Source organism: Helianthus annuus, chromosome 4, assembly GCF_002127325.2.
Source record: "Helianthus annuus cultivar XRQ/B chromosome 4, HanXRQr2.0-SUNRISE, whole genome shotgun sequence".
NCBI lineage: Eukaryota > Viridiplantae > Streptophyta > Magnoliopsida > Asterales > Asteraceae > Helianthus > Helianthus annuus.
Window position 1 is genome coordinate 43,135,981 of NC_035436.2, and position 72,089 is coordinate 43,208,069.

General features: G+C 38.3%; 1 protein-coding gene across 1 annotated transcript; it reads left to right on the forward strand.

Annotated features, from left to right (window-relative positions):
• Nucleotides 1-45,636: 45,636 nt before the first annotated feature.
• On the forward strand, nucleotides 45,637-47,281 carry LOC110933250 (putative F-box protein At4g17780). Its single transcript, XM_022176480.1, has 2 exons — nucleotides 45,637-46,615; nucleotides 47,208-47,281. The coding sequence occupies exons 1-2, from the start codon at nucleotides 45,637-45,639 to the stop codon at nucleotides 47,279-47,281; spliced, it is 1,053 nt and encodes a 350-aa protein (XP_022032172.1).
• The last annotated feature ends 24,808 nt before the right edge of the window (nucleotides 47,282-72,089 follow it).

Below are 72,089 nucleotides of genomic sequence, written 5' to 3' on the forward strand. Positions count from 1 at the left end.
TCAAAGAGATAATACAAACGCTATCCACAAGCTACTTCTATTAATTTTTGTGAATGAATAAAATTACAAGACACAAGGAATATAAATACTAAAAACAATCTACTCCTACTATGACTGCTGATCTTACTCATACTTATATCTAAACAATTAGAAACTAATTAAATCTAGTTATAAAGATAGTTCAAATAATAATTAACTACATTTAATGATTGTTTTACTCGTTTAGTCATTTAACTTTAGATCTCCACCAAACCGTCCCTTGAGATCGTCCGTACCTCCCTAGTTGATGTTGTAATTTTATAACTCTCTCTCAAGGTGTGAATGGATCTGTTTATTTTGAAACTACAATTTCACCAAATGTTTAGTTATGCTATTTTATGTAGTTCTTTTATTGTTCTTCGTTGTTTTGATCAGTTAGTAATTGATGTTTGTGGTTGTTTTTATGTGTGGTATAGTTTGTCACAATGAGTTTGAATATTTATGAATTAATGTGCTTATATTATCATGTTAAATATTCATTGAGAGTGTATGATTTTAATATTTGCTTTGTGCGTATTTAATTATGATTCCATGTGATTGTGTTTTAAAAACAAAAATGTGTACCAAAAAACACAATGGGCCCTTGGAGACCAAGCCCTTAGAGCAGCATGGAAGCCCTTACCATTGTGCAGTTACGTAGAATTAGAAACTTCCCACGTTGTAATAGGTGCAGTTAATGATTAGTTTTTAGTTGAATGATTTTTTTTAGTATAGTCATTGTGTTTTTTGAGTATCATTGTGTCATTGTTTTTCTGTTTTTTATATATTTGATTTCTTTTGTAGTTGCCTATATTTAAATATAACATTGTGTAATTAATTCCTACTTTTTGCTGTCTTTCTCATTTTTTAATAGTGGTTACATATTGTGCAGTTAAGGACAATTAGAAACTTCCCCCTTTGTAATATGTCCAGTTAAGGAATAGTTCTTACTGGATTTTTTTTTTGCTGGAATATTGTCATTTTATGTTTTGTTTATCATTGTGTTATTGGTTTTCTGTTTTCCATTTATTTGATTTTTTTGTAGGTGTCTATTTTTATATATTGTATTGTGTAACTAACTTCCTATTTTTTAGTTGTGGTTCTCATTATTTTTTAATAATCCAATTATCATAAAAAACAATATTTTTATAAAAAGGACAAAATAATATATAAAACCCAATGCCAAAAAAAAAAATCTACGATGTAATTATTTTCACAATTGTAATAACATAATGTTTGACAACTAACACAGTAATTTATAAAAATAAGATTGATTAATAAAAAGTATATTCGTGTATGTGATTGATTAAAAAGTATCTCTATGTATGTGTATATGTTTACCTGTAAATTAGAAACGGTTTCTAATATATGTTGTTATTTAATTTTATTTATGTGACAACTGGCACCAAACCGGTAATTTCCGTACACTTTAATTATTATTTAATGACTGCAATTATGTGCTTAAATCTCAAAATTGTCTGATTACATACTATACAAATGAATTCATGCACGTTTTATACTACAAGATATTGCTTTATGCATTAATGAACAGCGTTGCGTCAGAAATACTAGTAACTCACCGGTAAGACACATTGTGTCAACAAATCTGCAGAAATCAGTCAGACAAAAGAATTAGGGCCTAGGTGTAGGTCCAACGTCAAGAATACATTAAAACCCAAGAGTACATACAAGGGTTTATATATTGACTTTCCGGAAGCCAAAATACGCACTAAAAAGCACCCGAAACGCACTTTAAGTGCAGAAATTTACAGAATATAATCAGCTTTATAACCTCAAAATATTATGCAGAATTCATGTTTTATCATCCAGAATACTTCCCTAAGTGTCGGGAATTAAAAGTGTCACAAAAGGATACATAAAGGACACTAAACGGTGCAATTTAGCACTTTAATGAACCGGCATTTAACCGAACAACCGGACATTACCCGGAACATCAAAATTATACTAGAAGCATTGTTTATTTATTTCTGAGCTAGTTATGGTCCCCGAACACCATAACACCCCTTATAACATAACAATACATTAAATCCCTAACCAAGACATTTGAAACTTAACTTATTATTGTAATTAGGGATTGTAATTTACACTTAACCCCCCCCCCCATATAGTGGACGGTCATGGGGGCCCCACTTTTGATTTTGTAAAATCTTGCTAAATCCTTCAAATCTTGCCAAGATATATTTAGATATTATGTGATCTTTCTTGGATTCTCTAGGATATGAAAGATCTTATATGCATTATAAATATAACCATCACCATTTAACCACTTAACACCACACCTCCCTCCTCCCTTCTCCAACCTACGGCCGTGAGCCACCACCCCCCTTCACCACCATCATCATCTCATGTTCATACAATCTTAAGTGTACAAAAGGTGTAAGAAGGTCTATAGTGAAGCTTGGTGGTCTTGGATCTTGAAGGACCTCCTCCATTTGCTTTTATCCAACCATTTTGTCATCTTCAAGTCCTAGTATTCTTCCCTAGCCTTGTTGCTAGTGGTGAGCCCTCATGATCTCTTATTTCTTCATATCTTGATGGTTAAAAGATGATATATATTGTTAAACACAAGAACACTAAAGAATATGAACATGAATCTTTAACATAAGCTTAAATACATAAGAATATATGTTGATCGTGTTGATTTACTTCTTGTTGATTGATTATTAGTGTTAGTGATGTTAGACATCATATGGAAACTACTAGATTGTGATTAAACACATGATCTAGTAAATTAAAGTGGTGATCTTGTGAGAGATCAAGATCATCATACCTTATGTCTTCATGAACTTGAATGAAGAACGTGATTTTCATATGTAAAAATGATTTAAACAAAATACAAATCTTGTAAATAGATGATTTCCAAATGATTTTCTTAAGAAACCAAGTTTATTTATGTGATTTACAAAGTCATGGTTTCTAAATAAACTAACCATATTTTTAGAGTCAAAACAAGACTAGAAACATATGTATAACAAGAAAAATACAAAAGAAATATTTTTAGAAAAATCATCTTACAAGTTGTAAATAACTAAATCTTTTAAGAAAGTGATTTACAAATAAATAACCATGTTTTTAAGGGTAACTAAACCTACTAAGTAACATGGTAAGTTACTACAAGTTTTTACAAGAACTTCAAGTTCATGATGTAGTGTGATTTACATGATCTAGGCTTATGGTAAGACTTGATTGTGTTACTGATGTTGATGATGATTTAAAAAGAAAATACACACATGTTTTGAAAACATGGGAAACCTCCATTTTTAGGGGAAACTATGTCAAAATTTTTATAAATTTTGACACTTAAAAAAATATAAGTTTTTGAGAAACTTATTCCCTAAAAATGTATCTAAAAATATTTACCAAGGTCTCCCTAATTTTTGTGTTAAGAAATGATGATTTCTTCAAGATTAAAATTGATATTAAGTGTGTATATTTTTTAGAAAAATATATATATTTATTGATCACCAAAATTTGTGCTAAGTGTATGTAGTATGTATTACATGTAGGGGTGCAAACGAGCCGAGCTACTCGCGAGCTACTCGAGCTTGGCTCGAAAAAAAGCTCGAACGAGCCGAGCTTAAACGAGCTCGAGCTCGAGCCCGAGCCTAAAAACAAGCTCGTTTAGTACATGAGCCCGAGCCCGAGCTTCGCTTATCGAGCTCGAGCCGGCTCGCGAGCCTAATCGAGCTTTCTATTTATATATTTTTTTATTAATATATTAAACATATATTTGTATAATAATAATTACCATTTATATAAATATAAAAAATAACTAAATTATATGTATAATAATAATTATAATTAATATAAATTAATTAAAAAATACTAAACGAGTCAAGCCCGAGCCGAGCTCGAGCTTGAAAAATTACCTTCGAGCCGAGCTCGAGCTTCAGAAATAAAGCTCGAATCGAGCCGAGCTCGAGCTCGAGCTTTCATATGTTAAACGAGCTCGAGCTCGAGCCTGGTCGAGCTCGGGCTCGGCTCGGCTCGTTTGCACCCCTAATTACATGTAATAGTGTATTAGGACTTGAAAATACACTAAATACTCCCACGGAGTAGAAATACAAAAATACACATACAACATGCTTAGACAAATACAAAAAAAAATATATTTATGAAAATATATTACTTGATAGAATAAATAACTTGGACAAGTTATGAACACGAAATGAAGTTTGGACAAAATACATAATTCGGGTGAAAAGTACAAGATACTTATATTTATTTTTGAGATATTAATATAAGTAAGATACATAGTTAAAAATATAAATTATTTTTAACACAAGAACAAATACATAAAAGATGGTGACTTGTACTTGTGCGATACAAGTCTAGTGACTAACGTTAATAAAACACGTTTAGGTCACGACGCTAGATAAGCAAATCCGGTGAAGTTTACGACGCAGGAACGCAAAGTTGTGAGTTCATGCTCCCCCTTTTCTTTTAACTGTTTTTAGTTTTATAACTTCGGGGGTGAAATACATGTTACAAATATTACAATGTTTACAAATGGTATGATGGATACAAAAACAAGAGGCACTCTTGGTGATAACTAGTACCAAGTATGATGCGTTTTAAGGAATGATATGAGAAATCATGTCACGAATAGGGTACCATAAGCACCATTAATCGTGTACATACTAAGACCGCGGAACAAAAGGTTAGATCTAATGGGTATTCGGGCAGCCACACTCTTGGTGAAAACTAGTACCGAGTAGTTCTTTTGTGTCTCCGTCGTGAATTGACAACTAGAAAAATGCCTATGGTTTGGTTGCTTCCTATGTCGTGTCACATGTTAATGGCCTTGCAACCCATTAACAACATGATACATACAGAAATACTTGATTCATACCAGAATACTTGATTTATACGAGAATACTTGATTTATACAAGAATACTTGATTTATACGAGAATACTTGATTTATACAAGAATACTTGATTTATACGATAATACTTGATTTATACAAGAATACTTGATTTATACAAGAATACTTGATTTATACGAGAATACATGATTTATACAAGAATACTTGATTTATACAAGATACATACCATGTTTTTCATACAAAGTATACAAATGTTCAATACAAGAACTGCATGAATTCACACCAACATTATGTTGACGTTTTTCCAAAACTCACATGTATTTCAGGTAACTAAAAGTGGATGTGCGCGCGGTCTTACTCATGCTCTTGGATGTCGTTTATGTTTATAGTTGAATAAAGTTGTAAACTTTCAGACAAAATGTTGTCACGTGATGTAAACTGTAACAACCCGCACCTTCGTGCGTTGTTACTACTCGATACACTCGTTACGCCTAGCACCAGAGATTCGGATCATAATGTAACTATATCAGATATCGCTAAATCGAAGTATAATCGAATAATTACGCATATTCTATCGCTATTACAAACCTATTTTCATAAATTATAACACTCACGATGATGTTGAGTGAGGGCTTAATCTACCCTCCTCGATAACCGTGAGGTGTCAAAACATAAGCAAACAACGCTAACAAAGACTATCGGGTGAGTACCATGTCTCCAGCCATCGTGACGATGACGGCAACACGAGCAAGTAGTGCCCCGATAATCATTGTGGCACATCACATTGAAGAACGCACTCGAAGGCACGCGTAACTCGATCATCGCACCGAATATTGGATATATAGATGCGTATATGCAACCCTTTTTGTGATTAATTATAATAAATAATTAAATAATTATATAAATATATGAAATTATGGCCCAAACTGTCGAAATCGCACCAAAAACGAGGATCAAGGGCTTCCGTACGGACGCCAGTCGATCGGACGGGCCAGCCGATCGGCTGGGACGCCAGATCGAACGGGCCAGCCGATCGGTTGGGCCGGCCGATCGGACAGAACAGCCATCCGGCTGGACCATCCAATCGAACGGGCCAGCCGATCGGCTGGGCCGTCCGATCGGACAGGCCAGCCGATCGGTTGGGCCATCCGATCCAGGCCACCTTTTCCTCCTTTTCCTTCTTCCTTGCCTATAAATACCCCTCTTCATCCTCCAAGCACTTGTTGTTGCTGCTGCTGCCACTCGACCAAGACATTCCAGCTCCTTAATCTTCCGATTTCTCGCGATTCTTGTAAGTTTTTAACTCAAATCTTGTACTACTTCGATCTATATGCAATCCTTCATCTTTCTATCTTTCAAAATCCAACTTTTAACCGTGAAATCAACGGATTTGGAGTGTTCGAGGGTGATGTCACCATGGAGTTCTTCAAGGGTGATGTCATCCCATGAAGAACAACTCAGATCTGAATGGTTTCCATACGATTATACATAAATCTCGTCTAAATCAATGTTTCTAAGCAAGAAGCCATGGATTTGAGATGTTCAGAGTGACGTCATCACGAAGTTCTTATGAACTTCAAATGTTGGCCTCATTCCACTAAGAACAATTCAGATCTAAGAAATTCCATAAGGATAATCAAGGTTTTCATATCAGATCTATACACAAAAATGGTAGAAACAGAGCTTAGACCGACCTTCTACTCATTCTTAGTGTCGTGTTGGTCAGGGATCTGATTCCTACCGAAGAGACGACCAATTTCGGGTTAAACACGGAAAAACCGCCAAGAACGGTCAGTTCTGATGGAACGGGGTGATTCCCGGCCGATAGAACAGGTCGGAATTGATGGAATTTCAGTTGTTCAACGCGTCACAACAACGTCTCGACCAAAAACACTGAAGAATACTCGAAAATCATCGAAAACAGCTTGACAGGCTGGCCGATCGAGCGGCCCAGTCGATCGAGCGGCCCAGTCGATCGAGCGGCCCAGTCGATCGAGCGGCCCAGCCGATCGGCTGGACCAGCCGATCGAACGGCCCACTCGATCGAACGGCCCACTCGATCGAGCAGCCCGGCCGATCGAGCGGTCCATCCGAATGGGCCAGCTCAATCCAACTTTTCGTCCAATTTCACGTAATTCGATACCGATTAACGCGTAATCCAATACTTATGCAATTAGTCTGAAATCAGGACGTTCCCAGGCACCATCCCGTCAATCCAACCGAATACGCACTGTGAGTATACTTGACCCCTTTTTATCGAACTTTGGGTGTAACATACGTTCCTTATAAATCGAACTTATCAAACGAATGATTCAAATTGTCAATCTATCACTTGCGAATAACTGTTTGCATAGATATACGTGATGCTGGTTGCATGTATGCTAGGACTTATACTCGTGACGTCCCACCCAGACTAGTATAGTACTATTGCACCCGACGGGGTCTAGTTATGCCATCGAAGAGTCGAGCATCGAGGACTTAGCTGGTAGCATCAGTTTTGTGAGTATATATGTCATGTGTTACGTTTATGCATATGGAAATTCACAGCACTTTTAATCTATTATTCTATTACATATCAAACCTGTATACTCGCCAATACTTTTGTATTGACAATATTTTAACGTATGTTGCAGGATTAGTCGAAGTCTACATCAAATCGAGCTAGGAAGTCTAGAAACTCACCTAAATTCTAGGTTGACGGATTTGAATTGTTCGAGAGGACCAGAAATCTGTGATAACTTATGTGATTGTATTGTTTGTTAGTATGGGATGACAAATGTAATGAATATTATCGCAAAATAGTTGTTATGGATTCTCTTGAGCAATCTGATTCGCCTAGTGCCGCGCCCCGATGATTCCGCCATCGGTTGGGGTGTGACATAAACACTTAAACTATGTTTTTCCGCTATGTAATGGTAATGGTGTTTGAAGTTATTTTTATGAGCATGTAGTATGTTTACCAATCGTATGCAATGAAAACCTTTCATGATCACACCTCGTGCTTCCGTCTTAGAAAGGGGTGTGACAGATTGGTATTAGAGCTGCGATTGTAGTGAACTAGGATTCCTTCTCGAGTCTAGACTACAATCTCTAGGATCCTTTCACAAAAACAATTTTTCAAAAAGTTTTCATTGCATAAAACTTTCCGCGACATCTACTACCTGAAACTGTTTACAAGAGTCAAGAAAAGACATTACGAGACTTGGGGTGCACTGGAGTAGCACTTATCTGTGATTAAGGATTACTTGAAATTATGTGTGATAATTGATATATACATATACTAGAAGTAGAATGTCACAGATATACGTGACTTTACCTGAAAACAGTGGCCTATCTGAAGGAAGAGATATGAGGATGAAACGAACCGTGCGAACTGTGCAAGGAGTTACGTAATTATGGATGCATACATAATTATGGAATTCAGTGCACAGAAACCACAGCAAGTCTTGTCACGTATAGATTCCCTCAGTACAAGAAAAAGGTCAAATGAGAACACCCCTCCCCCACCTGTCACACCCCTATTTTCCACGTGTCACCGGTGGGCCCGGTGGGGAGTATCGTGACGTCATTGATATCATCATAGTCAAACAACACAACATATAAAATGCACAGCGGAAGCAAAAGATATAGATTTATTTCAACTGAACAAAATGTAATGTTTGAGTATTACAACACAGTCGAAACAGATCCACAGGCGGATCAAATAAAAAGGAAAACTGTTCAACAGACTTTGACATCTAAAGCTTGCGAGACTTGAGTAATGATGCCTGGAGTAGCCAGCCTGTGACAACCCGAACCTTCACGGTTAGTATCGTTTAAATCTTGTGATCTCAACTCCGTTAAACCTAATTAACCCGGTTAGATTTAGATAACCTGTTGGAATTTGTTAGGCCATGTATATTGGGCCCATACTTACATCTTGCTAGTATTTACCATATCGGCCCAACAAGTCTTTAGAAAACTTGGCCCAGTTAGCATAGTTAATTGAATTGGACCAGTTATTGTTTCGTAGTATTTAGTAGGCCCAACTGTTTTACTTAGCAAGGGTAACCGGCCCAACCCCTTATCCATATAGATACATGCATACGTATTGTACTCTCAATCTAATTCTGATTAGTTTAAAACTAAAACAAACCCTACCTATTCCCTGATTACGCACGGCAGTGGAACATACCCCTCCCCCTCGTGAGACATCATCTCTTGCAATCCAGTTCTTGGTTAGTATGATAATACTTGCTTTAATTTGTCGTTGATCATATTTGTTTAAATGTAACCCCTCGCTGATTGTGTTGATGAGTAAGCGAACCCTTATGTGGTGATTTCTGGTCGAAACCATGTGTGATGTTATGAACTGTGATGCTCACGTGAACTCTCATGAAGTGTATACATAATTACTGTTTGCATGTCATGTTTCTGGTATATTAATTGATGCTTAGGGATTGCATGCTAGTTACATATTTAGGGAGAATGTTAAGGGGATGGTTTGGTTATTCGATTCTAATATTAATGATGACGATGCAATAATACAAGTTGGTTAAATGGTAATATATGTTCTGGTGTTCATATAATGCGATGGCACTTAACTGGTGGTTTGAAACTGAATGGGCCGCACTTTAAATCAAATAATGCATTGTGTTGTCAAGTGTTGTTTAGTCGGTAATGCTCACGATGCGAAAACACTTGTGATCGGAATGTGTATGGTGTATTAGGTGAACTTGTGTGTTACCTGATTATGTTGTTCCGTTTGTATGTGAGGTAATTAAACGATAACTCAGTAAATCATATGCTTAGTCAGAATCTTGATAGTCTGGGGTTGTGAGTAACTAATTGTTAGAATGTTGGTCATATGTTTAAACACTAGGAAATAATATATATGTTGATATGTGATGTTAGTCAGGGAGTATCATAGGGGATTATGAGTAGGAATTGTTGATGTATTAAGATCGGATCGATAACTGGTACAATTGGTAGGCAACACGAATGGGCCTGATACCCATTACGGCTGCACATTAATTTAATTGTTGGGCTGTTCAGCCAACATGAATGCAGCTAGGCTGCGTGACTCTGGGCCACCAGCTGAGCCCATATCCTTGTGTGCATTAGGTTATTATCTTGGACCATTTCATTAGTTTTGGGTCATACATATATATTAAAGAATTTGCATTGGTACTTGGATATACAAAGTAAGCTTGTATGTGGTACAATAAACTATGTTAACATGGATGATGTGTAATGTGGTTAACTGTTATAACTTGCTTGAGGGGTGTGAATATTTCATGAACGTGATGTGTGTAATGTATAACAACATATGTGGTGCAACGTGAGTATGGAACTGATTGTGTTGGTAAACTTTGGTAGGACGTGTTTGATCAATTCTATTATACGAGTAATTAATCTAACCGAGCAAACCGAAGGTGAGTTCATTGCTCTTTCTCAAGCATGGATCCCAGGGAAGGGATAACGGGTAACGTTCCGAGGAGGAATGCATGGGTAATGGTATGTTGGTTATTGTACTCAGTTTTCTATCATTGTAAGACCACAATATCTACCGGCACGTTGCTTGTAGGGCAACGGGGGTTATTAGTTGATAGCGCTATTAGGTTTGGCACCCTCACGACGTTCGAGGAGAACGGGCGTGAACTAATTACCTTAAAACATGACCAATGCTTTGATAGAGGCATTGGGGTTGGCAATCACATATCATATGGCCATTCGGTAATCGAGTAATAACAACATCAAAACATCAAACATCATAACAACAAACAACATATTGTCTTGTAAACTGTTTTGCTCACCTGATTGGTAACACTACTTGGTAAACAAACACAAACCTTGAACTCACCAGCGTAGTCTGACACACTTGTTTACATGCTTGTAGGTAATTATTGAAGGAACTTGGGAACTTGTCGTCTGATGCTGCTGGAGTGGTTGTGGTCATAATAAACAATTATATTGCTTGGTTTTGATACATTTATACGCTCATACATTTATGCTTCCGCTCAATACTTTGGTTTTGGTTTAACTTTCAAACGATACATTTCTTTCAATTGGGTATTTCAGTACATTATAACTTGTGTTTGATATGATTGGTGGCTCTTTGTTGGATCGTTGCATCCCCATTAGGGACATGCCCTAGGTGGAAATTTGGGGGTGTGACAGTTTGGTATCAGAGCCACTGGTTATAGAAAACTCGGTTTTAAAATGTTTTCATAAAACCAGACTATAACCGAATTGATCCAAACGATGACCATGACACTCAGCTTCAGATTGCAAGGTTCGTTCCTCATTAGTTTACGCATTATATGCCTCGTAAACGTAACTATATTTATAGCATACACGATACGACATGGTAGGCATCATGACACATTGATAGTGTAACATAACACTTACATCTAGTAAATCCTAATCTTGTTGGTAGTGCATATTTTGTGTTGATTGGGGTGGGAGAAACTTCAAACATAAGTTAAGAAGCATCGAGAGGAGCATGCAAACCGCCTTATTATCATGGGTGCACACATAATAATAACGCGTGGTGCATGCAAATCCCAATGAGGCTTAACGAGTGTAAGAGGGGTTCTTCCCTGTTTGTGTATAAACATGGTAGTTAATCGCCCCTAACGTGATAAACCTGAACACTTTTCTCGTTCTCGACTCCTAAATTCGTTCCCTTCTCCTATTATAGAACCATGAGTGGACGAGGACACGGACGTGGTAGCATCAACATGACTCAGGCTGAGTTAACAAATCTGATAAACACACGTGTGGCTGAGGCTCTGGCAGCCTACCAAGCTGGTATGAACTGTACCAAATACTTTTAATCCTGTATCGTGTACACAACTCTTACTCCTGTGTTGTATCTTCTTTCACTCAGCGCACCCGAACAACCAGCCTGCCTGTACGTTCAAGATGTTTATGGATTGTAAGCCACAGACCTTCAGCGGGACGGAAGGGGCTGTGGGACTATTGAGGTGGTTCGAGAAAGCTGAGTCAGTGTTCGCTATGTGCAACTGTCCCGTGGGGGACCGCGTGAAGTATGCGACAGGCACGCTTGAGGATGGTGCCTTAACCTGGTGGAATGCCCAGGTTTAGCTGCTGGGTATTGATGCAGCAAACGCTACTACTTGGGACGACTTCAAGGAATTAATGAGGGAGGAATACTGTCCTCGTGATGAGATACAGAAGCTAGAGAACGAGTATTACGATCTGAAACTGGTGGGATCTGAGGTTGAAGCGTACGTGAAGCGGTCGTATGAGTTGGCTGACTTGTGTCCGAATTTGTCTCGACCTATGTCTCGAAGGATTGAGTTATTCATCAAGGGGTTACCTCCACGAGTGAAGGGTTTGGTTACTGCTGCAAACCTCAATAACTTAACCCAGATTGTCCGGTTGACTCACAAGATTATTGATCAGGAGGTGGAAAGCAACTCACTACCACCGCGTGTTTCTAAAGCTACTGCTGCCACCACCACAGCCACTACTCCTGTCACTGATAGTAAGCGCAAGTGGGGTGATATGGACAAGGCGTCCCACTCGATTCAGCCCCAAAAGAAGACAGGCACTGGCAGTACTCGCAGCTTTAGCCAATCATCCTCAGTGAATCAAAATCAGAGCTCTTATGTGGGAAAGAAGCCTCAGTGTAGAAAATGTGGGTTTCATCATTATGGGCAGTGTGCTCGAGTTTGTCGCAGGTGCGACAAGGTAGGCCATGAGGCCAAGGATTGTAGGGCTCCTCAGCCAAAACAGCAGCAGCAGCAGACTCAGCCGAATCAGAGACAGCAAGGGCAGCAATCTCAGCAGAGTCAGGGGTCTAGAAAAGGATGTTATCAGTGTGGGGCTGAGGGACATATGAAGCGGGATTGCCCACAATTGAAACAGAATACAGGTGGTAACAACGCAGGGAGCAATGATGGGAACAATGGGGGCAACGTGGCGCGTGGGCGTGGATTTACTATTGGAGCTGGTGAAGCTCGGAACGACGGCAATGTAGTTACTGGTACGTTCTCTGTGAATGGTGTTTATGCTTCTATTTTATTTGATTCGGGTGCCGATTGGAGTTATGTGTCTACGGGGTTCAGTAGTCGTCTAGGATTGAGTCCTACACCTCTTGTTGTTAAGCATGTAGTGGAAATAGCAAATGGTAAAACTATTGAAGCGTCTCATGTCCTCATGGGTTGCAAATTAGATCTCTTAGGTCAAGTATTTGACATTGACCTACTTCCTGTCACTCTCGGAAGCTTCGACGTAGTTGTTGGAATGGATTGGTTATCCAAATATCAGGCGGAAATTCTCTGCAAGGAGAAAGTCGTTCGTATTCCCCTTGCTAGTGGTGAATCTTTATCGGTTCAGGGCCATCGTAGCGGTGCTACAGTAGGTATTATCTCAGCCATGAAGGCTCTAAGTTGTCTACGTAAGGGCTATCCTTCCCTCTTGGCCCTTATTACTGACTCTCAGACTGACGAGAGGAAACTCGAAGACCTTCCGGTTGTTCGAGAGTTTCCTGATGTTTTTCCTGAAGAGCTCCCTGGTTTACCTCCACATCGTCAGGTAGAATTTCAGATTGAACTCCAGCCAGGAGCAGCACCGATTGCTCGTGCTCCATACCGTCTTGCACCAGGAGAGTTGCAAGAATTGTCGAATCAACTTCAAGAGTTACTAGACAGGGGTTTCATTCGTCCTAGCTCTTCTCCTTGGGGAGCCCCTGTATTATTTGTGAAGAAGAAGGACGGGTCTTTTCGTATGTGCATCGACTATCGCGAGCTCAACAAGGTGACGATCAAGAACCGTTATCCTCTGCCGCGTATTGACGACTTGTTTGACCAGCTGCAAGGGTCAAGTTTCTATTCCAAGATTGATTTGAGGTCCGGATATCATCAGGTACGGGTTAGAGAGGAGGATGTGCCTCGAACAGCTTTTCGAACGCGGTATGGCCACTATGAATTTCTGGTTATGCCATTTGGGATGACCAACGCACCAGCGGTCTTCATGGATCTCATGAACCGCGTGTGCAAACCTTACGTTGACGACTTCGTTATCGTTTTCATTGACGACATATTGATCTACTCCAAGAACAAGGAAGACCACGAGCGCCATCTTCGCCTTATTTTGGAGCTCCTGAGGAAGGAGCAGTTGTACGCAAAGTTTTCTAAGTGTGACTTCTGGATTCGGGAAGTACACTTTCTCGGGCACATCGTTAACGAAATGGGTATTCATGTGGATCCTGCCAAGATCGATGCTATTCGAAATTGGGCGGCACCAAAGAATCCTTCGGAGGTGCGTCAATTTCTTGGTCTTGCGGGATATTATCGTCGGTTTATCCGGGATTTTTCTAAGATTGCTCAACCCCTCACCGCCCTGACTCAAAAGAAAGTTGTTTATTCTTGGGGATCGAACCAGGAAGAAGCTTTTCAGCTCTTAAAGCAGAAGTTGTGCAGCGCGCCGATTTTATCGCTACCAGAGGGTACTGAAGATTTTGTGGTTTATTGCGATGCCTCTATTCAGGGTCTCGGCTGTGTGTTGATGCAGCGAGACAAGGTGATAGCTTATGCTTCTCGACAGTTGAAGGTACACGAGAAGAACTATACGACACACGACCTGGAGTTAGGAGCCGTAGTCTTTGCGTTGAAGATTTGGAGGCATTACCTGTACGGTACCAAGTGTACCATTTATACCAATCACAGGAGTCTTCAACATATCTTCGACCAGAAGGAATTGAATATGCGGCAACGTCGTTGGGTCGAGCTTTTCAATGATTATGAGTGTGCTATCAAGTATCATCCGGGTAAAGCTAATGTTGTAGCTGATGCCCTTTGTCGCAAGGAACCGAAACAGAAGCGTGTTCGTGCCCTACAGCTTACTATTCACTCTGATTTACCTGCCCGGATTCGTTCAGCTCAGATTGTAGCGTTAAAGGAAGAAAATATCGAAGCCGAAGGATTACGAGGGCTACACAAGAAGAAGTTCGAGCAACGGTCTGACAATATCTACTACTTCATGGAACGGATATGGGTTCCTTCATTTGGTGATCTTCGGGAACTTGTGATGGACGAAGCACACAAGTCACGATATTCTATTCATCCAGGGTCTGATAAGATGTACCAGGACCTCAAGGTTTTGTATTGGTGGCCGAACATGAAAGCTATTATTGCCACCTACGTGAGTAAGTGTTTGACCTGTGCTAGGGTCAAGGCAGAGTACCAGAAGCCTTCGGGACCACTTCAGCAGCCGGAGATACCTATGTGGAAATGGGAACAGATCGCTATGGATTTTGTTACGGGGTTACGTAGAACACAGGCAGGGAACGATACTATATGGGTGATTGTCGACCGTCTCACAAAGTCAACACATTTCCTAGCAATCAAGGAGACAGATAAGTATTCGCAGCTCGCAGCAGTGTACCTTAAAGAGGTGGTTTCTAGGCACGGGGTGCCGACTTCTATTATTTCTGATCGAGATCCTCGTTTTACTTCAGAGTTATGGCAGGCCATGCATAAGTCATTCGGCTCACGTCTCGATATGAGCACGGCTTATCATCCACAAACAGATGGTCAGAGTGAGCGCACTCTTCAGACACTAGAGGATATGCTGCGAGCATGCGTTATTGATTTCGGGAAAGGATGGGAAAAGCACTTGCCGTTGGTAGAGTTTTCCTACAATAACAGCTACCACACCAGTATCAAAGCGGCACCATTTGAGGCACTGTATGGGAGGAAGTGTCGTTCACCCCTCTGCTGGGCTGAGGTGGGTGATAGCCAGATCACAGGTCCTGAGATGGTACTCGAAACTTCAGATATGATCGTAAAAATCAGAGAACGTATGGCAGCTGCTCGTGACCGCCAGAAGGCCTATGCGGACAAGCGTGCCAAAGAGGTAGTGTTTGAAGTGAATGACCGCGTCATGCTGAAAGTCTCGCCGTGGAAAGGGGTGGTACGCTTTGGGAAGCGTGGCAAGCTGAACCCACGTTATGTTGGGCCGTTTAAAGTTCTTGAGCGTATCGGTAAGGTGGCTTATAGGTTGGAGTTACCTACTGAGCTGGGTAATGTTCACGACGTATTTCATGTATCACAGTTAAAGAAGTGTTATGCTGACGACCCCTTAGCGGTACCTTTTCAAGAGTTAAAAGTCGACGACAAGTTACAGTTTGTTGAAGAACCCATCGAGATCATGGACCGTGAGGTCAAAGTGCGTAAACACAGTCGTATTCCCATCGTTAGGGTTCGTTGGAACTCAAGACGTGGACCAGAGTTCACGTGGGAGCGCGAGGATCAGATGAAGCTAAAGTACCCTCACCTCTTTCCCAAAGACAAAGCAGAGTCAAGCAAAACTGGTGAATCTCGGGGCGAGATTCCTCTTCAAGTTGGGGATGATGTCACAACTGAGCAGAACCCGCAACAATCCTGATTTCTCACTTCGTTTCTCTCACACTTGGCGCTTGCCAAATTTCGGGACGAAATTTCTTTCAAGTTGGGGATGATGTGACAACCCGAACCTTCACGGTTAGTACCGTTTAAATCTTGTGATCTCAACTCCGTTAAACCTAATTAACCCGGTTAGATTTAGATAACCTGTTGGAATTTGTTAGGCCATGTATATTGGGCCCATACTTACATCTTGCTAGTATTTACCATATCGGCCCAACAAGTCTTTAGAAAACTTGGCCCAGTTAGCATAGTTAATTGAATTGGACCAGTTATTGTTTCGTAGTATTTAGTAGGCCCAACTGTTTTACATAGCAAGGGTAACCGGCCCAACCCCTTATCCATATAGATACATGCATACGTATTGTACTCTCAATCTAATTCTGATTAGTTTAAAACTAAAACAAACCCTACCTATTCCCTGATTACGCACGGCAGTGGAACATACCCCTCCCCCTCGTGAGACATCATCTCTTGCAATCCAGTTCTTGGTTAGTATGATAATACTTGCTTTAATTTGTCGTTGATCATATTTGTTTAAATGTAACCCCTCGCTGATTGTGTTGATGAGTAAGCGAACCCTTATGTGGTGATTTCTGGTCGAAACCATGTGTGATGTTATGAACTGTGATGCTCACGTGAACTCTCATGAAGTGTATACATAATTACTGTTTGCATGTCATGTTTCTGGTATATTAATTGATGCTTAGGGATTGCATGCTAGTTACATATTTAGGGAGAATGTTAAGGGGATGGTTTGGTTATTCGATTCTAATATTAATGATGACGATGCAATAATACAAGTTGGTTAAATGGTAATATATGTTCTGATGTTCATATAATGCGATGGCACTTAACTGGTGGTTTGAAACTGAATGGGCCGCACTTTAAATCAAATAATGCATTGTGTTGTCAAGTGTTGTTTAGTCGGTAATGCTCATGATGCGAAAACACTTGTGATCGGAATGTGTATGGTGTATTAGGTGAACTTGTGTGTTACCTGATTATGTTGTTCCGTTTGTATGTGAGGTAATTAAACGATAAATCAGTAAATCATATGCTTAGTCAGAATCTTGATAGTCTGGGGTTGTGAGTAACTAATTGTTAGAATATTGGTCATATGTTTAAACACTAGGAAATAATATATATGTTGATATGTGATGTTAGTCAGGGAGTATCATAGGGGATTATGAGTAGGAATTGTTGATGTATTAAGATCGGATCGATAACTGGTACAATTGGTAGGCAACACGAATGGGCCTGATACCCATTACGGCTGCACATTAATTTAATTGTTGGGCTGTTCAGCCAACATGAATGCAGCTGGGCTGCGTGACTCTGGGCCACCAGCTGAGCCCATATCCTTGTGTGCATTAGGTTATTATCTTGGACCATTTCATTAGTTTTGGGTCACACATATATATTAAAGAATTTGCATTGGTACTTGGATATACAAAGTAAGCTTGTATGTGGTACAATAAACTATGTTAACATGGATGATGTGTAATGTGGTTAACTGTTATAACTTGCTTGAGGGGTGTGAATATTTCATGAACGTGATGTGTGTAATGTATAACAACATATGTGGTGCAACGTGAGTATGGAACTGATTGTGTTGGTAAACTTTGGTAGGACGTGTTTGATCAATTCTATTATACGAGTAATTAATCTAACCGAGCAAACCGAAGGTGAGTTCATTGCTCTTTCTCAAGCATGGATCCCAGGGAAGGGATAACGGGTAACGTTCCGAGGAGGAATGCATGGGTAATGGGATGTTGGTTATTGTACTCAGTTTTCTATCATTGTAAGACCACAATATCTACCGGCACGTTGCTTGTAGGGCAACGGGGGTTATTAGTTGATAGCGCTATTAGGTTTGGCACCCTCACGACGTTCGAGGAGAACGGGCGTGAACTAATTACCTTAAAACATGACCAATGCTTTGATAGAGGCATTGGGGTTGGCAATCACATATCATATGGCCATTCGGTAATCGAGTAATAACAACATCGAAACATCAAACATCATAACAACAAACAACATATTGTCTTGTAAACTGTTTTGCTCACCTGATTGGTAACACTACTTGGTAAACAAACACAAACCTTGAACTCACCAGCGTAGTCTGACACACTTGTTTACATGCTTGTAGGTAATTATTGAAGGAACTTGGGAACTTGCCGTCAGATGCTGCTGGAGTGGTTGTGGTCATAATAAACAATTACATTGCTTGGTTTTGATACATTTATACGCTCATACATTTATGCTTCCGCTCAATACTTTGGTTTTGGTTTAACTTTCAAACGATACATTTCTTTCAATTGGGTATTTCAGTACATTATAACTTGTGTTTGATATGATTGGTGGCTCTTTGTTGGATCGTTGCATCCCCATTAGGGACATGCCCTAGGTGGAAATTTGGGGGTGTGACACAGCCTATTTCGTCTAGCACCTGCACTTAGCCTTTTTTGGAAAATACGTCAGTTTGCACTGGTAAATACAACTTAACTGACTCATTTTGAAAAGAGTTTGAAAATTGATTTAAATGCACTTCGGCAAAAATATTTTTTAACTTGGGACAATTATTCAAAATAATCTCGTATACAGTTTTACTCATTTGTCGTCCATTAGGGCCGGTTTGTAGGGCCGGACTTAAGTTAACTGACACGCCACAGGTATAATGCCCACAAGGTCGATTCCTTACAGTGGGATACCAGTTTTTACATAATGCAGCTGTCAGGTGTACGCCTACACCCCGTGCTTAGGTCGTGGCCATTTCATGAATGATGCCAAGGATATCCGGGACATGGTCATTTAACCCCCAAGGGCCATACACCAAATAATACATATCAAACAGGTTATGTAAATACATCAATCACAATCCGATTTAAATGACTACATACACCCGACCAAGCGGTACTTTTATAGCACCGTATCCCAAGCCCGTATAGGGAAAATAAGTTAAGAGTATTTACTTGAGCTGAATATAAATTCAATCCTAGCCGTATATCAAATCAGAAAGTACAGATAGCTTTTACTGGGCTCCTAATCTGGAACGAAGGTTTTAATAACCTATTAGAATCCTAACGGGTCTTTAATTTAGCCTAAGCTTTAGACCGGTTAGTTTTCAAAGGAAGGCACGGTTCAAACGCACGATAAAGCGAAGACCGACTTAGAATGTGGTTTTGACCCAACAAGCTTGTATACTTGTTTAATATGGGTAACTTAAACACATTCTGAATATTGAGACAAAAACGATTTGGTTTGACACGTTTCGGCTTATATATGCAAACTAGTCACATAGGCCGATCCGAACGCGAAACATGCGTAACGGGTAACCATAAGAGTCATGAACATGTTCCATAAGTTAATATGCCTTTGATATGTTGTGATATCAGTAGGATATCTTCCATTATGCTCAAAACGAGTTTAAAAACCAATTTATGCCCCGTAGGGGTATTTTGGTCATTTTAAAGGTTATAAAAGAGGTTAAATAGTAATCTGAGTTTCGGCTCTGATTATATCAGTAAAAATACTTAATTTACTAAGTTACATCAGTAGGGTATAACCTATATTTGAAATTTATCACTTATAACCAAACTATGCATCTTAAGGGCATTTTGGTAATTTCACATAGGCTTAAAAGGTCAAAACTAGAATTCTGAGTTTAAGTCTTTTGCTTACTGCCAAAGTATGAAAGTTTACTTAAAACATCAGTAGGTATCAAGTCTTATACACCTAAAATGGTTTTAATACATACTATGCGTTAAAAACGCTTAAAAGGCGATTTTAAGCTATTTCCGGGTTCTTAAAGGAAAGCTGATATTTTTACTATTTCAGAAGGCTTAACATATTCTAATTATCATATTATATCAGTAGAAAAAGATTTGGTATCAAAAGGTTTGGTAAAACTCATTTATGGCTTAAAGGGTAAAACCTACAACTACCGAATTAAGCTTAGAATTCTAGGTTATGATCAGCCTAAAAATAAATAAAAATCTTCAAAAATCCTAAAATATTATATAACATCAGTGGGTAATAAGTTTGGTATCAACAATTGGGTTTAGATAGGCTATATGCTAATCATACGGTTAATTTACCGAAAAGCTTCTTAATTACGCTAATGAGCATATCTCCTAATCTAGACCTCATACTGATGTGAAATTTTATGGACACGCTTATAGGTCAGTAATAAAGGTTTTAGTCCTTTCACATCTTCAAAAATCTCGTTTTAACACTAAAGGGGCATTATGGTCACATTTAGGCATTATGGAAACATGCGATGGTCTTTAATTCTAAAGAACCAAGTAGTATAACTTTGGGGGGTTATACTATCATATAACATGATCACAAAGGACCCTAAGGCATAAATAACTCAAGCTAATTCGGGTCAGAACTGAAAGTCAAAGCAAAGGTCAAACTTTGCGACTTTCGATCGCGAACCGAGCCTATACTTAGAATTGTCGGGTTGAATCATGCTTAGACATGTTCAACTAATATTTATCAAGTCATTAAGTGACAAAACTGATTTTTATAACTTTTATATCATTAGTTATGAATTTTATTTAAAACAAACCCGATTAACTTTAATTTGACCCGACAATTAAACTAAGTAAACGTGGTAATTAGGAGATGCCCTTTAGAGGGTTAAACACCTACCTAATTACGATCACGTAGCCATGTTCAACGCGAACCATGGCTCAACCGATTAAAAGTCAAAAGTGTTTATCGATAACGCTTGACTTTTCGGTTTAAACGCTAAATAAATAACTAAGCATGAAAGGAAACACTTACAAAAGTCCAAAGGACTTGAAGATCACTCAAAAGGAGGTTCCCTTGATCAGGCTCCTCAGATTTGAGTGTTAGAGAGCAAAATTGGAAGGAAATGAGCAATGAGAACAATGATCAAGGGGGGTATTTATAGGTTTTTGAGAGCCGTTAGGATCGTTCATCGATAATCGTGCTTCAATCTCAGCCCTACACTTCATACCCATAGTTTACAAAATAATGGGCAGCCCCTAGATTCAAGGATTGAGAGACAAGAGCAAAACCAAGGCTGGTTTTCAAAATCTGGTTGCTGGCACCTCTATACGGACCGTAAGGCCTTGCATACGGTCCGTAAGGGCCTTGTCTGCACATGGGAACTTTCAATAAATGACAGTTTTGGCCCCTGCACTCCCAATTGTCATTTCCGACACATTTGAGGCCCGTTAAACCATTTTTAAGGCTTTACAATGATGCCTAAGCATAGGGAACATGAAACATGCTCAAAAATATGCCGGATGTCGGTTCGTTTGGTCGTACGGTCCCGTTGTTCGGCTAATTACGACGAAACACGGACGGACGCTTAAAACGATCCAAATTACGCGACGAATGGATTTTTATCAAGCCAAACACTAAAATAAAATATTTTAGTGCTTACATAAATTTTTGGGTGTCCGGGTATTCAGAATGCAAGATATGCGCGAAAGTGCAAACTTGTGCACTTTTTGACACTTTTAGTCCCTGCATGACATAAAAGTTTATTTTTGCGCACCAAACACCTCTAAGCCTATATCTAAGCTATCTAAAGGTTAATTAGAGTATACTAAACTCATGGTCATATTCCGGAAGGTCCGAAACCTTACGAATTGACATACTTTTGCGGTTTGACGCTTTTAACCCCTCGCATATGAATATTGTCATAACTTTCTCATACTTTATCGAAACCTTGTGAAATTTTTATCACACATTCTTGTGAGTATAATTAACCATTACAAAGCTTTGGGTCTGCTAAAAGATCACTCAGAGGTATACTTTAAACATGTTGACACATTTAGCCCCTGTAGTTTGTAATTCCTCACTTTCTTTCACAATTGGCTTCGTATGATCCATGATTTATTCGTTTAAGGGTATAAACATCATGTAGGGTTATTGAAAGATATATTTATCTGATGTTGACATCTTGAACCCTTACGTTCACATACTTTCCTTGTTTGTCAACTTTAGTCCTTCATACGTAATCTTGCACATGTTCAAAGCTTATGACACGTGTCAATACATTATTGGACATGAATTTTCGAGGTGTTACATCCTCACCCCCTTAAAAGAAATCTTGACCTCGAGATTTACTGAACCAAATGAGGGTACTTTTCTTTCATTGTGGACTCTACCTCCCATGTATACTCGGGTCCTCTACGGGCATCCCATTTAACCTTTACAATAGGCACATGCTTTCTCCGAAGCTTCTTAACCTGTCGATCCTCAATCGACAAAGGTTTCTCCACAAATTTCAAGCTCTCATCTATATGCACATCTGTATGCGGTATGACTAGTGACTCATCAGCTAGACATTTCTTCAGATTGCAGATGTGGAAGACATTATGAATGCCACTAAGCTCTTCAGGTAAGTTTAACTTATAAGCCACTGATCCAACACATTCGATGATCTCGAATGGTCCTATATATCTTGGGCTTAGTTTACCTTTCTTACCAAATCGCATCACTCCATTCCAGGGTGACACTTTAAGCAGAACCTTATCACCAACCTCAAACTTGAGGGGTTTTCGCCTTTCATCCGCATAGCTCTTCTGCCTATCACGGGCAGCTTTTAAGCGGTCGCTAATCTGGACAATCTTGTCCGTCGTTTCCAAGACTATATCTGGTCCTGATAATTGAGCTTCTCCTACTTCTGCCCAACAAATAGGCGTTCTGCACTTCCTACCATACAATGCCTCAAAAGGCGCAGCCTTAATGCTGGTATGGTAGCTATTATTGTAGGAGAACTCGATCAGAGGTAGGTGCCTATCCCAGCTACCCCCTAAATCGATCACACATGCACGCAGCATGTCTTCCAATGTTTGAATTGTACGCTCACTCTGCCCATCCGTCTGAGGATGGTAAGCCGTACTGAAATTTAATCGCGTGCCCAAAGACTGTTGGAAACTTTTCCAAAAATGAGATGTGTATCTGGTATCTCTGTCCGAGATAATAGCCACTAATACTCCATGCAGAGACACAAACATATAACTGGGCCAACATGTCGGAACTGTAAGTTTCCTTAATAGGTAGGAAATGTGCTGACTTAGTCAGTCTATCTACTATCACCCAAATAGTATCATTTCCTTTCTTAGTCTTTGGCAATTTGGTGATGAAATCCATTGTCACCATTTCCCATTTCCAAGTGGGAATTTCAGGCTGTTGCAGCAAACCTGACGGCTTTTGATGTTCGGCTTTAACTTGAGCACACGTCAAGCATTTAGCTACATAAGTGGCTATAGACTTTTTCAAGCCTATCCACCAATAGTTAGCCCTTAGATCCTGGTACATCTTATCAGCTCCAGGATGAACGGAATATTTGGAACTGTGGGCTTCCTGGAGGATAACATCCCGAAGTCCTCCATAAACAGGAACCCGTATTCGTCCATTTAATCTTAGGATTCCGTCCTTGCCGTAGGATAACTGTTCCTCAGTTACTCCTAGCTTCTCATCAGGATAGTTAGCTTCCAGCACTGCTTCCTTCTGTGTTGCTAACAATCTTTCATTCAAATTATTCTTTATCTCAATGCTCTTGGCATTGATTCTTATAGGCCTTATCCTTTCCTTTCGACTTAAGGCATCAGCAACCACATTTGCCTTGCCTGGATGGTATCTTATTTCACAATCATAGTCATTTAAAGTTTCCATCCAACGTCGCTGCCTCATATTTAAGTCCTTCTGATTAAACAAATGTTGAAGGCTCTTGTGATCTGAGTAGATCACACACTTGGTTCCATACAAGTAATGCCTCCACAGTTTTAGTGCAAATACAACGGCACCCAGGTCCAAGTCATGGGTGGTGTAATTCCTTTCGTGCACCTTTAACTGACGTGAAGCATAGGCAATGACCTTGCCTTTCTGCATAAGCACACACCCCATCCCGGTGTGTGATGCATCACAATATACTACAAACTCATCAATTCCATCAGGCAACGTCAAAACAGGAGCGTTGCTTAACTTTTGCTTCAATATATCGAAGGATTCTTGCTGCTTAGGCCCCCAATTGAACTTACTATTCTTGCGAGTCAGCAAAGTCAGGGGTGCTGCAATTCTTGAGAAGTTCTTGATAAATCGTCTGTAGTACCCGGCCAATCCTAAGAAACTGCGAATCTCCGTGGGCGTCTTTGGCTCTTGCCAGTTCATGACAGCTTCAACTTTAGCGGGATCTACTTGGATACCACGCTCACTGACAACATGTCCAAGAAATTGGACTTCACGAAGCCAAAATTCACACTTCGAGAACTTGGCATAAAGTTTCTCCTGCTGAAGTAGCTTCAGAATGCAACGGAGGTGCTTCTCATGGTCAGCTTGACTCTTTGAGTATATGAGAATGTCATCAATGAAGACGATGACAAATTTGTCCAAATAAGGCTTGCAAACGTGATTCATGAGATCCATGAATGCGGCAGGTGCGTTAGTGAGCCCAAAAGGCATCACTAAGAACTCATAATGACCATAACGAGTCCTAAACGCAGTCTTGTGCACATCTTCATCTCTAACCTTCAACTGATGATAGCCTGACCTTAAATCGATCTTGGAGAAATAGCTTGCTCCTTGCAATTGATCGAACAGATCATCGATCCTGGGCAAAGGATACCTATTCTTGATAGTCACCTTGTTAAGCTCGCGATAATCGATGCATAGGCGCATCGATCCATCCTTCTTCTTAACAAATAAGATTGGCGCTCCCCAAGGGGATGAACTAGGTCTTATAAAACCTTTGGCTAACAAATCATCTAGCTACGTCCTTAATTCCTTCATCTTTGTTGGTGCCAACCTATAAGGCGCTCTCGCAACAGGCGCTGCTCCGGGGATGATATCAATTCTGAATTCCACTTGCCTATCTGGTGGCAAACCAGGTAGTTCTTCAGGGAAAACTTCACGGTATTCAGAAATGACCGGAATATCTCCAATCTTGGGCTTCTGCTTGTCGACCGTTACTTGTGCCATATAAATGACACAACCCTTCTTCATGCACCTGGATGCCTTGAGCATAGACACTTGCTCCGGCAATCCGTGTTGGGTATCTCCTTGAATGGTAAGTGACTCACCAGACGGAGTCTTAATCACTACTTGCTTCTTGTTGCAGATGATCTGGGCTTGGTTATGCGATAACCAATCCATGCCCAATACTATATCAAATCCGGCTAACTTCAAAGGAAGCAAGGACAAAGGAAAAGAGTGGTTCCTAAAAGATATAACGCATCCATCTAACATGGCTGAGGCAGTTTCTAAGGTTCCATCGGCTAACTCCACCTCATATTTCACACTTAAGGTTTTAACAGGTATATTCAGCAACTTACAAAACTTGTTATCTATGAACGACTTATCAGCGCCAGAATCAAACAATACTCTAGCATATACATCATTTACGAGGAAGGTACCTGTGATCACATTGTCGTCCCGAATGGCCTCATGTACGTTCATTTGGAAGACCCTAGCATTGGTCTTCTTGGCTTCTTCAGGCTTCTTGGCGTATTTAGGGCAGTTAGTCTTAATGTGCCCTTTCTCGTTACAGCCGTAGCAGGTAGCATCTTTGATCCTTTTGCAATCAATAGTCTTATGCTCCTTAGACTTGCATAACCCACATGCAGGTGATCCTGATTGAGACTTGGTCTCAAGCCTGCATTTTCCAAAGTGGCGTTTTTGGCAAGTCGAGCACTTTGGCTTTTCCTCTGCTCGCTGACTACCTTTTCCAGACCCAAACTTCTTGGACTCAGGGTTTCCCTTGTGCTTCTTCTCAGACCCTCGTGAGCCATCCTCCTCACGCTTCCTCTTACTCTCTTCAGAGTTCTTGAGCGATCTTAACCTGACCGCATCCAAGGTGAGGGATAGAGATAGATCAGCAACTGATCTAAAAGTAGTAGGTCTCGAAGCCTTAACACTGGCTTTGATTTCTGGGGCTAGACCCCCGATGAAGCGAGCAATCCTCTTGGGCTCTGGTGTCACCAAGTAAGGAACCAATCTAGACATGGTATTGAAACTGGTGAGGTAAGCTTGACAATCTAAATTCTGCATCACCAAAGATAAGAAATCTGATTCAATCCTTTCCACCTCATGCTGTGGACAATAGTTCTCCTTAATGAGAACAACAAACTGCTCCCATGACATATTATAGAGTGGGATCTTCCCAGCAGCTTGAATGAGAGACTTCCACCATGCCAGTGCCTCTCCCTTGAACAATTGGGATACATACTTCACTATATCCCTTTCAGCACAACCGCTGATATCAACAATAGTCTCCATTTCATCTAACCAAGTCATACAATCAATTGCTCCTTTCTCCCCAGTGAAATCCCGGGGTTTGCAGGAAACAAAGTACTTATAAGTACAAGACTTGGTACATGGCTCATCATCGAACACTATTCTCTTGGATGGAACACTATGTTGGTTTGAGGAATGTTCGACATCCTCTTTCTTAGGTCCATCCTTCTTCGAGGGTGGCTTGCTATGAGCTTCTGAATGAGTCTTAGGAACAGACTTAGAGTGGGGTACCGAAGAAGTTCTACTATACGTCTCACTAACCTCCTTGAATTGCTCCTTTACAGCTTTAGATACAGCTGTATCAATCAGTGTACGGAGCTCTCCTTTGGTTATATTAACCCTATCATTATCGTGGCTTTCTAAACAATGACTGTTCACTTCCTCCGACCTTGCCATGTAGCTTTAATTGCTACATAAAATCAAATGAGGACGAGGTTTATACGGAAGCTTATACAGTTCTATCGTTTTAAACGATTTGTTAACCATGGTTTTTAATACACATTTTAGTTAATTTTACAGGATAACCCTAAATTATATATAATAGCACAAAAGGCCTAGTCACATAGACAGATTTAATTATTAAACCAGGATTTTATAGAATCGAGGTATTAAGGTTGAATCAAAGTTCATTTCCTTTTCTTGACAGGGAGTTGCAGGCTACCACTGTCTTTAGTCCCAGAGGACGCTAATTATAGCCCGTGGGCACTTCATCCTTAAGGGATGATTATATAAATAAAGGAATTCAGAATAACCCTTTTTAATAATGACTTATGTGATTTTATCGAATCACACTTGGTCAAGCATATTAACATGCAACTGATGTTAACAAGGTTTTGAATCTTTTGAATAGGTTTTTACCATCTTGGCCATGTCTACAATGACATTTAGGCTAGGTTTTACCTTTAAGATTCTTTTAATATTAAACGCAGAGCAATCCTAATTTGAGATGTTAACAAGGATCTGAATCTAATTGAGGAACTACCATCTTGGCCCTGTCTTAAGGTGACATATGGCTAGGTCTTGTCCTTTTAGATTTTGCCATTTTATCACAATGGTAGATCTTATAATCTAGGAATCTAATCATCCTATTATATTTAGACAAGTATATGGTTGCCCTAAACGGGACTTCTATCAAAATGACTTGCCCATGCAAGGGCTAATCAGAAAATAACAAAGGAGACAAAAATATAACGAATTAGGATTAGTCCTATGTTCTTGTCTAGACTCGAGAATGTGCAATTGTGTAACTGAGATTAAACACAAAAGGCTAGTGTTTAATTCACTCAGTGTTGGCTCTGATACCAACCTGTCACACCCCTATTTTCCACGTGTCACCGGTGGGCCCGGTGGGGAGTATCGTGACGTCATTGATATCATCATAGTCAAACAACACAACATATAAAATGCACAGCGGAAGCAAAAGATATAGATTTATTTCAACTAAACAAAATGTAATGTTTGAGTATTACAACACAGTTGAAACAGATCCACAGGCGGATCAAATAAAAAGGAAAACTGTTCAACAGACTTTGACATCTAAAGCTTGCGAGACTTGAGTAATGATGCCTGGAGTAGCCAGCCTATTTCGTCTAGCACCTGCACTTAGCCTTTTTTGGAAAATACGTCAGTTTGCACTGGTAAATACAACTTAACTGACTCATTTTGAAAAGAGTTTGAAAATTGATTTAAATGCACTTCGGCAAAAATATTTTATAACTTGGGACAATTATTCAAAATAATCTCGTATACAGTTTTACTCATTTGTCGTCTATTAGGGCCGGTTTGTAGGGCCGGACTTAAGTTAACTGACACGCTACAGGTATAATGCCCACAAGGTCGATTCCTTATAGTGGGATACCAGTTTTTACATAATGCAGCTGTCAGGTGTACGCCTACACCCCGTGCTTAGGTCGTGGCCATTTTATGAATGATGCCAAGGATATCCGGGACATGGTCATTTAACCCCCAAGGGCTATACACCAAATAATACATATCAAACAGGTTATGTAAATACATCAATCACAATCCGATTTAAATGACTACATACACCCGACCAAGCGGTACTTTTATAGCACCGTATCCCAAGCCCGTATAGGGAAAATAAGTTAAGAGTATTTACCTGAGCTGAATATAAATTCAATCCCAGCCGTATATCAAATCAGAAAGTACAGATAGCTTTTACTGGGCTCCTAATCTGGAACGAAGGTTTTAATAACCTATTAGAATCCTAACGAGTCTTTAATTTAGCCTAAGCTTTAGACCGGTTAGTTTTCAAAGGAAGGCACGGTTCAAACGCATGATAAAGCGAAGACCGGCTTAGAATGTGGTTTTGACCCAACAAGCTTGTATACTTGTTTAATATGGGTAACTTAAACACATTCTGAATATTGAGACAAAAACTATTTGGTTTGACCCGTTTCGGCTTATATATGCAAACTAGTCACATAGGCCGATCCGAACGCGAAACATGCATAACGGGTAACCATAAGAGTCATGAACATGTTCCATAAGTTAATATGCCTTTGATATGTTGTGATATCAGTAGGATATCTTCCATTATGCTCAAAACGAGTTTAAAAACCAATTTATGCCCCGTAGGGGTATTTTGGTCATTTTAAAGGTTATAAAAGAGGTTAAATAGTAATATGAGTTTCGGGTTTGATTATATCAGTAAAAATACTTAATTTACTACGTTACATCAGTAGGGTATAACCTATATGTGAAATTTATCACTTATAACCAAACTATGCATCTTAAGGGCATTTTGGTAATTTCACATAGGCTTAAAAGGTCAAAACTAGAATTCTGAGTTTAAGTCTTTTGCTTACTGCCAAAGTATGAAAGTTTACTTAAAACATCAGTAGGTATCAAGTCTTATACACCTAAAATGGTTTTAATACATACTATGCGTTAAAAACGCTTAAAAGGCGATTTTAAGCTATTTCCGGGTTCTTAAAGGAAAGCTGATATTTTTACTATTTCAGAAGGCTTAACATATTCTAATTATCATATTATATCAGTAGAAAAAGATTTGGTATCAAAAGATTTGGTAAAACTCATTTTATGGCTTAAAGGGTAAAACCGACAACTACCGAATTAAGCTTAGAATTCTAGGTTATGATCAGCCTAAAAATAAATAAAAATCTTCAAAAATCCTAAAATATTATATTACATCAGTGGGTAATAAGTTTGGTATCAACAATTGGGTTTAGATAGGCTATATGCTAATCATACGGTTAATTTACCGAAAAGCTTCTTAATTACGCTAATGAGCATATCTCCTAATCTAGACCTCAAACTGATGTGAAATTTTATGGACACGCTTATAGGTCAGTAATAAAGGTTTTAGTCCTTTCACATCTTCAAAAATCTTGTTTTAACACTAAAGGGGCATTATGGTCACATTTAGGCATTATGGAAACATGCGATGGTCTTTAATTCTAAAGAACCAAGTAGTATAACTTTGGGGGGTTATACTATCATATAACATGATCACAAAGGACCCTAAGGCATAAATAACTCAAGCTAATTCGGGTCAGAACTGAAAGTCAAAGCAAAGGTCAAACTTTGCGACTTTCGGTCGCGAACCGAGCCTATACTTAGAATTGTCGGGTTGAATCATGCTTAGACATGTTCAACTAATATTTATCAAGTCATTAAGTGACAAAACTGATTTTTATAACTTTTATATCATTAGTTATGAATTTTATTTAAAACAAACCCGATTAACTTTAATTTGACCCGACAATTAAACTATGTAAACGTGGTAATTAGGAGATGCCCTTTAGAGGGTTAAACACCTACCTAATTACGATCACGTAGCCATGTTCAACGCGAACCATGGCTCAACCGATTAAAAGTCAAAGTGTTTATCGATAACGCTTGACTTTTCGGTTTAAACGCTAAATAAATAACTAAGCATGAAAGGAAACACTTACAAAAGTCCTGTCCAAAGGACTTGAAGATCACTCAAAAGGAGGTTCCCTTGATCAGGCTCCTCAGATTTGAGTGTTCGAGAGCAAAATTGGAAGGAAATGAGCAATGAGAACAATGATCAAGGGGGGTATTTATAGGATTTTGAGAGCCGTTAGGATCGTTCATTGATAATCGTGCTTCAATCTCAGCCCTACACTTCATACCCATAGTTTACAAAACAATGGGCAGCCCCTAGATTCAAGGATTGAGAGACAAGAGCAAAACCAAGGCTGGTTTTCAAAATCTGGTTGCTGGCACCTCTATACGGACCGTAAGGCCTTGCATACGGTCCGTAAGGGCCTTGTCTGCACATGGGAACTTTCAATAAATGACAGTTTTGGCCCCTGCACTCCCAATTGTCATTTCCGACACATTTGAGGCCCGTTAAACCATTTTTAATGATGCCTAAGCATAGGGAACATGAAACATGCTCAAAAATATGCCGGATGTCAGTTCGTTTGGTCGTACGGTCCCGTTGTTCGGCTAATTACGACGAAACACGGACGGACGCTTAAAACGATCCAAATTACGCGACGAATGGAATTTTATCAAGCCAAACACTAAAATAAAATATTTTAGTGCTTACATAAATTTTTGGGTGTCCGGGGATATTCAGAATGCAAGATATGCGTGAAAGTGCAAACTTGTGCACTTTTTGACACTTTTAGTCCCTGCATGACATAAAAGTTTATTTTTGCGCACCAAACACCTCTAAGCCTATATCTAAGCTATCTAAAGGTTAATTAGAGTATACTAAACTCATGGTCATATTCCGGAAGGTCCGAAACCTTACGAATTGACATACTTTTGCGTTTTGACGCTTTTAACCCCTCACATATGAATATTGTCATAACTTTCTCATACTTTATCGAAACCTTGTGAAATTTTTATCACACATTCTTGTGAGTATAATTAACCATTACAAAGCTTTGGGTCTGCTAAAAGATCACTCAGAGGTATACTTTAAACATGTTGACACATTTAGCCCCTGTAGTTTGTAATTCCTCACTTTCTTTCACAATTGGCTTCGTATGATCCATGATTTATTCGTTTAAGGGTATAAACATCATGTAGGGTTATTGAAAGATATATTTATCCGATGTTGACATCTTGAACCCTTACGTTCACATACTTTCCTTGTTTGTCAACTTTAGTCCTTCATACGTAATCTTGCACATGTTCAAAGCTTATGACACGTGTCAATACATTATTGGACATGAATTTTCGAGGTGTTACACCAGCCTATTAAATACTCTTTTGGAGTAATGATTTAGGGTATAAAGACAAGAACCGCCACTGTGAATATCTTATGACATAACAGTATTTATCTATTTATGTATGCTTGTTGCTGTATGAATTGATACGTTTGGCGGATTGTTTGATGTCACTTATGTGGTATATGCCTGTGTATATATACTGTTACTGTCTCATATGACGATATCAAACAAATGTCTAACCCTATTGTGTTGTGTTCTGTCAGAACATGGCACCCAGAAGAGCTGTGAACGCTTGTGATCAACCTCCTCCTCCCCTACTGCCAAGAACTGCTGAAGAGCTGGACGCTCTACTGGAAGAAAGGATCTCTGTAGCTATCGCCCAGTACGAGGCAAACCGTGCTGGGCACAATGGAGGACCAAGCAATGCAAGATGTAATGGGAATGGAGATTCATTTGGAGGAAACGCAGCTCAGGGCTGCACTTTCAAACAGTTCCTCGACTGCAAACCACTGAACTACGACGGCACTAGAGGTGCAGTGGTTTTGTACGCTGGACGGAGAAGACATAGGCCACTATCCGTATGAGCAAGTGTACTGCGGATCAGCAAGTCACTTTTGCTACTGGGTTGTTTGTTGATGAAGCTCTAACTTGGTGGAACTTGCAAGTCCAAACTCTGGGTGATGATGCCGTGTATGGCATGACTTGGAATGAACTGAAAGAGAAAATAAGAGAAAAGTATTGCTCCCGTGCTGAACTCCAAAGGGTGGAGACGGAATTCTGGCACTTGACCATGGAAGGTGCTGACATTACTGGTTATACTCAAAGGTTCCACGATCTGTCTAGAGTGCTTCCCTACACGGTGACTCCTGAATTTAAGCGCGTTGAACGCTACATCTGGGGATTGGCCTCAGAATTTCGCAGCATGGTAACTTCGGCCAAACCCGCAACAATCACTGAGGCTGTAACTCTGGCTGTCAGCCTTACTGAAGATGCTGTCCGTATGAAGAAGTTGTCGCTGAATCCTACTGAAAAGACCGAGACGCATGCTGAGGCCTCTGGTGACAAGAAAAGGAAGCATGCGAACCTGAATCAAGCGACATGTAACAACAAGGGTTCCAACAAGAAGCGTGACACTAACCCGCCTCAGGAGGCGAAAACTCTTGCAACCATGAATGACGCTCCTGCCAAAAGATACCTGGGCACTCTGCCCATCTGTAACAATTGCAAGCGTCATCACGAAGGGGTTTGTCGCATTCCAAAATGCGACAAGTGTAGAAAACTGGGTCACCATGCTGAGGATTGTTGGGGAAAAGGAAATAGGAACGGGAATGGAAACCGCAACGGTGCTGGAAATAATGGGGGAAATGGAAATGACATGGTAACCGGAATAGGAATGGGGCTAGGCATAACCAAGGATGCTTCAGTTGTGGAAGCAAGGATCATTTCATGAAAGATTGCCCAGGGGGAAACAACGCTCAGGCTCGAGCATTTGTGATTGGAGCAAGGAACGCACGCGAGGACCCTAATGTGGTCACCGGTACGTTTCTCGTTAACAATCACTTTACATCCATATTATTTGACACTGGTGCCGATTACAGTTTCATGTCTGTGGAATTTAAACGTATGCTTGGGATAGAATCTAGTATATTAGATATTCCTTATTCTATAGAGCTAGCCAATGGTAAACTTGTTGAATCAGGCGAAGTTGTTAGAGGCTGCACATTGGAACTTGGTGAATGAAGATTTTACATCGATCTCTTACCTATTCAATTGGGTAGCTTCGATGTAGTGGTCGGAATGGACTAGTTGTCCAAGAACAAAGCTGAAGTTATTTGTCATGAGAAAATCATTCGCATCCCTTTGGCGAATGATGAAACTCTCATCGTACATGGAGAAAAACGAGATGCGCCTCTGCGAATCATCGGTTGCATGAAAGCACAAAAGTGCCTAAGGAAAGGATGCGTCGCTTTCCTGGCACATGTTGTAGACAAGAAGGCTGAGGAGCCGAAACTCGAAGACATTCCCGTGGTGAAGGAATTCCCTGATGTTTTTCCAGAAGATCTGCCAGGACTACCTCCGCAATGACAAGTCGAATTTCATATAGACTTGGTTCCTGGAGCGGATCCTATAGCCAAGGCACCCTATCGGCTTGCACCATCCGAAATGCAAGAATTATCTACACAACTCCAGGAGTTGTTGGATAAAGGATTCATAAGGCCAAGCTTCTCACCCTGGGGAGCTCCAGTATTGTTCATGAAGAAGAAGGATGGAACACTGCGGATGTGTATCGATTTCAGAGAACTGAACAAGCTCACAATCAAGAATCGGTATCTACTACCGAGGATTGATGACTTATTTGATCAGTTGCAAGGATCAAGCTACTATTCCAAGCTCGATCTTCGATCCGGATACCATCAGTTAAGGATTCAAGAGGAAAGCATGCCAAAGACTGCATTCAGAACACGTTATGGGCATTAAGAGTTCCTTGTGATGCCATTCGGATTGACGAACGCGCCATCAGTATTTATGGATCTGATGAATCGCGTATGCAAACCATATCTCGACAAATTCATGATTGTATTTATCGATGATATCCTGATTTATTCCCGAACAAAAGAAGAGCATGAGCAACACCTCAGAACCATTTTGGAACTACTGAAGAAAGAGAAACTTTATGAAAAGTTTTCAAAGTGCGAATTCTGGATTCGCGAAGTATAGTTTCTTGGTCACGTTGTGAACGAAAAGGGCATTCATGTAGACCCATCCAAGATTGAAGCAATAAAGAATTGGGAAGCCCCCAAAACTCCAACTGAAGTTCGACAATTTTTGGGCTTAGCGGGCTATTACCGACGATTCATCGAGAATTTCTCAAAGATAGCTCAACCGCTAACGACCCTTACGCAGAAAGACAAGAAGTACGACTGGGGTGATAAGAAAGAAGAAGCCTTCCAACTACTCAAAAATAAGCTATGCGATGCACCGATACTATCCTTGCCCGAAGGCACTGAAGACTTCGTGGTATACTGTGACGCTTCACGACAAGGTTTGGGTTGCGTGCTTATGCAGCGCCAAAAAGTCATCGCTTACGCTTCAAGACAATTGAAGGTACATGAAAGGAATTACACCACGCACGACTTGGAACTAGGTGCGGTGGTATTCGCCTTGAAGATCTGGCGACACTATTTATATGGTACTCGATGTACAATCTTCACAGATCACAAAAGTCTACAACACATACTTGATCAGAAGGAACTAAACATGCGTCAGCGACGATGGGTCGAGCTGCTAAACGATTATGACTGTGAGATTAAGTACCATCCTGGAAAGGCAAACGTTGTAGCAGACGCATTAAGTCGAAAAGAAAGGGTTAAGACCCTAAGGGTTCGGGCGTTGGAAATGACTATTCGGACGAACCTCACTACACACATTCATGACGCATAACAAGAAGCCCTTAAGATGGAGAATCGTAGAGCTGAATACCTCCGGGGTATGTTGAAATATATGGTGCTGACGTGATGTCGTAGGTACACGCAAATTTAATCCCAATAACAACTATATAGATAGTGGCAAGTGGGTATCGAACACAGGGAGTTTGTGGAATATGTGTTATTTGAAAGTTTGTCTAATTTAACTAAATTAATCTAATTGCAATAGAATAAAATTTGAGAATTTATATGAGTGAATTGGTTTTAGACTAGATTAAACTAATTAAATTGCAAGAGAAAAGTTTGGTTGTAAGCAAATTAGAGACAAATGATCATCCTAGATTTCCGGTTTGTTTCGACATTCATATTATCATTTCACTAGAAAGAACTACATAGACATAGCTCATGTGTGATTACTTGCAGTGATGAAAGGGAACTAAGTACTCAGATTCCTAGAACGTGAGGTTGTTACCCGATGATCAATCAACCCTTACCCAAGCCTAACTATACCCATGATATCTCGATTGCCAACGGCACCAAGAACGTATGGTTTCTAATTAGTTCAACGTAAGAATCAACACGTTACTAACAAACAATCACACACCACAACAACGAATCATAAAGATAAATATTGTTATTCTAGAAATTAGAAAACTCAAACATGAAATGTCTCATCAAACCTTCAATCCAGGACAATCATCAAGTGTTTAGCCACTCATGGCTTGAAGCAACATCATAACAAAAGTTTTAATGTTCATGTGAATCAAAAACACCAACCAATTGTTTAGAGATTGTTTTAAACCAAAAAAAACCAACCAAAATCGCCCAAGAAGTGCTCCAAAACGGTTGGGAATGATTGGATGATGAAAAGGCACCATAAACAACCTTAAATGAGGGAGTTACAAGTTTCACGTCAGTCTCCACCGCCACCGTAGCTTACGGTTGCTTGAAATGGCCTACGGTGGGTTAAAACTGGCTTACGGTGACAATTTTTGTCAGTCGGCGCCGTAAGCTACGACCCTTGCCGTAGCTTACGGTAGACTTCAACCTAAAAACTTGTTTTCAGCATAACTTTTTCGTTTCAACTCCGTTTTCTTCACCGTTTTCGCCTACGTTCTCGTAATTTCGTCCTCTATCATGCTATCCTCTTAATACTTCAATTCCAAAAATTGATTTTTTTTATTTATTCCCCGTGTTGCTTCCATTTTAAGCTCCCGTTTGTACCTGAAACACAAACAACTAGTAGTTACCAAGTTCAAACAATTAAACGTGTAAAGAATGGGATTTTAATCTTTTTAAGGCACTTAAGGGTTGTCCTACGGACCACCCGTCACATCCCCACACTTACCCGTTGCTTGTCCCAAGCAACCTATTCAAAAACTATTTTCAACCACAAGCGACCAATCGTGCAAACCAAGCTAAAGTGTCGTCCTTTTACTAACTTTCAATCATACCACAAAACACAACTCTCACAAAAAAAAAAACTCTCGGTGACAAGAAATATTAGGACATAATGCTAACCCACTCAATGCGTGTGTGTGTTTGTGCGACAATAAGCTTGTATAAAAATCAAGTCTCCTCCTATTGAGTATTTAGCATGCTTATGAATCAAAAGGACCTACGGGTTGTAACGGGGCTAGGTGCAAAGGTAGGAAAATGGAGGAATATATATGCGAGAGCTAATTGATTTGACCCGGTTTTTATTTCTACCACTAAACAAAGCAACCATCAAATATATACACAACTTCTTCAACATTCTCAACTACTATTGCAACTAAATACTTCTTTTTTCATATTTTTCTCTTTCTCCTTTTTTTTCTTTTTTTTTTTCATTTTTCATAACACATCAAACTCAACAATATATACAAGAACATCAATACTACATACTAAATCTCTTAATCTGGGTCATCTCAATAGGTAAAATTTTGTAGGAAGTAAGTTTGGGTCACAACCGAATGGTATAAGGCTCAAACATGGCTTTCTAAAGACCAAACCCCCACCCCTCACAATACCAAGCTCATATATGTAAAGTATGAGGTCCAACCCCTAATTCCCACACTCTCACACATCTAGACGAGGTTACCTAAAAGTCCCCTATCATTTTCAAAAGCATGCTAACTCTAGGATTTAACAAGAATTCATACACAAGTTCTATTAACACAATACACACACCGCCACTCAAAACAAAGAAATATCTATAATAATCATATGTGGCTCAAACACTCACCAAGAAATGACTAGGAATGGGTGTCGGTGTGTCAAGTGGAACAATATCAAGTTTTCAAATTTTAACAATTTTCGCTCGGATTTACAAAATTTTTAAAACTATAAAAAATTTCCCCCATCCCCACACTTGGGATACATTGTCCCGATGTATGGCTTTGAGGGAAGGATCGCCTTTAACCCAAAAACATTAGCTTTCGCTAATACTCTCAAATCCCAAATTTCTTTTCTTTTTTTTTTAACAACTAATACCAATATTTTAATACTAAAGAACATAACAAGACTAAGGAAAGAGTACATTGACCTGGTGAAGTTTGACACAACAGATGTTGTAGATAATCCGACTTCCTATCATCACCTTCACACAACTCTCCGCACATCTTCCTCACACTTATCTAAAAACACCTTGGGTTGCCTCCCAAGTAGCGCTAAAGTTTAGGTCTTCAGCCCGACCGTACCTGATATGTCTCAAGGTGGTCTCAATGCACATTTACCTTTTTCGTTGCTAATGTAAGCACGGTGTTTGATTCTTCTATTGTGTGTGTGCTTTGTCACGTCCCATCTTTCTTTGCAAAATTCTTTAAATCCACATTTTCCTACCGAATTTCCAACAAATGCTCGGTAGTTTACTCTCCACTTCACTACTTCGTTTTCTGTGCCTAACAAACCCAAACTCTCCCATAAACATAACTTATGAATGAAATCTCCCACATCATGAAGTGCCACCTTCCTAGTTTCTAAACATGCATCCTTAACACTCTTGGTTTCCATAACCACCACAGCCGGAGAGTTGTAATCAACTTTGATTGGTTCATCAAGTAAAAGGCCCTCAACTTTGCTTTCCATAGGTGGTTCCTCCACAATAATTTCAATTGTATATTCCTCATTTGGCCCTAATAATTCAGTTTCAAGTTCGGGAGGACTCACAACATTTTCTTCTACATCACCCATAGGTGTCATTTGTTCAATCTGCACATATATCCAGTGTTGTTTTGCTTGACGTTTTCCCAATATCGACGTCCCTGGCCTCATCTCTTTCACCTCTTTTGGTAACAAATCATATTTCCATTCCAAAAGTTCTGCTCGTTCTTCCATTGACAAATGAGGTTTTATTAATTCTTTTTCAACCTGAACCATGTGTCTCTTTCTCATCATCTCGTCAAGACTTTCAGATTTATGTGACTAATAGTGCAAAGTAGGTTGTTGGGTTACCCATTCATAACCATACTGATCAAACGTATACTGAGCATGATAATAGTCTTGATCGTACATCTGAGGGCCTTCATATGAAAGTTGGGAATATTCATAATAATCACCGTAATCGTACTTCTCTTGGTAACTCTTTTTTTTAATCCCCTTAATGTTCGCTCAATTTCCGGATCAAACGCCAATGGTGATAGCTTGTGAGAGCTCCTAGTACGCATGCACCTGTCAATACCTGCACACTAACACACCCAGTGTAAACCAGAAAAATAACAAACTTAAAAAGAAAAAAAAATAACACACGTTGCGCACTACTCCCCGGCAGCGGCGCCAAAATTTGACGTGATGTCGTAGGTACACGCAAATTTAATCCCAATAACAACTATATAGATAGTGGCAAGTGGGTATCGAACACAGGGAGTTTGTGGAATATGTGTTATTTGAAAGTTTGTCTAATTTAACTAAATTAATCTAATTGCAATAGAAAAAAAATTTGAGAATTTATATGAGTGAATTGGTTTTAGACTAGATTAAACTAATTAAATTGCAAGAGAAAAGTTTGGTTGTAAGCAAATTAGAGACAAATGATCATCCTAGATTTCCGGTTTGTTTCGACATTCATATTATCATTTCACTAGAAAGAACTACATAGACATAGCTCATGTGTGATTACTTGCAGTGATGAAAGGGAACTAAGTACTCAGATTCCTAGAACGTGAGGTTGTTACCCGATGATCAATCAACCATTACCCAAGCCTAACTATACCCATGATATCTCGATTGCCAACGGCACCAAGAACGTATGGTTTCTAATTAGTTCAACGTAAGAATCAACACGTTACTAACAAACAATCACACACCACAACAACGAATCATAAAGATAAATATTGTTATTCTAGAAATTAGAAAACTCAAACATGAAATGTCTCATCAAACCTTCAATCCAGGACAATCATCAAGTGTTTAGCCACTCATGGCTTGAAGCAACATCATAACAAAAGTTTTAATGTTCATGTGAATCAAAAACACCAACCAATTGTTTAGAGATTGTTTTGAACCAAGAAAAACCAGCCAAAATCGCCCAAGAAGTGCTCCAAAACTGTTGGGAATGATTGGATGATGAAAAGGCACCATAAACAACCTTAAATGAGGGAGTTACAAGTTTCACGTCAGTCTCCACCGTAAGCTACGGTGGCCATCGTAGCTTACGGTGGCTTGAAATGGCCTACGGTGGGTTAAAACTGGCTTACGGTGACAATTTTTGTCAGTCGGCGCCGTAAGCTACGGCCCTTGACGTAGCTTATGGTAGGCTTCAACCTAAAAACTTGTTTTCAGCATAACTTTTTCGTTTCAACTCCGTTTTCTTCACCGTTTTCGCCTACGTTCTCGTAATTTCGTCCTCTATCATGCTATCCTCTTAATACTTCAATTCCAAAAATTGATTTTTTTATTTATTCCCCGTGTTGCTTCCATTTTAAGCTCCCGTTTGTACCTGAAACACAAACAACTAGTAGTTACCAAGTTCAAACAATTAAACGTGTAAAGCATGGGATTTTAATCTTTTTAAGGCACTTAAGGGTTGTCCTACGGACCACCCGTCAGGTGCCAAATAAAGAGGGAACCTTATACTTTAAGAAGCGTACTCGGGTTCCGCTCTATGGCAATATTCGAGAAGTCATCCTTGATAAAGCACACAAATCGAGATATTCGATCCATCCAGGATCGGAAAAAATGTATCAAGACTTGAAAGAATATTATTGGTGCCCGAGACACAAAAGCGATGTTGCTGTCTATGTTGGAATGTGCCTAACTTGTGCTAAGGTTAAGGCTGAATATCAGAAACCGTCCGGTCTACTGCAACAACCAGAGATACCCATGTGGAAGTGGGAGCAAATCCCGATGTACTTCATAACGAAATTACCCAGGACCCCGAGTGGGCATGATATGATATGGGTGATAGTTGATCGATTAACGAAATCTGCGCATTTCCTACCAATCCGAGAGAATGATAGCACTAGAAAGCTTGCGAAAATATACTTAAAAGAAATTGTGGCACGTCATGGAGTGCCTATCTCAATTATTTCAGATAGAGATGGACGCTTTGTCTCAAGAATCTGGCAATCCTTTCAGGAAGCCTTTGGATCTCAGTTAGATCTAAGCACGGCCTTCCATCTGCAAACAGATGGCCAGAGCGAACGAACCATACAAACGCTGGAAGATATGCTTCGCGCTTGTGCTATGGACTTAGGCGGCAGCTGGGATACTCATCTACCTTTAGTTGAGTTTTCCTACAATAACAGTTATCATACAAGCATAAAAGCTGCACCGTTCGAAGCTCTGTATGGCCGCAAGTGCCGCTCGCCTTTATGTTGGGCAGACGCTGGAGATAAACGAATGGTTGGTCCTGAACTTGTACAAGAGACAACCGACAAGATTATGCAGATCCGAGAGCGCATTAAGGCGGCTCGAGATCGACAAAAGAGTTACGCTGACCGAAGACGAAAACCACTAGAATTCGAGGTGGGAGACAAGGTTTTGTTAAAGGTCTCACCTTGGAAGGGCGTAGTAAGATTCGGAAAACGTGGGAAGCTGAATCCCCGATACATCGGACCATTCAAGATTTTGGAAAGAATTGGTACCGTGGCATACAAGTTGGAATTACCGGAAGAACTTAATGGAGTACATGATACGTTCCATGTATCCAACCTTAAGAAGAGTCCAACACAAGAAAACGTGATCATCCCTGATGATGAAGTGCATATTGATGACACCCTCCGATTTACAGAACAACCCGTTGAGGTTACAGACTGGAAAGTCAACAAGACTAGAAGGAGCAGTGTCAAACTTGTCAAAGTACGTTGGAACTCTAAGCACGGACCCGAGTACACGTGGGAACGTGAAGACCAGTTCAAAGAAAAGTACCCCCACCTGTTCAAGAAAACTCTTGCGAGGGATAGATCAGCCTGAATTTCGGGAAGGAATTCTTTTAACGGGGGGAGACTGTGACAACTGGCACCAAACCGGTAATTTCAGTACACTTTAATTATTATTTAATGACTACAATTATGTGCTTAAATGTCAACATTGTCTGATTACATACTATACAAGTGAATTTATGCACGTTTTATACTACAAGATATTGCTTTATGCATTAATGAACAGCGTTGCGTCAGAAATACTAGTAAACTCACCGGTAAGACACATTGTGTCAACAAATCTACAGAAAACAGTCAGACAAAAGAATTAGGGCCTAGGTGTAGGTCCAACGTCAAGAATACATTAAAACCCAAGAGTACATAGAAGGGTTTATATATAGACTTTCCGGAAGCCAAAATACGCATTAAAAAGCACACGAAACGCACTTTAAGTGCAGAAATTTACAGAATTCAGCTAGAGTTAATTACTGATTTCGTCCCTGTGGTTTGTCAAAAATAACTATTTCAGTCCATTAGTTTAAAAATTGTGATTTCAGTCCCTGTGGTTTCACTTTCGTAACCATTTCAGTCCTTGTGGTTTCACTTTCGTAACCATTTCAATCCTTTTATTCTGTTAGTACAGGGACTGAAATGGTTACGAGGTGGACTAAAATGGTTACGAAGTGAAACCACAGGGACTGAAATCGCAATTTTTATACTAATGGACTGAAATAGTGATTTTTGACAAACCACAGGGACGAAAACAGTAATTAACTCATTCAGCTATAATCAGCTTTATAACCTCAAAATATTATGCAGAATTCAAGTTTTATCATCCAGAATACTTCCCTAAGTGTCGGGAATTAAAAGTGTTACAAAAGGATACATAAAGGACACTAAACGGTGCAATTTAGCACTTTAACGAACCGGTATTTAACCGAACAACCGGACATTACCCGGAACATCAAAATTATACTAGAAGCATTGTTTATTTATTTCTGAGCTAGTTATGGTCCCCGAACACCATAAAACCCCTTATAACATAACAATACATTAAATCCCTAACCAAGACATTTGAAACTTAACTTATTATTGTAATTAGGGATTGTAATTTACACTTAACCCCCCCCCCCCATATAGTGGACGGTCATGGGGGGGGGCACTTTTGATTTTGTAAAATCTTGCTAAATCCTTCAAATCTTGCCAAGATATATTTAGATCTTTCTTGGATTCTCTAGGATATGAAAGATCTTATATGCATTATAAATATAACCATCACCATTTCACCACTCAACACCACACCTCCCTCCTCCCTTCTCCCACCTATGGCCATCAGCGACCACCCCCCCCCCTTCACCACCATCATCATCTCATGTTCATACAATCTTAAGTGTACACAAGGTGTAACAAGGTCTATAGTGAAGCTTGGTGGTCTTGGATCTTGAAGGACCTCCTCCATTTGCTTTTATCCAACCATTTTGTCATCTTCAAGTCCTAGTATTCTTCCCTAGCCTTGTTGCTAGTGGTGAGCCCTCATGATCTCTTATTTCTTCATATCTTGATGGTTAAAAGATGATATATATTGTTAAACACAAGAACACTAAAGAATATGAACATGAATCTTTAACATAAGCTTAAATACATAAGAATATATGTTGATTGTGTTGATTTACTTCTTGTTGATTTATTATTAGTGTTAGTGATGTTAGACATCATATGGAAACTACTAGATTGTGATTAAACACATGATCTAGTAAATTAAAGTGGTGATCTTGTGAGAGACCAAGATCATCATACCTTATGTCTTCATGAACTTGAATGAAGAAAGTGATTTTCATATGTAAAAATGATTTAAACAAAATACAAATCTTGTAAATAGATGATTTCCAAATGATTTTCTCAAGAAACCAAGTTTATTTATGAGATTTACAAAGTCATGATTTCTAAATAAACTAACCATATTTTTAGAGTCAAAACATGACTAGAAACATATGTATAACAATAAAAATACAAAAGAAATATTTTTAGAAAAATCATCTTACAAGTTGTAAATAACTAAATCTTTTAAGAAAGTGATTTACAAATAAATAACCATGTTTTTAAGGGTAACTAAACCTACTAAGTAACATGGTAAGTTACTACAAGTTTTTACAAGAACTTCAAGTTCATGATGTAGTGTGATTTACATGATCTAGGCTTATGGTAAGACTTGATTGTGTTATTGATGTTGATGATGATTTAAAAAGAAAATAAACACATGTTTTGAAAACATGGGAAACCTCCATTTTTAGGGGAAACTATGTCAAAATTTTTATAAATTTTGACACTTAGAAAAATATAAGTTTTTGAGAAACTTATTCCCTAAAAATGTATCTAAAAATATTTACCAAGGTCTCCCTAATTTTTGTGTTAAGAAATGATGATTTCTTCAAGATTAAAATTGATATTAAGTGTGTATATTTTTGAGAAAAATATATATATTTATTGATCACCAAAATTTGTACTAAGTGTATGTAGTATGTATTACATGTAATAATGTATTAGGACTTGAAAATACACTAAATACTCTCAAGGAGTAGAAATATAAAAATACATATACAACATGCTTAGACAAATACAAAAAAAAATATATATTTATGAAAATATATTACTTGATAGAATAAATAACTTGGACAAGTTATGAACACGAAATGAAGTTTGGACAAAATACATAATTCGGTTGAAAAATACAAGATACTTATATTTATTTTTGAGATATTAATATAAGTAAGATACATAGTTAAAAATATAAATTATTTTTAACACAAGAACAAATACATAAAAGATGGTGACTTGTACTTGTGCGATACAAGTCTAGTGACTAACGTTAATAAAACACGTTTAGGTCACGACGCTAGATAAGCAAATCTGGTGAAGTTTATGACGCAGGAACGCAAAGTTGTGAGTTCATGCTCCCCCTTTTCTTTTAACTGTTTTCAGTTTTATAACTTCGGGGGTGAAATACATGTTACAAATATTACAATGTTTACAAATGGTATGATGGATACAAAAACAAGAGGCACTCTTGGTGATAACTAGTACCAAGTATGATGCGTTTTAAGGAATGATACGAGAAATCGTGTCACGAATAGGGTACCATAAGCACCATTAATCGTGTACATACTAAGACCGCAGAACAAAAGGTTAGATCTAATGGGTATTCGGCCAGCCACACTCTTGGTGAAAACTAGTACCGAGTAGTGCTTTTGTGTCTCTGTCGTGAATCGACAACTAGAAAAATGCCTATGGTTTGGTTGCTTTCTATGTCGTGTCACATGTTAATGGCCTTGCAACCCATTAACAACATGATACATACAGAAATACTTGATTCATACCAGAATACTTGATTTATACGAGAATACTTGATTTATACAAGAATACTTGATTTATACGAGAATACTTGATTTATACAAGAATACTTGATTTATACGAGAATACTTGATTTATACAAGAATACTTGATTTATACGAGAATACATGATTTATACAAGAATACTTGATTTATACAAGATACATACCATGTTTTTCATACAAAGTATACAAACGTTCAATACAAGAACTGCATGAATTCACCCCAACATTATGTTGACGTTTTTCCGAAACTCACATGTATTTCAGGTAACTAAAAGTGGATGTGCGTGCGGTCTTACTCATGCTCTTGGATGTCGTTTATGTTTATAGTTGAATAAAGTTGTAAACTTTCAGACAAAATGTTGTCACGTGATGTAAACACTTAAACTATGTTTTTCCGCTATGTAATGGTAATGGTGTTTGAAGTTACTTTTTTGAGCATGTAGTATGTTTACCAATCGTATGCAATGAAAACCTTTCATGATCACACCTCGTGCTTCCGCTTTAGAAAGGGGTGTGATAATTTACCCCCTATTGCCCATAGTATGTGAAAACCGTTTACCACCACTACTCGTAGTTTTAGGAGTTTTTACTCACCTGTGTCAACTGTTAATTGGGGTAGTTTCTATGTAGGTATTCATTTTTCAAAGGAATCGCTTTTCGTATGTGTTTTCTTCCTCTCTCTATCAACGTCAGTATTTTTAATTAAAGTATAATCGTAAGTGAATATGAAGGATCTTCCATCTCTGTTAATATTGATGAAGATTTTTCCAAGACTTCCGGCAAAGGAGGTTATACGGTGCAAGACTGTGTCTAAAGAGTGGTTAGCCTATCTTTCAACTCCTGAGTTTGCTAAGAATAATTGTCGTTTCTTGCGAGTATTAGGTGACCAGAAAATAATTGTTCTTGACAAATCATCGTGTGCGATTCGTTATGTTGATGTTGCATCTCCTAGATGTGTTTTAGGCAATAATATTCACATTCCCTTCGATTGTCATCCATGTAATGTGATCTTTTTAGCAAGTTTGGATGGCATGGTATGTGTTTGCTTATGTAATACTGGTGATTTGGTTGTTTGGAATCCACTAACTCATGTGTTCAAGATGCTGAGAAATTCTAATTATCAGGGATTTTACACTATGGATGATGATAGTCTTGGGTTTTGTGTTGACTCTGCTGGTGATTACAAAATTATGCACATTAAATGCACTCATTTCAGGTTGACTGTTAACATTTATTCATTTAGTGAAGGTTCATGGTCAACTCCAAGGTTCTTAATTGATAGTCCATATGATATTGTTATTTATAGTCGGTCCGTTGGGACGTTTTGTAGGAAAAGTTTGTATTTTGTACTGACCAAATTCTGGTGTATGGGTAACACAGCGGTTCTTCGTTTGGATGTTGAGTCGAAGGTAATAGAAAATGTAGGTTACCCAGATACATTGAGTGTGGAATCTATAGGTCAGTTGGTGACTATACGAGATGAACTTCATATGGTGGTTAGTATTGGAATGTGTAGTGTAGATGTTCAATTGTGGCATCTACAAAATAATACTTGGTCGAAAGTGGTGTCTTTTGTACCCCGTGTGTTTATGCCGTTGATGATAGGGTCATCTATGCACTACATTGATGGAAATAACAAATTAATTATAGTACATGAATGGGGTGATGTTGCCCAGATAAACGTAAGGGCAAAGAAGATGCATGGTTTTTTTTCCTATCATCTTTATACATGGCATTGTAGGTGCAAGCTATATTGAAACTGTAGTTTCACCACATGTTTAGTTATGGTTTTGTATTTAGTTGTTTGTTGTTATCATTGTGTTATATACATAGTATTATGTTTGTGGTTGTTTTTTTGGTTGGTATTTTTTTGTATATGGAGAATCAATATTCGAAATTAACGTGTTATTTTAATTGTTCTATTATGTTTATAATATGTTTGGTGTGTAATATTTTATGCCAATAAATATAATCAACGTTTGTTTGTCATCGGTAGTTTTTTTAACACTTTGAAAACATCTAACTTTCATATATCTTATCTAAGTTCATCTAATGGTGTTATTAATTTCTACGTTTAATATCTAATTCATTTTAAATTGTGCGAATTAGATGTAAGATTTTAATTTAGTATGTATCACAATTTGATGTATGACAATACAAGAATAGTTGTAGTTTCTAATCGCAATCGCATAAAAAAGTCATTATTATCTTAAATATGGAGACACTTATTTATGGAGACACTTATTGATGTTCTTAATAGTTGGATAAGAAGTCATTATGATATTAAAATATGCAGTGTATTTGGAAGACGGAAATATTACCAATAAGACTTCTAATGTTGCATACAGGAAAACACAACTAAATTTATAACTAAATATGAACTTCGACTACCGTTTACAAATTATAATTCTAAACAAAATATGTCATCCATGCCCTAATATACTAATAATTGTCATCAAGGTTAGACTACCAACCAACCAAAAAAACACAATAAACTGTACCAACATGTCCAACCAAAAACCATCAAACGATGACAACAAAAGGCATTAGTTTATATACGCAGACATCTGCATCATTAGCAGATAACGTTAACTGCTAAGCTTGGTTGACTGCATCCACATGCGTCAACATGAGGAGGTTTCCTGATTCTACATAAGTCAAATGCATAATGTCACCCGCGCTAATATCATTTTCCTTCATGAAACTTCGCCACCCTTCAATCGCATACCTAAATCCATTTCCATCATTCTGTCGCTTAACTATCTTCACAACTGTTTTCCCATCCATGTTTCTGACATTCATTAATGTTAGAGTTAACAAGTATATTAGCCGTTTGGATATAACTGCAAGCAACAACAAATATCAATTGTTAATTTACGAATAAACATAATTTAGTATGTATTATCTATTATAGTTATTCTATGAAGGCTATAAGTGAAGTTATACTTTATTGTTTAAAAAAACAACTGTTTTAAGGTTTTTTGTTGCAAACCAAGTTCAATTGTTATGTGTTTAACTGGTAATTCTGTACGTATAAATAGCCTCATGAATGGTGTTGTAAATTGTTCTCATTAAATAACAGAAATGACATACCATTCGATGATTTGCTTTCCTGTTGAATCGATATGCACCACTTTCTTGAACATCATTTTGACGTGAAACACGTTTTTCGTCTACATTGCTTACTTTCAACGCCATCCCACTTCTTTTCCCGTTTTTGTTAACCTTATCATTACAAACATGCATTTCCTTTCAATATATATATATATATATATATATATAGTATATACGTTATTGTATAAGAAATATTTATTGGAATATTTTCTTAACTTATGCTTAACTTACCAAACGATCACGTGTTTGTCGTCCAGTTGCTGACACGGTAGAATGATCATAAGTTGTACAACATATTAGTTGTTTAGGTTTTTCAGATGTAGAATCGGATGCAATCTGTTTACCTTTCTTTTTAACCTGTTATTACAGCTCGTAACATTATAGAAAATTAAACTACAATCGTCAACTAAGTATGTATAATAATATGAACAAATAACTTATCCGTTATTATGTTTCAAAGATTTACATCTTCTTTTGTCTGGTTGTTATTTCCTTCACTTACAAAACTCTTTCTTTCAGACTTCAACTTTTCTTTTCCAACACTTTTCTTATTCACTTCATGTTTCTCATCATTCATCTACATCCAAGATTTTTAAAATTCATTAACATCTGAGGATCAATATATTGTATTATAAAAAATATGTAAACTCATTACCCCAGTAATCAATTGGTTGATTGAGTCTTCTTGATCAGTGAAGATCTATTATACTATAACATCCGTAAATAAGTCGTATTGACTAGCAAACCATTTTAACTTACTTTAAATTACTTACAGAGTTGAAGTGTTCATAGTATGTGTGTTTAGGTATTTCAACAACTAAGTTGTCTTTAGTTGTCTCCTTCTTTCTAAAAACAACCTCAACTCCGCTACGATAAAGTGTCAAGTCAAACAATTCGCTGTTTGTTTTCATCAACATCAGTATATCACCGTCTTCTATGTCAATATATTCAAACATCTCTGGACACCCTTTAGCAAAAATGTAGCATGCATTTATTTTTTCGGTCTCAACTTTCCAACACTGACCTGCTGTGTATATGTTATAAGAATCTTTTACTGGACAGTAACAGTAAACTTTGTTCACATAAGCTGCTGGAATGACCTGAAAAGTCGTGTAATATTTTATAAACATATATTCATTTATTCCATTTGCTGACAAGTATAACAAAAAACAAATTCCTACTAACTTATAACTATACTTACTATGATCTTTAAATCTCCGTAACGGTTGACTGTCAAGAACGATTCATCACAAACGTTTTCTATGAAACAATGTATTTGTAGACATTTTTCTTTGATTATCCTCAAAACCAATAAGGTGTTCTTTGTCAATTTAAGACCTTTTACGATACTTATCTGTAGGATCGTATTCTGACCCAAACGAGTCGTTCAGAGGCTTTCTCCTTGGTTTCAGGTGCGGAATAACAAGAAACTAAGGTAGAAATAGCACGCAGATCACTTTAACTACTTGTTTTACTGATTTGACGCTGATTACACTTTAAATCTCGCACCGGCAGCACTTCGGCACGATTTCTACAACTGTTACAACTGGGATCGCTCATCAGGCTATTTATAGAGATTGGGAACCGCTTATTGGACAGGCCCAATAAGCGGCCCATACATGTTACTCGAGCGGTCCAACCATCTTGTCATAAAAGCGGTCCAGAACATGACCATTCGAGCGGTCCATGTATCTAAATGACTAATGACCGGCCCAACTATCTAATTTGACTCTATAAGCGATCCAACATCTAAAACCTATACATTTTCACTATTTCTAGTATTACGTGCCCAGATCTAACGTTCTAAGACATTGACTCGATACAAGACGGAATCAGCAGATGTAGTGCACCAACAGACTCCCCCTCAGATGTTGATGGAGTCGACTATCGAGTCACATCATGCTGTATCTTCACATCTTCAGTCTTGATCAGTCTTTGGGCTTCTCTCTCTTTATCATTCTATCATTCTAAGACACGAACGAAGATGTAGTCGACAGACAACTGCACCAACAGACTCCCCCTAGAATATTGAAGGAATCTTCAGTGAGAATCTTCAAACATTCACAACTCTTCAATCTTGTTCGGCCTTCTTCAGGAACTCAGCCTGGAATAATATCTTCTTCAGGAATTCCTTCCTGGAATCACATGCCTGGATCATTCTCTGGCTCTAACTTTCATCAGACTCCCCCTAACATAATGCTGAGATCTCTGTCTGGAAATCGTTATCACCATTGAAATCAACTCCTGGCTTTCTCTGTTTAAGCTCTCCCCTGGTTCTGATATGTCTCCTGGCTATTCGTAGCAACAGGATCAGAAACCTGCAAAACTCAACCATACTATTACAAACTAATACAATTTTGCAATTCAACTTAATGAATCGGCAAATTATATAAGAAAAATTATGAAGATCAAACTGTAGGTTACCATTCAACTTATTCATCAAGTTAATGAACCAAATTTGCATTTCAAATCTTCACAATTTTACACTCTCTCTCAAACCACAAGTTCAACATGTTTAGCACTTGAAATGTCAAATATCAGTTCTTCACACTCTGTTGTCGAAAATCTTTTTGTAATTTTCAAATATCAAACAAAAATACAATATTTTTGGATTTTTGAATTTAGAAAAATACAGAAATGAACACTATTTTTGAGAGATTGTGCAAGAGGATCATATCAGTTTTTGAGACATCACACAAGCACCATTAAGCTTTTAATCGTTTTAAGTTCTAAACGATTCACGTAGATTGACGATATATTTGTCCTCTTAAATTTTCATACAATTTTCAATCTATTCAGGATACTATTTAGGTGTTTTATGAACTTAGTTCAATTCATGTGTCCCACCTCTTGAATATACTCCCGTATCCAGAATCCCAATATTCAGTCTTACAGGTATGAACACTACAATGATGTCTTTATATAAATTAGGGGAAAGATGCGAGAACTGAGGGATCTCAGGTCAGAACTTCCGTTCAGCAGAGAGATATCAGCTTCGACTAAGCAGTGTGTCCCCTTTAGAGGATCTTTTCAGCTACAACAGATGATTATCAATTTTATTGTCTAATCAACTGAGGGCTTAATGCTATGTTTCAAGCATTTTGCGGAAAGTATTAGCCAAGGACTAGGTCAGAACTACCGTTCAGCAGAAGTCCCGGAATAATACCCCAGACATCATAGAGTATTAACACCTAGTATATCAGAATACGAGACCTTTCAAACGAGATTTCAGGGGTTACCTATATATCCAAGTAGTGTTCCCCACAAATTTCACAAGTTTAAAATTTTAGGTTTATATCCCGAATAAATCTACTAAAAGTACAAAAACCTATCGTCACATCATCAGTGAGACCGTTTATAACATTAGGCATTACATTTCATTAGCGTGCTGTGATTGTCCACTGATTTACTATCATCTCCTCTTGTTTTGCAACAAAACTCATTTTCATTTTTCATTTTTTTTAAATTTTTCAAAATTTTCTTACTCCCCCTAAAATCAAAATATGTTTCAATTTTGATTTTCCGAGGAAAAAATTGAAAACCAACTATACAAAAAAATATGACAACATTATGTGAATTACTTCAATTCACCATTCTTGTGCAAAAACAATCAGAACTCCCCCTCACAACAAACTATTTTCCCATAATGATTTCAAAACACTTAAGTTTGTTTCAATCAAAATGGTTTTTCCGGAAAAATTAGTTTGTGTTCCAACCATTTGTAGATTTGGGGTTATCTCATCATCTTGTTTTCTTCAAACCTTTTAAAGATTTATCATTTCCAGTTTACCATAAACCACCTGTAGAAAATCAAGTACAACTTAATGTCCCTGATTTACCACATTTGAGGCGAAAAATCACCAAAGTGAAATTTCTCAAGAAATGTGCCGATTCATGATCCACGATACCATCTTGGGATCTCCGGCAGGTCAGGTTTTTCTATTTAAACAATTTCACCCAAGCCTGACTGCCCTTGGGTGATTTTGAATTCTTGCTCAACAATGGTGGAAATTTTTTCTCATCCATTGTTAAACTAGAATTCTCAACTTTTACCTCAACCAATGGCTCCTCTGGTTTTACCATTCCAGAATCATTGCCTACAGGTGGCTTGTCCGACTTTGATCTGTCAGATTCATCGCCGACCTTCTCCTTCTTCTTCTCCTCTTTTGTCCTCAGATTTGTATCTGATGAATTCTTTTTGCTTGTTTTTGCAGCTGAGGGAGTCGATTCATCAGAACTTTTAATCTTTTTGTCCGGTGAACCCGAGGACAAAATCTTCTCGAGATATTCTCTCGCTTTCTTTCTCTTCTTCCTCAGTCGGTCTTTCTGCCCCTGTGAAAGTTTAACTTTCTTTCCTGAATTGACTGTACTGGAACTTTAGGTTTCAGAACCTTTTGCTCCTGGGGCTTGACTTTGACTGGAATCTTTGCCGTTTTCTGAGAATTAACCCTCAATCTTTCACTTGATTTCCTTGGGCAATCTCTGGCAATGTGACCTTTGATGTTGCAGTTATAGCACCTCCTGGTCTCATAATCCCCATAGTGGCAGTTAACAGCAATATGCCCCTGATAGCCGCAGCTGTAGCACACTCTGTTATCATACCTATCACCATTTTTAGTCCAAACGCTCAGATCAAAGCATTGTTTGGCTTGGTGATACTCCTTCCTCAACTTTGATGAATTTGACTTTGAAGCACTGTAATCTGTCCTGCACCCAACAATTTTTGAATTTTCATTTTTTAAATCTTTTGATTTTTGATTGCGATTGGATGATTGAACTGATGAGTTTTTTTCTTCATTTTTAAATTTTTGTTTCTGTTTTACACTCTTCTTCACAGGTTTCTGCTTAGAGCATTCTCCCTTTTCAGTCGAGTGTAAAACAGTTTTCTGAAATTCTTCTTTTAATTTCAAAAATTTTTCCTTTTTCTTAATTTCAGCATCAGATTCTGTCTCAGACTCATCTGCTGAATAAAATTCCTCATTTTCATCATCAGTTTTCTCATCACAATCTTCAACTTTTTCACTTATCGGCATAGAATTGATTGGTTTTGGACAGGGAAAATTCAAACCGTCAGATTTAGTCACAAAACCTTTCAATTTCTTCTCAAGTTCATCAATTTTGTTCCTCGAATTTTCAGCTTCGCTTTCAAGCTGAGATATTCTCCCAAAATGAGACTTGATTGTTTTTTCATTATCATTCTTCAAATTTTCAAGAACAGATTTTTCATCCATCAAAACTTTTATCTGTTCCTGAAATTTTGATTCATTCGTTTTCAGGTTTTTGTTTTCCAACTTGATCCAGAAATCTTCATCTTCTGATGATTTCTGTTTGCTTTCAAGCTCTTTTTCCAACTTTTTGATTTTCACTTGAGCGTACTCACCTTCTTTTTCAAGTTTGATAATTTTCTGAAGATGGGAATTTATCATTTTCTGTTTTTCAATGTTGTTTTTACTAAACACATTTCTCCCATCTTCAAGAATTTTCAGTTGATTTTGAAATTCTTTTTCACTTTTTGATTTTTCAATTTCAAAATTCTTAATTTTCTCTCCAAAAACCTTTTCTTTTTCTTTCAACTTCTTGTTTTCAAATGTCAAACTGTTCAAACCAACCAACAGTTTGTCATTTTCAGCTTTCAACTTCTCACAAATTTCCTGAACCATAAGAATCTGTTTATCATCAGCTTGCTTCTCATCTTTCAGCTTCTTGACTTCGGATGTCAAACTTTCCACATTCTTCAATAGTTTGTCATAGTCAATCTTGAAGCTGTCACACTTAAAGCATACTGTTGCATTCTTCACAGATTCTTTAGCTTTTGAAGTTTCTTCTTCTTTTTCCCTGAATGTACCTGCACAAAATATTTTAACGAAATCAAGAGGATTTCCATTATTATCAATATAACAACCTCGTTTGAAATCGTATTTCATCACATATTTTGCTCCAAGACATACACATATTCTTTTATCTATTTCACCAATCACATTCAAACTTAGATTCTCTAGGTTTCCTTCTATTTTGTCAATCAATTCTCTTTTATTTTTATCATTCTCATAACTATGTGTTTTGAGTTTTTTAAAAAACTCTGATGAATTCAATTTTGATATCCTAGAGAAACCAGAATTCGATCTTATATTCGTCAAAATATCATCCCATTCTGTAGGTAAAGCATCTGCAATTTTTGATACTTTTTCTCCATCTGTCAACCTTATCTCATATTTTTCCAATTTGCCAAGTAAATAGTTAAATCTGCTTTCCATCTCCTCCAAAGTCTCATTCTTTTTGCACAAAAAATTTTCAAGCCGCATAATCCATATCTGTTTATCATCTTGTTGTTCATAACTACTATACAAACCATATCCGTCATTTAATCTTTCAAGATGATAGTTCTCCTGTTCATCAAACACCATCGCCATGTTTCGCTAAAATCCGATACGTATTTGTTGACTAATACACGAACCAGGTGTGATAGGAAAAACGAACCAAAGAACAATTTTGCCAAATAAGCGGTCCAGATAATCGAATCAGAATTGGTCCGGATAAGCGGTTCACAACTAGTCCAAATAAGCGATTCAGACTTGATCCGAATAAGCGGTTCACAAAAGAATTGAATTTGGAGCGGTCCAAGATCAATCCGTCCGAATGAGCGATCCAAGACCTTGTCCAGATAAGCGGTTCAAAGAGCTGTTCGATCGAATGAGCGGTCCACAATTTCAAATCCAAATTTCACCCACTTAAACTTCGAATTTTGATTTGAAACTTTCCAGCATTTGTCACGGTACTATTGCGCACAATCCCTGAGATTTTGACTGAATTCCGACCGTGAAATCTTTCCGAATCAGAAAAAGAAGGTGTAGAAGTAAGAAAAAGTGACGAAATCCGGCTAATTTCTGCAGAGAACCTCCTCCTGAGCTCTGATACCACTTGTAGGATCGTATTCTGACCCAAACGAGTCGTTCAGAGGCTTTCTCCTTGGTTTCAGGTGCGGAATAACAAGAAACTAAGGTAGAAATAGCACGCAGATCACTTTAACTACTTGTTTTACTGATTTGACGCTGATTACACTTTAAATCTCGCACCGGCAGCACTTCGGCACGATTTCTACAACTGTTACAACTAGGATCGCTCATCAGGCTATTTATAGAGATTGGGAACCGCTTATTGGACAGGCCCAATAAGCGGCCCATACATGTTACTCGAGCGGTCCAACCATCTTGTCATAAAAGCGGTCCAGAACATGACCATTCGAGCGGTCCATGTATCTAAATGACTAATGAGCGGCCCAACTATCTAATTTGACTCTATAAGCGATCCAACATCTAAAACCTATACATTTTCACTATTTCTAGTATTACGTGCCCAGATCTAACGTTCTAAGACATTGACTCGATACAAGACGGAATCAGCAGATGTAGTGCACCAACATTGTCCATCCGTCAGTGACAACACTTTCACCACTTACACTTTGCAGCCATGCTGTACAACTTATTCCGCTTTCATGATTTATCGTTACCTTTGTCCAGTTCTAATAATCTCCTCCCACAAGCTTTACAAACTCAATTGGTAATGCCTGTAGTTACATTTACTAATTTCAGTTTACATAATAAAGTTTACACTTACTTATTGTAGGCATTACAACATACCAGTTTCAATGATTTAAGGTCTTGTAATAGAGACAGGCAGGACGTAATCATTTTTGTATACCTGTGATATATAACATTTAAAATTAACTGTTAGTATTAATACACAATGTGTTAAAATGTAATCTTATCTCATGAGAATATTATTCCTAATTGATAATGTGCAATAGATCTCTTCTGTATACCGTTTCAATATATCAGTAAATATATATATATATATATATATATATATATATATATATATATATATATATATTCGTAAAATATCTCTTTTCGCGTAATCGTACATGGGTTAGGTTATTTTGGAGCAATTTATATCTTATTGACTTATAAAATTTAATAAGTTGTCTTTATAGTGTTTGGGTTAGCTTATTTAAGTTATTTTTGTGTTTGAGAAGTTGTTTTTGATAAGTTAGTATTTGTAACTCCTCACTTATGACTTATATAAGTTAATAAGTACTTTTTGAGAAGGAACCCCCAAAATAAAAAAAAAATTTATAACAGAATCATATGTTTTCATCCGTGTGTGTTTGGGATTCCTTCTTAAAAATGACTTATTAACTTATATAAGTGACAAGTGAGAAGTTAGAAATTCTGACTTCTCAAAAATGGCTTGTCAACACACAAAACCCTTTAAAATAAGCTAACCCAAACACTCAAAAAACAACTTATTAACTTTTATAAGTCAATAAGTCATAAGTTGCTCCAAAATAAGTTAACCCAAACACCCCATATTGTTTGATTGCAACTTTTTCATATATTATTATCATTATACTGTAAACATTAGTTCGACAATGTCCATAACATGCAATACATAAGATATATATCAACTATACATAACATATGAGAGGTTGATCGGAGCAAGGGATTCATGGATAGGTGTGTTTGATGCATTTGACGCCCTCCATGGGGAATTTCAATATAGGTGTGAGAGATCAGAAGATGATTGAAACCTAAAATCAGATTTGACGTCTACAAACAAGTTATTCGCCAGAGTAACCATCATATGTCGCTGATTAAGTATCTAACAGAGGTTTAGAAAACTAATAGAACTTAAACGGTTTAGATTTACAATCGGAAGTTACCTTTTTGTCGATCAAATCTTCGACGGCGATGATCTTCAAGGAGATATGAAACGCCAGTGATGATGAAGTTGTTTTGATTGTGATAGATATGATGTTGATTGCGTATCTTTTTATTATCTTTTATATTTTATTGTTTGTTTAATTAAATAACTAAATACTTGAATATTGGTGGTATGGATAGTGTTAATATTAGCCATGGTATTGCAACTGATTCTATATATTGTGTTACTGCGTCTGATTATTGTGTTTTGCAACTAGGTGGGTTTTCTATACATTATGTTATGTGTTCTTGTCATTGTGTTTAATTTGTATCCAATGGATATTAATTTTATTAAATAAATATAAAGAAAGATTAAAGAGTGAAATATGTATAAAATATTATACGCTACAATTAACACTTCCTAAGATTTCGACGACTCTCGCCTTCTTCCACGAGATTTCATTCTTTCTTTTGTTTTGCAGATCGGCTAGGATGTCGCAGATTTTCTGATCTTGTTTCAACAGTTGTGTGATAAACTCTTCTGTGTTGTTCTTGAAATCTGATGGGGGAGAGTGGAGGACTTCATCAAGCTACCGATGCTGCTCCAGGTTCGCTTGTAATTGTTATCATTGATGATGCCGACTTTTCTGTTTAGTTCTTCATATGCTCCCTTTTCTTCGAGAGACCATATAGAGAATTGTAATAGATTTAGTTTATGTTGATCTAACTTTGATAGATCTCATCTATCTTTATTTAATGGTGTTAGCAATTGCTATGTTAATCAATTTAAAAATAGTTACTTAAAAATTTTAAATTGTGTGAATTAGATGTAAGATTTTAAGTTAGTACGTATGACAATTCGATGTATGAGAATATAAGAACAGTTGTAGTTACTAATCACAATCGAATAAAAAGTCATTATTATCTTAAATATAGACATGGTTATTGATGTTCTTAATAGTTGGATAATAAGTCATTGTGTTTTTTACAATGGTTTGTGTTTTGCCAACGAAATTGTATATTATAGTATATATTGTGTTTTTTTAGCTTTTGTGTAATATCCTTGGGAGATCCTGAAAACATCAATTGCTTTTTTTGTATATGTATTCTTCATTTTATGATTTATTGTATATTATAGTATACATTGTGTTTTTTTGGCTTTTTTGTAATATACTTGTGAGATCTTATTAACATTAACTGCTTTTTTGTATATGTATCCTGCATGTTTATCATTTATTACAAGTCATTATTATCTTAAATGTAGACACTGTTATTGATGTTCTTAAATAATATTCTCATGACATAAATATAATCTACGTTTGGTTGTCGTTGATTTCAAAGCGTAGTTATCCTCCACCTGTAACATGTTTAAAAATAAAGTTCAATGCAAAAGCAAAGGCGAGTATACAAGTTTGATACATACGTAGCATAAAAAGATAAGTTTCAAACAATTCCATGTGACAAGCTCTTGATACAAGATAAACAATAAAATCGGCATGTGTTCAACATATCAAACCAATGATGAAACGCAATATGCTCATGACATAACCACAAGTCTACGGGCGGTGCGTTAATCCTATAGCGCTATATTTGTCACGGATAGGCTCGTACGAAGTTAATGATAAGTCTAACACAAGATGTCCTCAACCCAAGTTTAAAGTATCAAGCAATCACGTATACAAGCATGTTATAGGAATGTTTCTGCAATTAAGTAAAATGTTCATGTGTAAGTTTTGGTAAGTAAACATGTTATACTCCAAAAAGTGGTAAATGTAAAGAGGGGTTCAAGTATGCTCACATTGGTTGCGTATAAGAATCTCTTGAATTATCGCACGAGTAAGGATGGAAAATTAATCCAAAAGAACGAGCGAGAGTGATTATCCAAGATATGAATTACCACACGAGAGACGATTACTAAAAGTTAAAAAGGATTTCGAATTTTGAAGGTTTCAATCTAATTATTTAAACCTTATAATTTAATTCAATAATTAACGTGTAGTTTTAAAAAAATCATAATAAATTGTTTTTTTACTTTAGTTTACATGGGTTTATTAAAAGAAAAAATGAATTTATAATAATAATAATAACAATAATAATAATAATATTAGTACTAATAATAATAATAAATAATAAATAATAGTAACAACCGTTGATTGTGTAAGACTTTTCCTTGTTTCTATTTCTTCACATATACACAAAACTTATGTTTTTTTTACTAATATATATTGAATCATATAGATTATTACAAAAAGTTAGGATTATATGTTACAAATATATTGAATCGAAATGAACAAATGGTTGTCTTTTATGTTTTAACCCAACCTGAAATCACTGTGTTACAGTTTAATAAATCTCAATCCAAAGGATGAAGTTGCCGTATGAAACAAGAAATATGGATCGTCTAAAATGTGCAATGTAGAGAAACAAAAAGGCATAAGAAACTTATACCGAACGATATCGCGCACAGTCCCGTCGTGATCTTCGGGCGACTTCTTCGAGTTCCGGCAACGACTTCGTCTACGATGGCTTTGGTAGTTTTTTGGCGTCGTCTTCGAGTTCCGGCGGTGTGCGGATGACAAGTGATATAGGGTGAGCTTGAAATGAGGTGATAATGTTTATCGAATCCGAAATATATATAGGTGGCTTAGTAACGGTTTAAGCCATGGTTATGGTTAAATTTCTTAATTGGTCTTTGCAAAAACTGAAACACAATTTACTGCAAAATGATTGTATTCAGCGGCGGTTATATATGAACATATAACTGTTACGTTTCTGCTCTTGGCGGCAATTATGCAAAAAAAAAAAAGAAATTCAACGTAAAGTATTGATATATATTAAACTTTAGTAAATCAACGTGATATCAAGACATGGTCCAGTGGTTAATTGTGTACGCCTTTAAGAATGGGAACGCTGGTTCGAGCCCTTGTTCCACCACTTTTGTTATTTTGATTTTTTTTGGTAGTTTTTAAAATAACAGAAATAATCCCTGATTTTTGCCGATGTACAACAGCTCCAATGATTTATTCCTTCTTTTAACAATATTTTGAGATATTGTAGATTAAGTCACTTTATTATAATATCTTGGTTAACTAGGTTAACTATTATATAAAATAAATAAACTTTTTAGGTAGTAATATTAATTAGTTTAACTAGATAAAATAGAATAGGTAAATAACCATACTTATGAATGAATTTAAATTTCGATAAAAGTTCCAAAACGATTAACCATTTCGCGAACTTTCGAGTTTCAAGGATTAGGATCCGAATCTTAAAACAAGTCGGATTTCTTGAAAACCCGTTTTGACGGATGTTACAGTCTCCCATACTTTAGAAGATTTCGTCCTCGAAATCTAAGAGAAAGAATTTTGAAAAGATGACATCCAAGGATTCAATCAGAGAGAATAAATGAGACTTGATCGCGAACGGGGTTCGTATAAAAGACAAAGAATAAGGGAGGATAAGGGGAGTATAAAAGCGAACGAGTGCTTCTAAGTGAATGCAAGTATAAGAATGACATAAGTATCAGATAGACAAAAGTAGTGTGTTAAGAATGAGGTCACGTCGTGGATAATCGGATTTAATGCATTAGCAATGCGTTCGTGAGTTGTTGAAGTTGCATATTAGGTCTAAACATGGTCTGTAAAACACCGAATTTCTCATGGCACGTTTTTTGAAAGTTTAGTAACATGGTGAAAACACTTATATATAGGAAGTACCAGCGGCGTATCCACCATGCTTTGACCATATTACGCCTGTTTCATATTCGGTGTCATGTTACGTTCCATGTCTTACCATACACAGCAGTACATTCTATGGTTCTCAAGCGCTTATCACTATAATCCCGTGTGCACCCGCGATTATTTTAATCGTCGCATGATCCGCATAGCTTGTACTAGTTGTGTATGAATCGGGGTATACATAAATTTGAAAATAAGAATGTGTACGTATATGAATGTAGTATATAAGCAAGTCCATGCTTAAGTATGTATGGGACCCACGTAAGCAAATCCCTCGGATTCCACTCGCGTACGGGTACGAATGTATGAATCATGAGTATGAATGAAAGTATGAGCATAAATAGAAGTTTAAGTATGAATATTCACGTAAGTATGAGTATAGGCATAAAACGTATGAGTATAAGTGTAGGTACGAATAATAAAATTTACGTATATAATGTATGTTGAAGCATACCAAATTTGGGCATATAAAATGCTCAAGGAATTTGAATATCTAAAATGAATGATATATTCGTCACGAGGTATCGATTAAAACGTGTATGATGATTTACATGTATAGTTGTTTAAGCGAAATGTCGAGTTTATTGAATCAAAATAGATCGCGTTTGATTTGGAATGTAGAATATAGTTTGTAAATGTAAGACGATATAAAGTATTCATTGGTTATGCATAACGTGTCTCGTAATGAATGGAAATGCTACTTTTGTTTAAATTTTTTTCTTTACGTGTGTTGAAGGTTGTCGGTCCCCATTAAGTCTTCTAGCCTACGTGTTTGAAATTTGAATGACGAATTAAGCGGTGTGGAAAGAAGTTTTCGAAAATGCGGGTTTGTTTCATTTGCATTCAAACAAGAAATTTTGAATTTTGAAGGTTCTTATGAAAACGTTGATCCTTAGAAAAGAAATTTAACAAAACGGACTTAGTGATCATTGAAAAGAGTTTTAACAAATGATTTGTTGATGTTAAAAGCGTCTTTGGTAAAATGATCGTGTAATATCTATAAGATCCTATAAGTATATGAGAAAGCTGGTTTGAATTCCGTTTGAGAATGAAAGTCTTTAGTATAGCGATATAACGTGAGTGTGTGTTTTAGTGGTTAAGTCGAACATGAAGTTCATGGGCAAGAGATTCATTGGACCGATTAAATTGATATGTAGCATTTCGTAAGGTTTTGGATTTTGGGTAATAAAATGTTTTAAAGTATGATTAAGAATTTTGTGTATGCGAGTTATATATAAAAAATAATAGATAGTTGGGTAAGAAATACGTCTGACAAAACAATAAACTTTGAAATTTGATATAAGTAGGTATTTTGATAAATGATAAAAGATTTAGGTATAAGACATGATCGGGTTTGCATAATAAAATATTTTGAGGGAAAGTTTTGGTAACGATCACCTAGGTAAAGGAATCACCCCTAACCCGATGGTGAGGTCGTTTTACGTAAAGAAGGAGTGGAGCTAATCATCAAGGTAAGGAAATCACCCGTATCTCGATGATATGTCTCCATTTTGGTTATAAGATATATGAATAAAATTATATGAAATCATGCATATGTATAAATGGATGAAAAAGATTTAATATGTTGTGTGTGTGAAAAGAAAATATCGAAAGTAAATTTGAATTTGAAAGGTTGCATCGTATAAGAAAAATAATAGAAACACATGTTTGATTAAAATTTGGATGGTTCCAAAATGGAACTTTGACTAACCAAAGTTGTCGAAAAGTCTTTTGAACTTGAGGAGCATGCTTTGGCCTAATAGGTTGTAACACCTCGAAAAAATTTCGTCCAATAATGTCTTGACACGTGTCATAAGGTTCCGGTATGTGAAAACATACCTTAGAGGGACTAAAAGTGACAAACAGTGAAAACTATGGAACGTAAGGGTCCAAAGTGTCAACAATGGATAAATAGACTCTATGATAACCCTAAATAATGTCTATAACCTTAAACGGATGGTTCATGGATCATACGACGCGGAAATTGCACAAAAGTGAAGTATTTCAAACTATAGGGGCCAAAAGTGTCAACATGTTTAATTTATACCTCTGAGTGAACTTTTGGCAGACCCGAAGCTTTGAGAAGCTAAAATATACTCACTAGAATATGTGGTTAAAATTTCGTAAAGTTTCGTCAACGTATGAGAAAGTTATGGCCAAAACCGTACTTGAAGGACTAAAAGCGTCAACGTCGAATTTCAGGGCTTTTCGGTTGAGCGCAAAGTTATCCGAGGACATTACCATGTTGGTAAATGTCCTAAGGTTCTTAAAAACCAAGATTTAGGATTTACGAGTCAAATTCAAGAGCCGAAACATCAATCGTGAAGACAGGGACCAAAACTGCCAAGATGTGGCAAAGTTTGACAGCAACAGAGGCCAGGCGGCCCGCCTGGACAGGCTTACGCGGGCCGCGACCCAGGCCCAGGTGCAGAACTCGTAATTTCAGCTATTTGGGTCCGAATCTTGTGTGCAATCCAGCTGTTACCACCTCCAAATGCTCCAATTAAACCCCATGCATGGCTATTACTACAGTAGGCTACTCCCAAGGCTCTGAATCCATCTTTAAATCAGATTATTCACTAATTCTTGGCACTTGAAATTGTAAACAAGAAGCTCTCATTTGCAAGAACCTTCAAGGCAGATTTCTGGAGCTAATCTGAACGTCAAGGCAGCATCCTAGTGTTCACTAAGCACCTACAGGACCTTTGTAAGCTTCCAATTCGTTCTCAAATCCGTTCTTGCTTTGATTATTGCTAAAAGTCAAACTGTTTGTTCATAAGCTTTGACTTTCTGATTAAACGGATTTCTTTCAGTCATTTCTCGAATTGAAACCTGATATATGTTGGTATTTATGTGGGAAACAAACCCTCTAAAGGGTACTATCTGAATCCCACTATATGCATGCTAATTGTCGAGTCAAACATGTTTCTAAAAAGTCAACAGAAGTGATTTTTGCAAAAAAATAAGCTTGAATGTTAATATATTAGACATGCAATCTGATTGATCATCATAAATAACTTGTAATACATATAAGAATGTGTTTTATCATCATCAACTCGACAATCTATAGTATAGACACGAATCGGAACCGAAAGTCTTGTAAAACGATTATTTCGTAGACTATCGATTCGGATTCGTACATGCATGTTCGAGATCTGTATTGGAAAGTATTTTTTGACCATTTTTATTTTGGTAACACTTTCTGGAATTTTTATTGATTAAGTCTATGCTTAGCCGATTCGAATGCATGTTTCCGATTTATGCATAAAGTTGACTATTTTGCCCTTTTTGATATAAAACGTGATTTTTGGAAAAGTGAAAGAGTAGAAATCTTTATTTCTAATATATAAACTTGCACCGAAAATTTCGGATCAGTTGGTGGTCCAGATTGTGAGTTATGGCCATTAGCGTAAAACTATATTATAAATTTACATAAACGGCCCTTTTCGCGTAGAACCCGTTTCTGGCCACGTTTTGATGCAAAACTTTTTACCAACTGATGTATTATAATATTCTGGGAATTTTGATGATTTTTAATTAATTTTTGGCTGAACGGATCCTAGATCGCCTAGTTATTTCGGGTTATGTCGGTTTTGACCGTTTAAGCCATAAAATGAGTTTTACACATCCTTTTGACCCGAAACCTTTTTCTACTGATTTCAAATGTTAAATAAATTATTTTGAGCCTTCTGGAAATATAAAAATCTCAGCTTTCATATATAAACCCGGAAACGGCTCTAAATCGCATATTTAGCGTTTTAAGCGCATAGTAAGCGTTATACTTGTTTTAAACATGTAAGACTTATACCTACTGATGTAATTAGCATATTTTCATATAATAACAGTAAGTATAAGTATATGATCTCAGATTTCCAGTTTTGGCATTTTTAGCCCTTGTGAATTTACTAAAATACCCCTACGGTGCATAGTTTGATTTTAAATGATAAATTTGATATATGGGTCATACCCTACTGTTATAATATGTTAAATGAGGTATATTTACTGTATGAACCAGACCCGAAACTCAGATTTATAACTTGACTCTTTTATAATCTTTTAAAAAGACCAAAATGCCCTTCTAAGGCATAAATTGAGTTTAAAATTATTCCGGGCAATATAGAACATAACTTACTGAGATTATATCATATTTAAAGCATATTATATCAGGGAACTTGCATTTGAATCGTTTGTCTACCCGTATCGCCCTTTTTGCGTTCGGTTCGGATTACGTAACTAGTTTGCGTAAATTGACCGAAACGGGTCAAACGATATCATTTTTATTTCAAAATCCAGAATGTATTTAGTATACCCATATTATACAAGTATTCAAACTTGTCGGGTCTAAATCACATTCTATCCGGTCTTTCGCTTAATCGTGCGTAAACCGTATCATTCTTAAAACTAACCGGTCAAAGCTTAGGCTTAAATAAAGGACCCGTTAGGAATCTAATAGGTTAATTATAAACCTTTGTTCTAGATTAGGAGGCCCAGTAAAAGCTACCACTCTTACCGCTTGTGTTACATACTTGCTCAGGTAAATACATTTTGACTTATTTTCCCTATACGGGCTTGGGGTACGGTATTTAAAATACCGCTTGATCGGGCGCACAAGTCCTGCGCCTTATGGGTGTACAGTCTTGAATAGCTTGTGCGACTTTGTTTAAACAGTCTTGTCTTACTTAAAGGCTTTGGGGGGTTATTGGCCGTGTCCCGGATATCCTTGGCATTATCTTACGAGATGGCCACGACCAGAGCACGGGGTGTAGGCGTACACCTGACGTGTATAACTCTTTAATGTGGTGTGTCATTTAATCTCTAGCCCGGACAGTAGATCCCGGGCCACCAGAGATACGAGTGCATGTAATTCGTTCACAAGTTTATATCTTATAAATATCCCAAGTTAATAAAAATATTTATGCCTTGTGCATTTAAATCAATTTTCAATCATTTTCAAAATGAGTCAGTCGATTTGTATTTACCAGTGTAAACTGACGTATTTTTCCCAAAAGGTTAAGTGCAGGTACTATACGAAATAGGCTGGCTGTTTCCTAAGAGCGTCCACTATAGTCTCGCAAGCTCGGACGACAAAATATCTGTTGAACAATTTTATCTTATTTTTACTTGATCCGCCTGTGGATCCGTTTCAACTACTTATGATGTTATTATGTCATTTTAATTAAAGTTGAAATGTATCTATTCTGCTTCCGCTGTGCATTATTATATTGTGTTGATTGTCTATGACGATGCCAACTACGTCACTGTACCCCACACCGGGCCCACCGGTGACACGTGGAAATCGGGGGTGTGACAGGTTGGTATCAGAGCCAACGCTGAGTGAATTAAACACTAGTCTTTTGTGTTTAATCTCAGTTACACAATTGCACATTCCTCGATTTTCGAGTCTAGACAAAGAACTTAGGAAATGTTCAACATTTCGTTTAATTTATTTTTATTATTTTGCTTTGCCTTATATATTTTGTTGTGCAACTTGTTTGACTTTTGACAGGATCACTATGCCGCCGCGTATGAGAGGTCGAGGAGGATTTGCTACATCTCACGACCATGAGGCAGGGCCCTCACATAGGCGAGCTCCATCCGCCACGCACAACACAGCCGCCAACGACCTTTGGAGGTCTTTCGCCGAGCCTGCTAGACACTCGGTATCCGCGAGCACTTCACCGTCATTACCCCAATCGTTTGGGCCCCACTCGGAGAATGGGCCCCATGGTTCGCATGGATCTTACATACCTTTGCATCAGTCACCGCACCAGTATCCAGCACCAGTCTACCAGGGTTTATATAACCCTGATGCTTTTGTGGATGAGCCAGTGGGTCATAACCCACTCGGACCGGAGGACCACTTTTCTGGTGGTCACGAGATGGACGTCGACGAGGATACGGACCCCTCGCTACCACCGTCAGGTACGCCCAACCATCCCATCGAGATATCGGATGGGTCGCCATTTAGGGGATCACCTTACAATGGTGGGGACAGCTTTCAGGAGAGATTTAAGCAGTATGATTGGTATTACACCCCCAGCCACAACTCTCCGATGCTCCAGTCTCACCAGGTTTCGCCGGTGCACTCGCAGCACCACTCGCAGCAGCAGCAGTTTCAGCAGCAGCCGCCTCTACCGCAGGACCTATCTGAGGCCCTATGGCGTGACGTGATCACTCCGTCACCACCGCCGCCACCAGTTTTACCTCCTCCGCCTCAGAGGCCAAGGAGGAATGCGCGCATGTCTACGCGCGGAGGGATTCGCATAGGCACCCCTCCACATGTTGGTAGCAGCCGCTACACGCCTCTTCCCGAGGAGTCCGAGACGGGGGAGTCTCAGCATCCCGTATCGGAGGTCACTTCAGTACCGATCCCGCCTCTGCCGCCGCAGAACTATGGAGACCCGATTCCGGCTTATGCTAGTGCAGCTCAGTTTAACCCGTTCGAGCATGTTTTCCCTCAGGGTTATGATTACACAGGAGACCCTTATTGGCAAGCTGTGAACTACAGCTCACTTCCACCTAGTGGTCCATTTGGAGACACTTGGACTGCTGGGCAGTCTACCTTTGGCTACCCTCCGGGTTACCAGCAGCCACAGCCACCGCAGCCGCAGCAGTACCAGCCACCGCCACCGGCGCCTATGATGTCGCCGCCGCAGGTTCAAGAAATCCTGCATGGGATTGACAGTATGCGACGCGAGTTGCAACACGAGATGCGAGCTGATCGCCGACGCAACAGTGGTATGTTCAAGAAGATGTTTGACTTACTCAAGGGTAAGAGTAAGAAGGATCATTGAATCCTTTGATTGTTATCTCATTACTCATGTCCCTGCGTGGACATCTATTCTTGTATTCTACCCCTGCGTGGGTATATCTATCTTATTCTACCCCTGCGTGGGTATGTGGTTCTGTTAACCCCTGCGTGGGTTTGTTTTATTTTATTTGTTGTCGTTGTTAGTTGTTTAGCCCCTGCGCGGGCATGTTATTCGTGTTACTTGAATTAAAGTCCTGTTTAGGGCAAATATGTACTAGTACTTTATTTGAAATTTGAAATGGTTAATTGGAATTTCTCATTTTTATTTATATGCATGAATATAATATTTAAATAATGGAAAATATCAATTTTTATTTGATTTGCCATTTTATAAGAATCTTAGTAAGGTATAACCTAGCTTGAATGCCTTATTAATAGGCCTGGCCATGATGGTAAAACCTGGTTGAAAAGATTCAACTCCCTGTTAACGTCTGAGAACATGTTAACATTCTTGACTAAGCGTGATTCGTAAAATCACCCACGTCACCCTTTTTTAATAAATTATCTACAGATTATATCTGTATACAAGTCTATTAATGACTTGATACCTACGGGTTATGACTATGTCATATAGTGACAGTTGTGGTTTATGACTCTCTGTCTAGAAAAAAAAAAGGATTATTTGTTTAATTATACGATTTATAATCCTATAAAAATCTAAATTTTATAATTTAGTGATTGTCCATGTGACTAGGCCTATGGTGCCAATATATATATTTTCATTCCTTGATTGCTAATAAGAGCCTGAATGAAATTTATTAAATTAACTGCTAAGGTTCTTGATACCATGGTTAATAAATCGTCTAGAACGATAATACTGTTAGGTTCTAAATTAGACCTTGTCCTTTATTGTAGCTTAAAGCTACAATGGCCAAATCGGAGGAGACCAACAGTCATTCTGGGGAACACTCAGATAATGCAAAGATTCACGTTACCGGTGCAGAGTTGCAAGCACTGATAGATAACGCTGTTGCCAAAGCTATGGATAGGCAATTCAGGGAATCTAGTGGTACTCGGAGTAGGACCCGAACAGAAACGCACGCAAAGCCCAAGACTCATTCTGAGGCTCATAGTAAGCCACCCTCTAAAAAGAGTGAGCCGAAGAAAGCTGAGGATGATAATCACTCCTCCAACCACAGCAGCGTCCCAAAGCAGGAGATTAAGCTGAAGCATGACACGTACAGCAGGTCCTGTACGTACAAGTATTTTGTATCTTGCAAGCCCAGAGATTTCACTGGGGAAAAGGGAGCCGTCGATTGTATGACGTGGATTGATGAGATGGATACTGTGGTTGATATCAGCGGGTGTGCTGATAGGGATGTTGTGAAGTACGCGTCCCAGTCGTTCAAGGGAGACGCGTTAGCATGGTGGAAATCGCTTCTACAAGCTACTGGAAAGACCGCTCTGTATAACATGACATGGGATCAGTTTGTAGCACTGATCAAGGAGAATTTCTGTCCGCAGCATGAGGTCGAGAGAATTGAATCGGATTTTGTGTCTCTAGTTATGAAGAATCTCGATTGTCAAGCGTATCTTACTACGTTCAACACCTTATCCCGGTTAGTGCCTTATCTGGTGACCCCGGAGCCGCGTAGGATTGCTCGATTTATTGGGGGTCTGGCACCGGAGATAAAGGCAAGTGTCAAGGCTTCAAGGCCTACTACATTTAGATCAGTAGCTGATCTATCCCTCTCCCTCACTCAAGATGTCGTCAGACTTGGAGCTATGAAGAGCTCGGAAGAAAACAAAAGGAAACGTGAGGATGACACCTCACGAAGATCTGAGAAACGACACAAGGGAAACAACGACCATAGGAAAGGGTCGGGGTTCAAGAAAGGGGATCAGTCGGGTGATAAACCCAAATGCAAGGTTTGTAAGAGGCATCATTTTGGGAGATGCAGGCAGGAGTCTAAGTCCCAGTCTTTCGAGAAACGTTGTGGGATCTGCAAGTCCACAGATCATAAAGCTGTGGATTGCAAGAAAATGAAGGATGCAACTTGTTTCGGTTGCAACGAGAAAGGGCATATTCGGCCCAACTGCCCAAAGAATGCGAAGAAAGCAGATGATGGGAAGAAGACTAATGCGAGAGTCTTCAGAATGGACGCCAAGGAGGCAGTTCTTGACGACAACGTCATTACAGGTATGTTTCTTGTAAATGATGTTTTTGCTAGAGTCTTGTTTGATTCAGGAGCTGATAAGTCGTTTGTAGATGATAAGTTTTGTAAACTGTTGAACCTTCCTGTTAAAACCTTAAGTGTGAATTATGAGGTGGAATTAGCCGATGGAACCATAGAAACCGCCTCGACTGTTCTAGATGGATGTGTTATATCCATTAGGAATCATTCTTTCCCGCTATCCTTACTTCCCTTTAAGTTAGCTGGATTCGACATAGTGATAGGCATGGATTGGTTGTCGAGTAACCAAGCCCAGATTCTGTGCAACAGAAAGCAGGTGATAGTGAAGACTCCGTCTGGTGAGTCACTTACTATTCAAGGAGATACCCATCATGGATTGCCGGAACAGGTGTCCATGCTCAAGGCATCCAGATGCATGCAGAAAGGATGTGTCATTTATATGGCACAAGTTACCATTGATGAGCCGAAGCCGAAGATTGAAGATATTCCTGTTATTTCGGAATATCCTGAGGTTTTCCCTGAAGAGCTACCTGGTTTGCCACCAGATAGGCAAGTAGAGTTTCGGATAGATATCATACCAGGCGCTGCACCTGTAGCAAGAGCACCATACAGATTGGCACCAACGGAGATGAAGGAGTTGAGGACGCAGTTGGATGATCTATTAGCTAAAGGTTTTATTAGACCTAGCTCGTCTCCTTGGGGAGCGCCAATCTTATTCGTTAAAAAGAAGGATGGTTCGATGCGTCTGTGCATCGATTACCGTGAGCTTAACAAGGTCACTATTAAGAATAGATATCCGTTACCCAGGATCGACGATCTGTTCGATCAGTTGCAAGGAGCAAGCTATTTCTCCAAGATTGACCTAAGGTCAGGATATCATCAGTTGAAGGTCAAGGAGGAAGACGTACACAAGACAGCGTTTAGGACTCGTTATGGACACTACGAGTTCCTAGTGATGCCGTTTGGGCTCACTAACGCACCAGCCGCGTTCATGGATCTCATGAATCGCGTCTGCAAACCTTATTTAGATAAATTCGTCATCGTCTTCATTGATGACATTCTTATCTACTCGAAGAGCCAAGCTGAACATGAGAAACACCTTCGTTGTATTCTCAAACTTCTGCATCAAGAGAAGCTTTATGCCAAATTTTCGAAGTGTGAATTTTGGCTTCGAGAAGTCCAATTCCTTGGACATGTTGTAAGCGAGCGTGGTATCCAAGTAGATCCCGCTAAAGTAGAAGCAGTCATGAACTGGCAGGAGCCGAAGACTCCTACCGAGATTCGCAGTTTCCTCGGATTGGCAGGATACTATAGGCGATTTATCGAGAACTTTTCAAGAATTGCTGCGCCCCTAACTTCATTGACCCGTAAGAAGATTAAGTTCGATTGGGGCCCTAAGCAGCAAGAATCCTTCGATATCTTGAAGAAGAAGTTGAGCAATGCGCCAGTGTTGACATTGCCTGATGGAATAGAGGAATTTGTGGTGTACTGTGACGCATCACATACTGGCATGGGCTGTGTACTCATGCAGAAAGGCAAAGTCATTGCCTACGCTTCTCGACAGCTCAAAGTGCATGAGAAGAACTACACCACCCACGATTTGGAATTGGGTGCGGTTGTATTTGCTTTGAAGCTATGGAGACACTACTTGTATGGAACCAAGTGTATAATCTATTCGGATCACAAGAGTCTTCAGCATCTGTTCAATCAGAAGGAATTGAACATGCGACAAAGGCGATGGATGGAAACTCTAAATGATTATGACTGTGAGATAAGATACCATCCAGGCAAGGCAAATGTGGTTGCCGACGCCTTAAGCAGAAAAGAAAGGGTTAAACCGATCAGAATCAATGCCAAGCGCATTGAGATACGAAATAATTTGAATGAAAGGGTGTTAGCTGCACAGAAGGAAGCTGTGCTGGAAGCTAACTATCCTGCAGAAAAGTTGGGAGTAACTGAGGAGCAGTTATCCCACGACAAAGATGGAATGCTACGACTAAACGGACGAATATGGGTTCCAGTTTATGGAGGACTTCGGGATGTTATCCTCCAGGAAGCCCACAGCTCTAAATATTCCGTTCATCCTGGAGCTGATAAGATGTACCAGGATTTGAAAACAAACTACTGGTGGATTGGTTTGAAAAAGTCAGTAGCTGAGCATGTAGCTAAATGCTTGACTTGTGCGCAAGTCAAGGCCGAGCATCAGAAGCCGTCAGGTTTGCTTCAACAACCTGAAATTCCCAAATGGAAGTGGGAAATGGTGACAATGGATTTTATCACCAAGTTGCCGAAAACGAAAAAGGGAAATGATACCATATGGGTCATAGTAGATAGACTAACTAAGTCAGCTCATTTTCTACCCATCAAAGAGACGTATAGCTCAGATATGTTAGCTCAATTATACGTCGATAAGATAGTAGCGCTACATGGTATACCTATATCTATTATCTCCGATAGAGATACTAGATATACGTCACATTTTTGGAAGAGTTTCCAACAATCGTTGGGCACTCGTTTGAATTTTAGTACGGCTTATCATCCTCAGACTGATGGTCAGAGTGAGCGTACTATTCAAACTTTGGAAGACATGCTACGAGCATGTGCGATCGACTTAGGTGGTAGTTGGGATAAGAACCTACCACTGATTGAATTCTCCTACAACAATAGCTACCATTCCAGCAT

Coding starts and splice junctions, on each gene's coding strand:
- LOC110933250 (XM_022176480.1), top strand. CDS start 45,637: ATGAAGGATCTTCCATCTCTGTTAATATTGATGAAGATTTTTCCAAGA. Junction 46,616..47,207: donor AAGGGCAAAGAAGATGCATG/GTTTTTTTTCCT, acceptor TAAAATATGCAG/TGTATTTGGAAGACGGAAAT.